The sequence below is a fragment of the Rhinopithecus bieti genome, unplaced genomic scaffold, assembly GCF_001698545.2.
Source record: "Rhinopithecus bieti isolate Rb0 unplaced genomic scaffold, ASM169854v2 scaffold_1295, whole genome shotgun sequence".
NCBI lineage: Eukaryota > Metazoa > Chordata > Mammalia > Primates > Cercopithecidae > Rhinopithecus > Rhinopithecus bieti.
The window spans coordinates 2,758,919-2,831,007 of NW_016803880.1; the positions used below are offsets into that span (position 1 = coordinate 2,758,919).

Genomic DNA, 72,089 nt, shown 5'->3' on the forward strand with positions numbered 1-72,089 from the left:
CCCATGTCTACAGGTCTACACCCACCATGAAATGTGCTTTTGCCAATATTGGAGAGGCCCAAATTTATGTTCAAGAGTACTGTAAGACTAGGGCAATTTAGTACCAATCATTGAAACCCAGCTGTTTCAGTAAAAATTTTGTCTATATCAACTCTGTGTTCCACACTTCTGGCCACAAAATTCAAAGAAAAGAAAAAGAGAGAGAGAGAAAAAAAGTCCATTGCTTTGTATAGGTGTAGTGTAATTATAACTTTTATTTCACTATAAGAAATCAAAAGAAACTTTGTGTTAACTGGAAATTTAGCTTTTCTTCCTGTGCATGAAATGGAAAGTTCTCAGGCTGCCTGAAACTCACCCAGTCCGACTTTTCACTCCCAAGAACCTTTCCCAATTTTGTACCTGGCCTCACAGTCTTGTCTTTGTACTCTCCTTCTACTTTTTCTCAACCTTAAGAAAGTTCCACCAAAGCCAAGTTAAAGTGTCACTTCCTCTGTGTAGCCTTTTCTGGCTCCCAAGGTACTTCCTTCTTTTGTTTTCCATCAACCTTTGCCCCACATTTTATTTTAAGTCTACAGCAATGCATTATGCATATCTCTTTACACATTTGTCTTGCCAACTATTCTGTGGCCTAGTCAAGAGCAGACTATGGCTTATTATTTTTTTTTTTTACAACTCCATATAGAAACTATGACAATGCCTAAGGCATAAAGAAGTCATTATAAATGTTTGTGGATTAATATATGAATTAAAGAATTATGAAGTCTTTGCCCATGCCTATGTCCTGAATGGTATTGCCCAGGTTTTCTTCTAGGGTTTTTATGGTTTTAGGTCTTACATTTAAGTCTTTAATCCATCTTGAATTAATTTTGTATAAGGTGTGAGGAAGGGGTCCAGTTTCAGATTTCTGCATATGGCTAGCCAGTTTTTCCAACACCATTTATTAAATAGGGAATCCTTTCCCCATTGCTTGTTTTGGTCAGGTTAGTCAAAGATCAAATGGTTGCAGATGTGTAGTGTTATTTCTGAGGCCTCTGTTCTGTTCCATTGGTCTGTATATCTGTTTTGGTACCAGTACCATGCTGTTTTGGTTACTGTAACCTTGTAGTACAGTTTGAAGTCAGGTAGCGTGATGCCTCCAGCTTTGTTCCTTTTGTTTAGTATTGTCTTGGCTATACAGACTCTTTTTCGGTTCCATATGAAATTTAAAGTAGTTTTTTCTAATTCTGTGAAGAAAGTCAATGGTAGCTTGATAGGGATAACATTGAATCTATAAATTACTTTGGGCAGTATGGCCATTTTCACGATATTGATTCTTCCTATCCATGAGCATGGAATGTTTTTCTGTTTGTTTGTGTCCTCTCTTATTTCAATAGGGAATCCTTTCCCCATTGCTTGTTTTGGTCAGGTTAGTCAAAGATCAAATGGTTGCAGATGTGTAGTGTTATTTCTGAGGCCTCTGTTCTGTTCCATTGGTCTGTATATCTGTTTTGGTACCAGTACCATGCTGTTTTGGTTACTGTAACCTTGTAGTACAGTTTGAAGTCAGGTAGCGTGATGCCTCCAGCTTTGTTCCTTTTGTTTAGTATTGTCTTGGCTATACAGACTCTTTTCGGTTCCATATGAAATTTAAAGTAGTTTTTTCTAATTCTGTGAAGAAAGTCAATGGTAGCTTGATAGGGATAACATTGAATCTATAAATTACTTTGGGCAGTATGGCCATTTTCACGATATTGATTCTTCCTATCCATGAGCATGGAATGTTTTTCTGTTTGTTTGTGTCCTCTCTTATTTCCTTAGGCAGTGGTTTGTAGTTCTCCTTGAAGAGGTCGTCCACATCCCTCATAAGCTGTATTCTCTTTGTAGCAATTGTGAATGGGAGTTCACTCATGATTTGGCTCTCTATTTTTGGTGTATAGGAATGCTTGTAATTTTTGCACATTGATTTTGTATTCTGAGACTTTGCTGAAGTTGCATGACTAAAACACCAAAGCAATGGCAACAGAAGCCAAAATTGACAAATGGGATCTAATTAAACTAAAGAGCTTCTGCATAGCAAAAGAAACTATCATCAGAATGAACAGGCAACCTATAGAATGAGAGAAAATTATTGAAATATATCCATATGTCAAAGGGCTAATGTCCAGAATCTGTGAAGAACTTAAACAGATTTACAGGGAAAAAACCAAACAACCCCATCAGAAAGTAGCCAAAGGATATGAACAGACACTTCTCAAAAGAAGACATTTATGTGGCCAAGAAACATATGGAAAAAGTTCATCATCACTAGTCATTAGAGAAATTGAAACCAAAACCACAATGCGATACCATCTCACTCCAGTTAGAATGGTGATCATTAAAAAGTCAGGAAGCAACAGATGCTAGAGAGGATGTGGAGAAATAGGAATGCTTTTACACTATTGGTGGGACTGTAAATTAGTTCAATCATTTTGGAATACAGACTGGTGATTCCTCTAGGATGTAGGACCAGAAATACCATTTGACCCAGCAATCCCATTACTGGTTATATACCCAAAGGACTATAAAATTATTCTACTATAAAGACACGTGCACACATATGTTTATTGCAGCTCTGTCACAATAGCAAAGACTTGGAACTAACCCAAATGCCTATCAGTGATCGACTGGATGAAGAAAATGTGGCACATATATATCATGGAATACCATGAAGCCGTAAAAAGATGAGTTCATGTCCTTTGCAGGAACATGGATGATGCTGGGAACCGTCATTCTCAGCAAACTAACACAGGAACAGAAAACCAAACACCGCGTGTTCTCACTCATAAGTGAGAGGTGAACAACGAGAACACATGAACACAGGGAGGGGAATACACACTAGGGCCTGTCTGGGGGTAGGGGCCTAGGGGATGGATAGCATTTATAGAAATACCTAATGTAGATGATAAGTTGATGGGTGCAGCAAACCACCATTGCACGTGTATACCTATGTAACAGTTCTGCACGTTCTACACATGTATCCCAGAACTTAAAATATAATAAATAAAGTTTTAAAAAGAAGTATTAATATAATCTTCTCATCTCTAACAAAATACATGGCTTCTACCTAGGGGGATGTTTACATTTTCTACTAGGTATTGTACCAATAATACATGAGAAAAGCATTCTTAGTAATTAATAATGTTAACAAAGTTTATGTGGGCTGCAATTAATTGAAGTAACTGAAAGATCTTTTAAAATACTGCGTAGACAGACCTAGTCATGAACATCTTCAATAGTAGCCTGGTGCTGCGATAACTCATTGCTACTTAAATCGACATAAACAGATGTCGGGTTCTTGAGGTGGTTAATGTTACATGTCAGCTAGAGAACTGGTAAAGTATTGTTTCTGTGAGGGTGTTCCTAGGAGACTGGCATGTGAGGGAGTGGACTGAGTGGGAAAGACCTACCCTCAATGTGGACAGCAACATCCAAAATGCTGAGGGCCTACAAAAAAGGAAGAAGGATGATTGTTTTTCTCCTGGAGCTGGGAGACTTCTTCTCCTGCCTGTACATCAGAACTTCAGCTCCTGTAGCCTTTGGGCCTTAGGAGTTACTCCAGTGGCCCCCTGAATTCTTAGGCCTTCAACCTCTAATGGGGAATTATACCACCAGCTCCTCTGGATCTGAGGCTTTCAGACATGAACTGAGTCATACTACTAGCATCCCAAAACCTTCAGCTTGCAAATGTCCTGTCATGGGACTTCTCAGCCTCCATAATCATGTAAGCAAATTCCTCTCAAAATGCATTTTTTGGGTGCAACTATCTATATCTATATCTGTATCTATATCTATATCTATATCTATCTGTATCTATATATATCTCTCTCTATCATCTGCTAATTTTACTTGTCCTGCCTTTGTGGAGAACCTTGATGAATAGAGCACTCAAATATTTGAAATAATGAATTGTTGCAATAGTGGTGAACATGGAGTTTACTTTGTTAATCTTAATGATAGTAGAGCAATTCTGGATTGTATATCATTTACGAATAATGGTTCTAGAAGTTCATTCGAGACACTATCCTGCTACCTCCATTTCTACCACTGACTTGGTGACTCATGATTCATCAGCTTCTATTGAGTCCAGGAACAATCAAATTTAGTAAAACTGATGCTAGATTATCATGTGCAATACAACGGATCTTCTGCATCATGGCAAAGTTCCCTTCTCTTGGCAAGGGGCATCTACTGATTACCCTTGTGAAAACTTGCTAGATTTTTTTCATCCGTTTCAGAAACTGTTTCTGTTTTACTCCTAGGCCTTTGCTGCAGCTCTTTTGCCTTCTGTGTAGACTCCATGGCTCCAGTAGTTGTTGAATTGACATTATACTTCCCTTTCTCAATGATAATTGTCTCATTAACTATCCTTCTTGTAAATACTTTGCTCACTAAAATTATAATTTCCAAATTATTTCATAATAGAGAAGACATTCTCTCTCAATTTCCAATGTTAAAATGTAAAGCTCTCCTAACTTGTCCTGTCCATTTTCACAGTTTCACATGCACTACTATATATTTTTGTTTCTAATATTTGTCTGCATATAAAAAACTAACAGGGACCCCAAAATGATCTAGAATTCTTTATCCTCCCATATCCTGTGGACTTAGTAGTCTTTTTAATTTCAGTAACACCAGCTATTAGCACTCTGTCTGGCATATATCCATTGTTATAGGTTTAATGTTTTTGTCCCTCCCCTGCAAATTCATATGTTTAGATCATAACCTCAATGTGATGCTATTACGATGTGAGGCTTTGAGGAGGTCATCAGGTCATAAGAGTGGAGCCTTCATTAATGGTATCAATGCCTTTATAAAAGTGATCCCAGAGACCTTTCTTCTTCTCTTTTTCTGCCATGCGAAGATACATTTGAAGATGGCAATCTGCAGCCTAGAAGAGACTCTTAACCACGGAAGAGAACATGGCCATGCTGGCAACCTGATCTTGGACTTCCATGCTCCAGACCTATGAGAAATAAAAGTCTACTGTTTATAGGCCTCACCCAGTCTATGGCTTCTGTTATAGAGGCCTGAACTGACTAAGATATTCAGTGCTCAATAGGAGACTCCAAAGCAAGTATTTACTCTGCAGTATCAGTCTGATTTCGTTTGAGCTCCCTAGTTCTTTTTGACCATTTTTATCTCTAATACCTATGTGATTCCACTCAGTCTTCTACTTTCCTCCACTCCAATCAAGCCCTGACATTTTCTCCCTTTACCACATAACGTCAGTGTCCTTGACCAGGTGGACCAAGGAATAACAAAGCTTTGAGAGTGGCACCTGCTTTGTGGAAATGATACGTACAATTTTAATTTTCTTTATCTCACTGTTTTAGTATTTCCTAACCAGTTTATAGAAGCTGACATTAAATAAAGTTAAAATGAAGAGCTGGCCTATCAGTCACTATGTGTGTATGTGTGTGTGTGTTGTGTTGCACATACCAGATGTATATACAAAGGAGTGTTTAAATTTTTTAAATCTTGGGTTTTATATTGAAGGTTGTAATGACCCGGATTATCCGAATGTTTACATTTGGAAATGTGGCCAGGAGACTTTAAGCAATGACAGTACCTAATGCAAATGTGCAATGAAAACAAAATCATGACATTGTTGTCTTAGCGATTCAACAAAGCACAACCATTGTCTCATTGATAGATGATGTACATTGGATCAATGCTAGCGCCTTGACTTTCACCTCACATATTTATCCATCATAAAACATGAAGGGAGTTAAGCTTTCACTGCTTGATGTAGAGATAGTCCAGGAACAACCTGGGATTAAGCTAGCGGATGAAGACACCTAAGATGTGGTAATTTGGAATGCATAAATTTTCATCTTGACTGGATGATCTGAAACCAGTCACCCATCTCCTAAGGTCCCAGTACTTTTATTGCTAAAATGTGAAGTTTGGATTGAAACATCTATAAAGCCACATACCTATCACTAAATTTGTGTTTTAAAAAAACTTTAAATTGTAGTTAAAAACACATAATATTTTATTCATTTTAATCATTTTAAGTGTGCAATTCAGTAGTTTTAAGTACATTCAGATTGTTGTAATACATATATCTAGAACTTTTTCACCTCAGTCCCCAGTAATCACCATTTTACATAAGTTGAATAATATAGTATTTATCTTACTGTGACTGACTTATTTATTTAGCGTATCATTCAGGCTTATCCCTGCTGTAGCATGTCACAAGATTTCCTTTTTAGGGGTGAATAATATTCCATTGTATGTATATACTACATTTTCTTCATTCATTTGTCAATGGACACTTGGGCTGCTTCTATTTGTTGGTGTTTAAAATAGTGCTTTTATAAACATGAGTGTGCAAATATCTCTTTGAGACTCTTCTTTCAATACTTTTGATTAAATACCCAGATGTGGAATTGCTGGGTAATATGGTAGTTCTATTTTTAAATTTGATAGTTTTCCATAGTGGTTGTGCCATTTTATAATCCCACGAACAGTGTGCTAGGGTTCCAATTTCTCTGCATTCTCACTAATATTTGTTATTTTCTGTTTCGTTTCATTTTTTTGATAGCGGTCATACTAGTGAGTGTGAGATGATATCTTGTGATTTTAACTTGCATATCCCTAATTATTTATGATGTCAAATATTTGTTCTATATGACTGTGGGCCATTTGTATATTATTTTTGCAGAAATATCTATTCAAGTCCTTAACCCATTTAAAAGTTATTTGATTTTGTTATTGAGTTATAGAAGTTCTTTTAATTTTCTGTATATCAATTTACTATCATTATATATATATATATGTATGTATATATACGATTTGCAAAAATTTTCTCCTACTCCATAGGTTGCCTTTTCAGTCTGTTAGGTGTGTTCTTCAATGCACAAAAGTTTTGGAGTTTGATATAGTCCTTTTTCTATTTTTGCTTTCTTTCCCTGTGCTTTGGTGTCATATGTAAGAACACATTGTCATGTCCTAAGTCATGAAGCTTTTCTTCTATGCTTTTTGTTCCAGGAGTTTTAAGTTTTGATTTTTTAAACTCTGTTTTAAAAAAATCAGAATTTCTTACTTAGTGTGAGTCATGAAACTAAATCATTATGTTACTTGACAATATTTAAATTGCTTTGCATGTGTGCCTCAGTAAACACAGCTGCAACAAATTAATTCGTTCATTTTGTTGTGCAAATGATTGATTTAAATAGGTTTGCATAATTATAAACCTATTATAGGAAGTGTTAATAATAATTTGTTTCAGAAGTAGAAAATGCTTCCGCTAAATTTTATATTCCAAGTTGTAATCACATAAGACTATTTGTTATTTTTATAACTCTTGTGTATTTCTACCTGTGTACTTTTCTTAAGCCTTCTCATAGCCCTCTCTGCTTAAGTGTTTTTTTAAAGACCCAGATAACCCTATCTTGCCTCCCCCACACACTCACACTAAGCCTTCTCTGTTTTGCCATTCCATGTGCATTCCTTTTCTAAGTCAACGCATATGATTAATTGTATTCTTTAATTCTCTGTATACTATTATTATTAGAGTTTTGTTTGTAAATGAAGAAAATTCAATAAAGTGGAAGTTTTTTCTGTGTGGTTGAAGGGGATCAACTCTTATCTTAGTCCATTTGCATAGCTGTAAAGGAATACTATGAGGCTGGGGAATTTATAAAGAAAAGAGGTTTATTTGGCTTACACTTCTGCAGGCTGTGCAAGCATGGTGCCAGCATCTGCTTCTGATGAGGCCTTCAGAAAGTTTTCACTCGTGGCAGAAGGGAAAGCAGAGAAAGCATCACATGGTGAGAGAGAAGGAAAAAGTGAGTAAAGGGAGACTCCAGACTCTTTTCAACAACCAGATCTTGCAGGAACTAGGAGTGCCGCAAGACGCAAACGCCTTTCACTAAGCCCCACCTCCAACACTGGGGATCAAATTTCAAGACGAGATTTGAAGGGAACAGATATCCAAACAATATCAACTTTATTTCTTCCCTGAAATTTCTGGATTCATTATTAAATATAAGAATCAAATACCAAACTATTTATAATATCTTAAGATTTCATTACCATGTAGTGACAACATCGTTGATAGAAGAAGGTCATAATTTTAGGGAAGTTACAACTATAGCTTGACATATCAGCTGGGATATCCTTTAGGGCACACTAAAATAGTAACCATGGATGAAGAGGAGCATCTTTTGTGATGGGGTAGGAAAAGAAACAAATCCAAGACTAATGTAATTTTACAAAGACAAAGAGAAAATGAGCCAAAATGTTAGCATAATTTTCACTAAATTATATGTTTATCCATGACTTTAAATTTTTCATATGGATCTTTATTTTTTAAGCATTCTACTAAGCCTATATTATTTTAATGGACAGGGAAAATTTTATTACAAAGGGGGAAGTGAGTGAAGGAATTATAATAGCTAACAGATTTTATAAAAGAGAACTTAGAATCATTTTATTTTGCTACACTGCAGGAAATAATTTTTTTGTTGAAAAGCAGCATGGAAATGTGTGTGTGCATGCTGGAGAATGAGGAATGGAATGTTGGGACTAGAGATTACTAAAACGAAAACTAGAAACTTCATTAATTAGAGGTCATTACAATAATATGTGTGTATGAGGAAATAAAGCCATGTTCTTATGATAGTAGCAGAAGTGGAATGGAAAAGCAAACTATAGAGACTGTTATTAATGTAGACATTATAAAGCTAAAACTTCAATATTTAAATGCAGGATATTTATGGACTTCAGTTTGGACTAGATTACCTCTATGATCCACCAACTTTATAAAATTCTATGGCGATCAAAGATGAGGGAGAATTTAAGCACCTAAAATTTCAAATGTTGAGAAAAAAATATGCAGCTGGAGGAAGAAAAGGAGTAGAAACGTAGAGGACAGTTTTGAATGTGAGTCTATTTTCTAACTTAGGTTGGACATGCAAGTAGGAAAGTCTGATAGGGAGTTGTTGTTACAGGATTGGTCTTTCGCAAAATATTAGTCTTGGAGATATGCTGCTTAGTATTTTTCTCAAGTTGTTTCTAAATTATGGGGTTCCTTATAATAAAAGTAAAGGCCAATGAGCATAGATACTATTAGTTGTTATATAAAACAAATACCACATGAAGCAATGCTGTTAGTTAAAATGAATCGCAAAGGGCTGATCTGGACTGAGTCAAAGAATGTTTGGGTTCACCAACTGGTGTGACTAATAATTAGACTTATTTCACTTGAAATTTGATTTATTACTAAACCAGGAAACAAGAATTGCATAGAATACATATGTAAAAAGAGAATATGAGTAAAGAAAAACAATAGAGTTGCACAGCTCATCTATGTTGCCCTAGTTCCTCACAGGGGCATGGCAGAACCATAGGGCCCATGAAGTAGAGTAATAGTAGTTAAGACACAAGGCTAATAATATGAATGGAGAGTGCATTAGTTCATTGTCACACTGCTATAAAGAACTGCCCAAGACTGGGTAATTCAGAAAGGAAAGAGGTTTAATTGACTCACAGTTCTGCAGGGCTGGAGAGGCCTCAGGAAACTTACCATCACGGTGGAAAGGGAAGCAAACACATCATGCTTCACATGGAGGCAGGAAGGAGAAGTGTCAAACCAAAGGAGGAAAAGCCTCTTATAAAATCATCAGGTCTTGTGAGAACTCACTCACTATCATGAGAACAGTATGAGGGTAGTAACCAGCTCCCATGATTAAATTACCTCCCACTGGGTCCCTCCCACAACACTTGAGGATTTTAAGAATTACAATTCATGATGAGATTTGGGTGGGGACACAGAGCCAAACCATATCAGGGAGGCTATACTTTTATCAAATAAAACAGATTTTAAGCTAAAAACAGTACAAATAAACAAAAAGGTTATTATATAATGATAAAGGGATTCATTCCACAAGGGGCTATAACAGTCCTAAACATATATGCACCCGGCACTGAAGCACTCAGGTAAATAAAGCAAATATTCCTATCTAAAGGGAGAGCTAGAGTCTGATACAATAATTATTGGGAACTTCAATACCAGACTCCCAGCATTAAACAAATAACTTAGACAAAAATTAACAAGAAAACATCAGACTTAAACACTACAATAGACCAAATAGACCTAACAGACATTTAAAAAACATTTTAGCCAATAACCACAGAATACACATTCCTCTCATCAGCATATGGAATATTCTCCAGAATAAACCATATGTTAGGCCACATAAAAGTATCAACAAATTCTAAAAAATCAAAATCATATCAAGTATTTTCTTAGACCACAATGGAATAAAACTAGAAATCAATGCCAAGAGGAACATTGAAAACTATACCGACTCATGGAAACTAAGCATGTTTTAAACAACCATTGGGTCAAAGAAGAAATTAAGATGAAATTTTTTTTAAAAATTCTTAAAGCAAATAAAAAATGGAAACACAGTATGCCAAAACCTACAGCATACAGCAAAAACAGTTCTAAGAGTGAAGTTTATAACAATAAATGCCTACATCGAAAAGTTGGAAGATTTCAAATAAACAATCTAACAATGCACCTCAAGAAACTAAAAAAGGAAGAAAAAACCAAAATCACAATTGCTAGAAGGAAGGACATAATAAACATCAGAGCAGAATTAAATGAAATAAAGACTAAAAAAACCAATCCAAAGATCAATAAAATAAAAAGTTGACTTTTAAAAAAGATAAAATCAATGAACTGCTAGCTAGTTTAACCAATCAAAAAGGATATAGGATCCAAATAAACAAAATCAGAAATGCTAACAGGGACATTACAACTGATACCACAGAAATGCAAAAGATCATTGGAGTCTCTTATAAATAACTATGTGCTAAAAAACTGAACAACCTAGAGCAAATGAATGAATTCCAGGACGTACACAACCTACCCAGATTGATTCAATAAGAAATAGAAAACCTGAACAGACCATAACAAGTAGTAAGATTGAATCAGTAATAAAGCATCTCCCAAGAAAGAAAAGCCCCAACCAGATGGCTTCACTGTCAAACTCTAACAAATGTATAAAAATCCACACCAATTATACTTAAACAATTATAAAAAACTGAAGAGGAGAAAATTATTTGTAGGTTTTTCTCCAAGGTCAGCATTATCCTGATACCAAAACCAGACAAGTACACACAGACAAGTAAATACCCTGACTATAGTTTATACATGAACAGTGAATTTTATGTTTCAAAATACCAAGAGGAGGAAACTTGAAATCTTTCAAAACAGCAATTGTAAATACTAAGACTGATGAATACCCTAAATATCCTGACTTGGTCATTACGTATTCTACACATGAAACAAAATTTCATATGTACCCCATAAATGTATGCAAGTCTAGTGTATCAAAATAATAAAATAAATAATAAAAGTAGCTATAAATCAAGAGTAATTTAATTGCAAAATTAATTGCACAATCTGAAATTTGTAAATTGTAGTTGGGAACAAAACTGTTTATTCAAAAATTTATTTTAATCAATATAAATGATTAAGGGTTGTGCAGAATACAATGATTGGTTATATTTTTGAAGTGTTTGCATACCAATAGCTGCAGAATGTATACACAAAAATGTATAAGTTGATGGAGAGCATGGTATATGCCTCTGATAGGTGTATGATAATGTAAAAGGTGTGTTGAAATGGTTAAGACATGTAAACCCTGTTCCAATTTAGAAGAAAAAGGATACCGCTATTTGGATTTGGCTTTGAAAATCAAATAGAACAGAAAGAACGGAAAGAAGAAACATCCAAAACATATGTAAGCCATATAAATAGGGAAAATAGAAATATCATGGAGAACCATAGAGGAAGAGAAAAGAAGGCAAAAGGAGAATGTAAAAGACTGATGCACGAAAAATGAAGAAATGAGAAGAACAGCAGGGAGGAAGGAGGGAAGAAATATCAGAATATTAAAGTAGTCTTCTCAGTTGCTATATCATCATTATTTTGTATGTTATAAGCTTCTCGTATTATTGCCCCTTGAAGAGATCATTACTTAATGAAATACTACTCTACAGCTTCCATGAGATCTTAAAATTCTACAGTTCCTCCTTGAATAGCGTTAACCACTATAGTTTTCTCAAGAAAATATGTTTATTGACTATAAGAATATTGGCCAGAGTAATGGTGAGCCTTTGTGGTTTTCATATTCCCATCGTCCACATAATAAATAAATATTTATTTTGATTTCCAAAATTGATGCTAATTAATGTATGTGAATATATTAAGAAGAAGCCAGAAGGCAAGTGATCAGCTCTACTTAAAGAAAAAATATATGTATTTAGCATCTTCTTGCAACTTACAGTTGAAGATTTTATTCATTATATCGATGCTATACCATTCATACAATCTTTGGTCACTTTAATTTATTGTTAAAGTTGAGAAAGTAATTCTTATGCGAAGACAGTTTTATCCTGAATTATATTCATTTCAGAAATCAAGGATGCAATGTAAAATGTTTCAAATTTCATTTTTAAGATCATATTCTGAAGTCGAGGCAAATATCTGCTATTTCTTAATAATGATTTTCTAAGTTTAACACAGTTATGTAGTACATTGCACAAGCAAACTTTTTCTTGATAAATTTAATTTTTATGTGCCTTTTCACTGACTAGGCTCAATGTTGATTCTGATCCTAGTTGCAACATAGTTTGCTTATTAGTTAGGTCTAGCTATAATGAATTGCTTTTAAAATAAAAGATGCAACAAATAAATGCTTTTATAGCTGTTGATTTTCATTCTATAAGCATTGATATAAACTTAGTGAATTCTTATTCCTCCAAAATTTTTAGATTGATTTAAATGCATTTGTCAATTATTTTCCTATCATCCTTATATAAAAGAACTCTGATTATGGGATAATGTATTCTAAGCATTGTGATGGAGGCAATCACCCAGTGCCTAGTGTTGTATGTACGGATTTGATAAAATAAAAATTCATTCTTCTTTCTGAAATATTTTATAAAATTCTCTGAAGTACAGCTAGAGTAGCCAGGCTTATGAAATCAAAATACATAGTTTTTTTTTATATTTTATCAGGCAAATCTAAGTACAGAAACTTTAATCAACTTAACCTTTGTCATTAGTCAGTGTAACCTAGCAAATTCCTTTATATTTCAAGGTTAAAATGCATTAATTCAAATGGGAAGATAAGTATATTACCGCTTGTTAAATGTTAGATGCCAGGTATTATTGTATGTGGAACTTTTAGACCATAATACTTCCATCCTGATCACAATCCTAAGTGATGAGTACTGGTATAAGAAAATCTACTCAAACATTTATGTGAATTATTCAAAGTTATACAGTAAGAAAGCAGTGTGCTCACATTTGCACTCAACTCTATTGGATTCCAAAGTCTTCATTGCTTCATAAGAAATTAGCCATTGCCTTTCAAATGCCACTTGTTCTCTTTTTCTTTCACAAAGTGACTTCATGAAAGTAAATCAGTGCAAATATTTTCTCCCATTCTGTAGGTTGTCTGTTCACTCTGCAGACAGTTTCTTTTGCTGTGCAGAGTTCTTCAGTTTAATTAGGACCCATTTGTAATTTTTTTGTTTTCTTGCAGTTGCCTTTGGCATTTTTCTCATGAAATCTTTGTCCATGCCTATGTCCTGAATGGTATTGCCTCAGTCGTCTTCCACGGTTTTCTTAGTTTGGGGTTTTATATTTACGTTTTTAATCCCTCTTGAGTTAATTTTTGTATATGGTGTAAGGAAGGGGTCCAGTTTCAGTTTTCTACATATGGCCAGCCAGTTCTCCCAACACCATTTATTGAAAAGGGATTCCTTTCCCCATTGCTTGTTTTTGTCAGGTTTGTCGAAGATCAGATGGTTGAAGGTGTGTGATCTTATCTCTGGGTTCTCTATTCTGTTCCACTGGTCTATGTGTCTGATAAAAGTCTAACATCCAGCACCTATAAGGAATTTAAACCAATTTACAAGAAAAAAAACCAATTCCATTAAAATGAGAGCAAGCAACATAAACAGATATTTCTCAAAAAAAGACATACATGCGGCAAACAATCATATGAAAAAAGCTCAACATAACTGATCATTAGAGAAATGTAAATCAAAATCACAATGAGATACTGTCTCACAACAGAATGGCTCTTATTAAAAAGTAAAAAAATAACAGATGGTGGTTAGGTTGTGGAGCAAAGGGAATTGTTTTACACTGTTGGTGGAATTGTTTTACACTGTTGGTGTAAATTAGTACAATCATGTGGAAGAGAGTGTGGTGATTCCTCAAAGACTTAAAGACAGAACTGCCATTCAACCCAACAATCCCATTACTGCATAGATACCCAAAGGAATATAAATTGTTCTATTATAAAGACTCATGCAGGCATATGTTTACTGTAGCATTATTCACAATAACAAAGACATCAACAAACCCAAATACCCATTAATGATAGACTGGATAAAGAAAATGTGGTACCATGGAATACTATGCAGCCATAAAAAATAATAAGATAATGTCCTTTACAGGAACATGGATGGAGCTGGAGGCTATTATCCTTAGCAAACTAACGCAGAAACAGAATACCAGATACCGCAGGTTCTCACTTATAAGTGGGAGCTAAATGATGAGAACACATGGACATATAGAGGGAAATAACACACACTGGGGCCTATCGGAGGGCAGAGGGTGGGAAGAGGGAGAGAGGTGGGAAAAATTACTAAAGGATACTAAGTGTAATGCCTGGGTGATGAAATAATCTCTACAACCAACCCCATGACACAGGTTTACCAATGTAAAAAAGCTACACATCCTGCATAGGTAACCCTGAACTTAAAATAAAAGTAAAACAATTTACAGAACATGGGAGACATCTGTATTTTGAACTTTGCATAGAACTGACATTTCTTTATAATTAAATTTAGTTTATAATTTACTTTGTGGGGGGAGCAATATCACAGCAGTGATGTTGTGTTTTTCTGTGTAAATTAGCACATGATAAAGATTTGTCCTAGTACAGTTGATGTTAAATTTACTCAGCCATAGAGATTTGACAGATTTTTCTATTATAGAGCTAATTATTTTTCTCTTCTTTATTAAGTATCTTAGGGAGATTTACCAGATAATGTGCATAAACCGTCACATTTAATCTGGAAGCTTCCCTTCCTTCTTAAATTTTTTTTGCATATATCTCTCTTTGGAAATTAAGGCTCTCATCTTTGTTTACAGGTCAGAAAAACTGGGAAAAACTCAGGCTCTTCCACTTATTTGATGTTTGGCACAATATTCTTCTTGAGCCCAAAACATTGGTATTACTGGTAAGCTTGCTAGAAATTTAGAAACTCAAGACTTTTATTCCAGATATCCTGAAAAAAATTTCTGCAGGACAAATTACCCAGTTTACTGTTCACATTAAAATTTAAGAAATAGCTTCTAACTCACCATGACTTTTCTATCTGAGAAATATACACAACTTATTATGTATGATGTAAATATAGTGCTCAAAAATGGAAAAAAAAAAAAAAAAAAGTAAGTCAGTCGCTCTCTTGCTCTCTGGCATCTGGTTGGGTTCAGCCAGTGAGAGTTACCAGCAGGTGATTTCAGCGGTTAATTTCAAGTCTTAACAGTTTGCCATGGAGGGTCACGTGAAAGACAGGAAAACCTGCAGGGATATAAGTAGATAGTAGATGGAAGGAAGGAATTTGGGTACTTTTATCTTTAGGTTGACTCTGGCTGAGGAATATGTATTATTATATCTAAAGTATGCTCAGATATTCTACTGTTTAAGACATTGGTGTATAATTATATGCTGATATTATTCATGATAGAGTGATTATGTGATTAACAAATGTACTTGCTCTACCAACGGACTTGCTTTCATGAGGTTTTTGGTCTACTGTGGAAGATGTATAACAATGTTTTAAAACACAAGGAAGTATTATTGCAAATTATAATGAGAATATTGACTAAAACTATTTTTTAATAAAATGAGAAATTAAAACAAGAAGATATGATCTAAGAGGAGGGGTTCAAAACAGTTGTTCCTATTCTGTGAGGGAGAGTATTCACGAGAGACGATCAAGAAACAATACAGAGGCCAGGCACATGGCTCATGCCTGTAAACCCACCACTTTGGGAGGCCAAGGCAAGTGGATTACCTGAGGTCAGGAATTAGAGATCAGCCTGGCCAACACAGTGAAACCCCATCTCTGCTAGAAATATGAAAAAAAAAGAAAAAAAATAGCCAGGCATACTGGCGGGCTCCTGTAATTCCAGCTACTCAGGAGGCGGAGTCAGGAGAATCGCTTGAACCTGGGAGGTGGAGGTCGCAATGACCTGAGATCGCACCATTGCACACCAGCCTGGGCAACAAGAGCAAAACTCTCTCTAGAAAATAATAATAATAATAATAATAATAATAATAATAAAGAAAGAAACAATAGAGATGAAGAGAATAGTGTAGTAGGATATAGGTTAAAGACAAATAGAGAAAGAGGTCATGTAGATTTATTTTGTTGGGTGAAAATGGGAAAAATAGGAGTTCAGTTTTATTTGACAAAGATTAGAGACACAGGCTTGGAGTTTTAACGAACAGGTGATATGAAGATATAAATTATAAATAACAATTATACTGAGCAGTAGACCAAAAACAAGTATGTATATCCTCAGTTTTAGCACAAAATCTTTGACAAACATTTGTGAAACTTTCAGAAGTGTAATGTTTATTCTTCTAGCATTCCCAGAGTAAGATCTCAAGCAGGACCATACTGAGCCTGAAATATTTGATCATGTCACTCACCATGGGCAATAGAAGCAATATTGACCAGTCTCAACTCTGTCATGAGGGATGAGCTATAACATATGGAACAAATCAGATATTTTGGTCTCTTTGATCCTGCCATTCTTTCCAAAGTGAAGCCCACAAGATGCTATGCAACCCTTTAGTGTGGGTTCAGAATACTTTGGCACCTTTCTACACAGTAGTAAATTAACGTTTGAGGAAATAAATAATCGCATGAATGGCCCAATCTGCACACTCAAACTATAATTAGTATTCCCATAGTTCTTTGAAGGCCTGACATTAATAACATAAACAAACAAGGGAAGACAACAGTGATTGCAACCAATAAAATATAATTTAATTTAAAAATTAACCAAAGAAAGTTAAGCTGTTTCAAGTGAGCATGCAATTAAAATAAATATATGAAGATAAGTGAGCAAAAGCAACAAAATTAATGTCTCTTGCATAATGGTTTATTATCAAATATAGTAAACACATACACATATGCTCATAGATATACACACATTAATATGCACACATACACACACATACAATATTTTTACCTGAGACCAGGCACAATCCCGCATATGGTCCTAGCAAGAAGAGGAGAACTGAGTAAAATGGTGGGTGAAAATGTTTAGAATTAGATAGGACCTGGGATTAGGGAAAGGCCTGAAGGACAAGAGCCTGATGTAGTTTATTAGTTAGAGATTTAAGACCACAAGTAGCTCTCAGGGTAGCTGACTTTAGTAGTCATAAGTAAGGTCCAATTTAGGGAAAGCCTAGTCTGATGAACCATGACAACTTTAAGCTGGGTTTTGACATAGGCAGGTCATAGCAGAGATGATTAGCATAGGGTATCACGGTCCTAGCCATCAGATGGAAGTATAGGATTAGGGAAATAGTACTAAGAGGAACCCAGAAATAGTAAGATGTCACCTCATGTTTAGAATAAAATAAAAAGCAGGGAGGTTATAAACCAGGACTGAGACTCAAAGTGTAAAACAGAATACCAGTCAGCTGAAGTGAGGTGTGAAGTCCAGCCCATATTTCTAGGAATAGGCATTAGTGCAGAATTAGAATATAGCACAAAGTGAAGGCAACATTATTATAAATATCAAGGGGTAAATTTGAGTTCCTTATCTTACTCCTGAATGGCCAGAGCATTTGTCATAAGGATGAAAGAGAACTAATCCTATAAATGAGAGTCCAGTGGTTCAGCTGAGGATAAAGAAGTCTGCAGAGGTTAGGAATCAGATTGAGTTTAATGAGTAGATTGTTAGGATGATCAGAGACTAAAATAAAAGGATATGATCACTTTATTCATTTATCTTCATAGGTAGATAGATAGATGGATAGAGATATAATTATGTATATGAATATAAATGTACAGATATATTATTTTGCATCTTAAGCAATTTGATTGAATGTAAAGAATTTAGCACAGCCTCTTAAATATTAACTACTATTTTATTGCAACTAATATTCAAAATGTCTCTAATACTAATTTCCATAAGTCACGTTGAAACCTATCCAAATGTCCCATAGAACTGATGTTTATGGTTTCTTTTGAATAAACATAGACATTTACTGTTCCATCTTGAAACCTGAGAAAGTTACATTTGTCTTATGTGAGTTTCTTTCTCAGGAAACCAGCCACCAAACCTCCCAGATAGCATCAAGGAATTGAAACTTACCAGATCAACACATCTGGACAATGAGATGCTAGATCCCTCACCTGCCATTATTAACTAGCCAACCATCTGCTTCCTATTGATGAACTCTGCTTCATTACCCCTTCCTAATTCCCGTTTTCCTATACATGGTTATATTTCTTCCCTGTTACATAAATCCCTAATTTTAGTTGACCAGGGAGATGCATTGGAGACTGATCTCCTATCTCCCAGGTCGCAGCACCCAAGTAAAGGCTTCTTCCCTGGCAATACTCACTGTCTCGGTGATTGGCTTATTGTTCAGTGAACAGCAGGATCTGGAACAAACTCTTTGCATTTAAATAACAATGTTTTCCATGACATCATTCCTGATAGCTGGGTTTTATTAAATTTGGGCACACAAAACAATTAATGTTTCAGTTAAGGTCACTAAGTAGCAAGTGGCTCTTTGAACAAGGATGTGCTTGAGCAGATTTTGCAGACAAAAAATTAAATGCATTGACACTAACCTAAAGTTATATACTGAATAGATTCAAATTTATTTCTGTAGAAAATCATCAAATTTTAGTAAAAATTCATCACCTACTTATTTGTATCTTCATTTTTGTGGCTACAAATGCATGTTCATTAAATCGCTCCAGATATTTAATTTAATTCTCCAGTTGGGTGGGTTGTGTGATTTAGTAGTGACCACTGAGTGGCCAAGGAATGGCTTGAAATTAAGTATGCTGATTACAAGCCCATACAATATTCCAAAGTATGTAGCATTGTGTTTTCCCACCTTCCATCTGAATAAAAGGACTACACAGACAAAGAACAAGTCAGCCAAAGGATCAAAGAGGCTCAAACCCTAAATTGCCACTGGGAGAAAAGATGCCCAGGAAAGCTATCTAATCCCAATAATCGGATCTGTGTTTGACTATTGCTCCAACAAAAAATAACCATTTGTCTTGTGAAGCCATTGAAATTTTTGGGTTGCTTAACCAAACCTTACTTCTAAAAGTTTAAATTTTATAATCATCTAAAGTGAAGAAGGTAAAGGATTTCAAATACTGTTAAAAACTTTAATGACTCTAGAGCACATAAAAGCAAGTGACTTTTATAGCACTTGAATAGCATATATTTATATGTATAAAAAAACTGAGCTTTGTGTAGAGAACACAAGTAAAACATCACATGAGGCATTGAATCCACAATCATTATTGCATTTGACTTCTCAGTGAATATAACATTTATAAATTATTTCAATGAGAATAGTTTTATTCCTTTGTATTTGAAGTGGCTTTAGAATAAAAACCTTATTTAATACAAAAAAAGTACCCAGTTATAACAAATAAACACTAGCTATAAACTCTAGTTGACAAAGTAAAATATGTTATAAAGTCACAAATTTAAGAAAAACATTACAATATGCAAAAATTAGTTAACTAATACAATTTCAATTGAAAACCTAAGCAACAGAAAAAATTTACAACACACGAAAGACAAAGAATCAATATCAACAGAGACTTTCTATAATTAAGAGATACAGGCCAGGCACGGTGGCTCACACCTGTAATCCCAGCACTTTGGGAGGCCAAGGCAGGTGGATCATGAGGTCAGGAGATCGAGACCATCCTGGCTAACACGGTGAAATCCCGTCTCTATTAAAAATACAGAAAATTAGCCGGGCGTGGTGGTGGGTGCCCGTAGTCCCAGCTACTCGGAGGCTGAGGCAGGAGAATGGCATGAACCCAGGAGGCGGAGCTTGCAGTGAGCTGGGATCGCGCCACTGCACCCCAGCCTAGGCAACAAAGCGAGACTTCGTCTCAAAAAAAAAAAAAAAAAAAAAATTGTATGGCGGATGCCTGTAGTCCCAGCTACTCAGGAGGCTGAGGCAGGAGAATGCTGTGAACCCAGGAGGCAGAGCCTGCAGTGAGCCGAGACCACACCACTGCACTCCAGCTTGGGTGACAAAGCAAGACTGTCTCAAATAAATAAATAAATAAATAAATAGATATAAATAATGAATAGAAAAGTCTTAAAATATTTTTATCCTACAAAACAAATAAAAGGCAACAAACCCCAAATATATGAAAATATACGATTTCAAAAGTAGTCCAAGAATCAAGTGGAAAAGGGCATAATTGTAACCCATTAACAGAGACAGGAGGCAGCCAAATGCCTAGGAAGATAGAGGAGAGTACACAGTAACAGCCCACCTGCAAGTCAAAAATGGTTTAAAGCCTGAAAGCCAAGCTACAAGTTTAATCCTCAGACCAGATTTAGAAATTGTCCTCCCATTCGGTGTGCTTTTCTCTGATTGATTCCCGCCCTTTACCTATTTTACATATACCTACACTTTCCTAATTGGTTTTCTACACTGTTATGCCCACCTTTGAGTGGTGTCTTCACTTTAACCTTTTTTGCGTACTCACAAACCAATCAGCACGCACTCCTCAGCTTGTGCCTATAAAGACCCCAGACTCAGTTGGTAGATGGGGAGACAACTCGACTCCAGGGAAGAGACAGCTTAACTTCGGGGAAGATGACCTGCCCTTCCAGTCTCCTCTCCAGGTCCCCTCTCTGTTGAGAGCCATTTTAATTTTTCAGTAAGATTCTCCACCTTCACCATCCTTCAACCGTCCCTGTGACCTCAGTTCTTCTTGATGCCAGACAAGAGCTCAGAACTCACATGGCACAGGTACTGAGAAATACTGTGACACCAGCCCTTAGCTTTTGCCAGCAGAGGGCAGTCACCCCATGCGACGAGGCAAGGGGTCAACTGAGCTGCTAACACACCACTATCCACGAACAGTGGAACTAATAGAGACCACTGTAACACCCCCTCTAGGGCTAGAGTGCTCTTGTGTCAGTGCCTGGAATAGCTGGCTGGATCCCACACTTACTTGCTCACTTGCTCCCTCTTGCAAAGTGTTGAGTGCAGCAATCCGAGTAGGGGCCACTTACCATGAGCAAGCATAATAAAAACCTCTAAATTAACCTTTTGTAAATATGAATACAAAGAAAGTGGTTGAAATATTACAAAATTATGGAAGTGCTATAAAAGAGTGAAAGGAAATATGTAATTGTGTCCCAAAGATTTTTCATAGGAAATGTTTAGATTTAGGAAATGATTATCATCTATTTTTACTTAGATAAAAGAATATATTATAATTATAACAAGTAAAGACAAGAAATCAGTGGAAATAAATGGTAGTGACAGTACAGAAAAGTGAATAGGTTAAAATGTTGCAAGTTTTAAATGAATAAAATCTAATTCAAAGTAATTGACCTTATGAAGAAAACACTTTGTCTGACTGGAAATTTCCGTTAAGTTATACTCAAAGGAAGACTTGATCAGGGTTTCCGTTTAGTTTCCCATTTTCTCTCTCAGTATTTCTCACCTTGTCAAGTAGAAGTTGTTCTCTGCTTAAGTTTTCTCAAAGTAAAATAGCTGAAGTAGTTACACAGTTTACATCAAAAAAATATTTAACATAAATATTAAAAAAATACTTAACAGTGCCTAGAAGAGGAAAGAGTTTTCCATTTCAGTACTTACCATGAATCTGATTGAAGCAGCTAAGATTGGTTGTCCAGTCCTAAACCAGCTATTCTAAGATGGGTAAAATGTATGAATTGTCTTAGAGATCTCTTGGGTTCCATGCCTAGAACTAAGAGAAGAATCAATCAAATACACAAACCTTATAGCTACTACGTAATGGGGAGTAGTGGAATAGATGCCAGGAAGTCAACCAAGCATGCCCAATAAAATCACATTCAGAAGCAATAAATAGTGCAAATACCATTGCGAAAAACACAAATTGAATAGAAGAAAGACTGGACACATCCTATCACAGAGCCGAAGAAAATAATTGAAACAAAGGAGACCATTTGCTATATAGAAAAATATATCACAAAGAAATAATCTGCAAACAATACGCAATTTAAAAGATAGAAACAGAATGCACGTCAAAAATGATAATCAATAGCATAATAGAAGAAAGAATTCCACACTATGAACGGAACTTGGATTGGAAATCTAAAACAAACACAAGAATTATCATGCTGAATGGGGAATAACTGAAATTCTTTCCTCTAGGATCTGGAACGACTACAACTGATAAACTTAGTAAAGTTGCAGGATAAAAAATTCAACATACAAAAATCAGTAGCATTTCTATATGACAACAGTGAACAATCTGAAAAAGAAATGTAAAAGTAATCTCATTTAAAATAGCTGAAACAAATTTAAACACCTAGGAATTAGCTTAACTAAACAAGTGTAAGATCTCTACAGTGAAAGCAATGAAATAGTGAGGAAAGAAATTGAAGAGGACACACAAAAAGTGGAGAGAGATTTCATGTTCATGGGTTGGAAGAATCCATACTGTTAAAATACGCATACTACCTATAGCAATCTATACATTCAATGCAGCCCCCTCAAAACACCAATGATGTTCTGCATAAATTGTTTTAAAAATTCTGAAATTTATATGGAATCATGAGAGACCCAGAATAGTCAAAGTTATCCCGAGTGAAAAGAACAAAACTGGAGGAATCACATTACCTGACTTCAAATTCTGCTACAGAGCTATCGTAACGAAAGCAGCATGGTACTGGCATAAAACAGACGCATAAACCACTTGGAACACAACAGGGAACTGAGAAACAAATCCACACACCTATAGTAAACTCATTTGTGACAAAGGCACCAAGAACATATATTGGGAAAAAGACAGCCTCTTCAACAAATGGTGCAGAGAAAACTGAATATCCATATGCAGAAGAATGAAACTTGATTTTTTATCTCTTGCCTTATTCAAACATCAAATATAAGTGCAGTAAAGATTTAAATCCAAGACCTCAAACTATGAAACTACTACCAAAAAATGAAGAAACTCTCCAACACACTGCCCTGGGCCAAAATTTCTTGAGCAATACCCTACAAGCACAGGCAATCAGAGCCAAAATGGACAAATGGGATCACTTCAAGTTAAAAAGTTTCGGCACTGCAAAGGAAACAATCAACAAAGTGAAGAGAAAATTCACAGAACTGGAGAAAACATTTGCACATTACCCACTTGGCAAGCGATTGATAACCAGAATATATAAGGAGCTCAAACTACTCTATAGAAATATAAAGCTAATAATTTGATTAAACAATGGGGAAAATGTTTGAATAGACATTTCTCAAAAGAAGACCTACAAATGGAAAACAGGCATATAAAAAATGTTCAGCATCATTGATCATCAGAGAAATGCAGATCAAAACTACAATGGGATATCAGCTCACCATAGTTAAAATGGCTCTTATATGTAAGTCAGGCAATAACAAGTGCAGGTAAGGATATGAGGGAAAGGAAACCCTTATACCCTGCTGGTGGAAATATAACAACCACTATGGAGAAGAGTTTGGAGGTTCCTCAACAAACCTAAAAGTAGAGCTAACATATGATCCAGCGGTCCCACTGCTGGGGATGTACCCACAAGAAAGAAAATGATTATATCAAAGAGATACCTGCACTCCCATGTTTGTTGAGGTATTGTTCACGATAGCCAAGATTTGGAAGCAACCTAAGTGTCCATCAACAGATGAATGGATAAAGAAAATGTGGTACATAGACACAATGGAGTACCATTTATCCTTAAAAAGGAATGAGATTCTGTCATTTGTTGCAACAGGGATGGAACTCCAGATCATTGTGTTAGGTGAAATAAGACAGACACAGAAAGACAAACATCTCATGTTATCAGTTATTTGTGCGTGCTAAATATCAAAACAATTGAATTCATGGAGATAGATTATAGAAAAATGTTTACCAGGAGCTAGTTAAGGTAATGCAGAAGTTTGGGGAGATGGAATGGTTAATGGGTACAAACAGTAGTTAGAAAGAATGAGTAAGACCTGGTATTTCATAGTACAATAGTGGACTATAGTCAATAATCATTTAAATGTACATTTAAAAATGACTAAAAGAGTATAACTGAATTGTTTGTAACACAAAGGATAAATGCCTGAGGGGATGAATATCCAATTTTCCATGATATGATTACTATGCATTTCATGCCCGACCAAAATATCTCATGAACTCCATAAATATGTAGACCTTATATGTACTCACAAAAATTTAAAAAATACTAATACATGGTAAATATGGCAAAATTGTCAAATTTTAATGAGAAAGAAAGAAATTATCAAATATCTCAAGAAGAATTATTTTTCCCAAATGAGTGGAAATTAGGCATTGCACTTTATATTTTCCATATGCCATCTTACTTAGTTTTAATCCTCCCTACTATAAAATGGTAAGATAAATCCTAGTATCTTCACCTGGTACTTGAGGAAATTGAAACTGCAAAACTTTTAAGCAACGCAAGTGATAGAGTTAGCAAGTTCACATTTTAACCTAGGCCCACCCAAAAACAAAATCAGCATGTCTTCAATGTGCCATTTAAGAAAGCAAAATGAAAGGACAGCTGCCAGAAGGTGGGATACAAAGTAGAACTCTAGTGCAACACAATTGTTATTGACGTGAACTGACAATGACCACGGAAACTAAATACTCATTACACAGACAAGGAAATAGGACCACTATTCTCTCCCTCTTACCGCTGAGTGACTTTCCACTAAGGTGAGCGAAACTTGGGTTTTAACCAACCCACTCTCAGCAAATGAACAGCGCCCTAAAGTTAAAGAATCTCTCCTCTGTGTTCCCTGTAATAGATGCACCTAACCGACAGGTAAATATTCACAGGCTGCTCTACAACTAATGAAAGGATATATTCAGCCTATTAAAACAAGTTAAAACATGACGGTGGAAATATATTTTACCAAAACTATTTCTAAACTATTTTAAACTGCCAAACCACTAGCTTCCTTTAATTTGGGCTTTCCCATGTTAATGTACAACATTCTTAGTTGTGGAAAACCTTCAGAGAAAGAACGAGAGAGAGAGAGAGAGAAGAAAAAAAAAACAGAAAGAATGTTCTAATGTCAAAGAGCATGAAAAATATAGAATAAAACAAGCAAAAATATGAATATGCTTTGGTACAAAAGAGGATGACGTATTTTATCCCTTCTGTCTCCCAAATCCACCAGACACAAGATATTGGCTTGAGGAGAAAACTCTTAGCATAGGATGCAAAACAGAGTATGCTAGTTATGTTGTGCTACCTATTGCTAACAGTGACATTGAGAGAGGCCTTTTTCCTGAGTTACTAGATTGAAATAAACATTCATTGTACAGAGGCCATTAATTTTAAAAAATCAGAATCCAATATATGTGCTGGGGGTTGAATCGTATCCCCCTTAAAGTTTGTATGTTGAAGTCCTAACTCCCATTACTTCAGAATGTGACCTTATTTGAAAACAGTCATTACAGATGCAATTAGTTAAGATAAAATCATGATGTAGTAGGGTGGGTCTCTAGTCCAACATAACTGATGTCCTAAAAAAGGGAGACTTGGACACAAGCACATAAACACAGGGAGAACACCATGTGAAGGTGAAGGCAGATCTGGGTGATACAGCAAAAACCAAAATGCTAAAGATTGCCAGCAACCTACTGGAAGCTAAGCTGGGGAGAAGCATGGAAAAGATTCTCACAGCCCTCAGAAGGAACCAGCTCTTCAGACATACTGATTTCAGACTTTTAGCCAACAGAAATGTGAGATAATACATTTCTATTGTTTTGGTCACATCGTTTGTGATATTTTGTTACAGCAGCCCTGGAATATTAACACAGTATGTAATACACTATCTTTTGGGGAGAGATGGTTATACAAGATGATTATACATTTAAACTATAATACAGGCATAACTAATTTATCTGTTCTCTGGGTGGGAAAAAGACAAAATGAAGAGAAAAACCAGCAGCCATGTGTGCTGGGAAGCATTCTCAGGGGCTAGGCATTTCAAACCACTTCTAAAATCAGGCTGTTTTGGTTGGCACCATAACCTTAGTGAACAGCTCCATAATGCTTTTCAGGAGCCTACAGAAATATGTGAGATGATCAAAAACAAAACAAAACAAGCCCCAATTGATTACACAGCATCACAAAATTGAAATGAATACGATTTTAATAAAATATCTATATTTATAGCATAAGAAATTGGTTAATTATGAAGCTAAAAGTGAAAATGGATTTATAGTATTCAAAAGTGAGATTGCATTTGATTCTACATGAATTCTCAAGATTATATGATAATTTTGGGGAAGTAAATGCCAAACAAATTAAATGCAACTCACTCATAGTTCAAATAGTAATTTCAGAAGTAAAAAAAATAACATTCTGTCAAAATTTTAGAGCATATAATTTAATATATGATTATATTTACATATGTATGTATAAGATTTTATGAAGGATCTTCCAAAGTGATATAGTTTGGATGTTTGTCCCCACCAAATATGTTGAAATGTGAACCCGAGTGTTGAAAGTGGGACCCAGTGGGAGGTGTTTGGGTTATTGGGACAGGTCACTCATGAAGGGCTTCGTGCCATCCTTTTGGCAATGAGTGAGTTCTCACTCTGTTAGCTCACACAAGAGCTGGTTGTTAAAGAGAGACTGGTGACTCCTTTTCTCTTGCTGTCTCTCAGTGTGACACATTGGTTCCCCCTTCACCTTCTGCCATGAGTAAAAGCTGTCTGAGGTTTCACCAGAATAGGTACAGATGCTGGCACCATGCATGTATAGCCTGCAGAATCCTGAGCCAAAATAAATCTCTTTTATTTATAAAGTATTCATTCAGTCTCAGATATTCCTTTAAAGCAACCCAAAATGGACTAACACAAAATGTATATAGCACAAAAGGCTATTAAAATGTAGCACATAAGAGCATTCAGCAACAAAACTGTTACTGACCTGAAAGATTTGCAGGAAACTAATTTAAATCACTAACAATGTTGTTTTAATTTAAATCACTAACACTTATGTTTCATAAGGCAAATAAATTAAGTTGGTCTTCTCCATTCTCAGTTTCAATTAAAAAAATTTCATTTTCTAGAGTTTCAGTGATTGAAAATATGTCATGAATTACTGCATTTTTCATCTGCAGTTGGTTGAATCCTTGGAGGCAGAAACTGCAGATAACAAGGGCCAGTTAAGGGACTTGAGCATCCACAAATCTGGGAATCTTCAGTGGTCCTGGAACAAATCTTTACATATATGTAGGGCTGACTACATTGGAAAACCAGAAAAATTTCCTTTCATTCATATAACATGGTTTGGCTCTGTGTCCCCACCCAATTCTCACCTTGAATGTAATAATCCCCATGTGTCATGGGAGGGACCCAGTGAGACATAATAGAATCATGGGGGCAGGTTTTTGCCATGCTGCTCTCCTGATAGCGAATACGTCTCACGAGATTCAATGTTTTTGTAAAGGGAAGTTCCCCTGCATATGCCCTCTTGTCTGCCACGTAAGGCATGCCTTTGCTCTCTTCCTTCACTTTCCACCATTTTTGTGAGGCCTCCCCAGCCATATGGAACTGTGATTCTTTTAAACCTCTTTCTTTCATACATTACCCAGTCTTGGGTATGTTTTTATTAGCAGCATGAGAACAGACTAATACATCATATAAGTGTTTTAATATTTTCAAGTAATAAATAAATACATGACAAAACATAGACAATTGTGATAAAGTTTAAAGGGAAAAAATTTCCATGGAATACATTTTTTTAGTTTATTTAAAAAAAGACAACTTCTCAATAATCTTTATAGATTTTGGATCAATATGACAGGTAACTTAATAAGAAACTGAGATTTGTTCCTAGAGTTATTTTTTATAAAAAATTCAGTCTTTCGAAAGCTAGTAGAAAAGCCAAAAGACATTGTAAACTATTTCAGTTGAGTGAACTTCACATTCTTTGAATGTTTCTTGTCACTAGTATTTTCATTAAATCAAGTATTTTGATTTGAAGAATGTTGTTTTGTGTCTTTTTGTTCTGAAGTGTTTTCTTTGATTAAAACAATGCTGATATGAATGTTTTGATTATTTGGTTTGTTGTTGATATTTGGATTGGCCCTCAACCTTCACTGCATCTTTCATTTGGAGAAGTTAGAAAAGTAAAACTGTTTCTGAGGCTTCTTTGAAACTTGGGCACTAGGAGTGAATTAGTTACCTAATCAATCAGAGGATTTCACTCAAGATTGGAAGGCAGATATGATGCACAATCTCTTTGAAACTTTTTAACATTACTGCTGGTTAGGAAGGTCCGGGAGGTAACAGGGTCCTTTAGAATCATGGATGTCAAGAAAAACACGCCATTGACCGGATTCCCCTACTTTTAAAACGAGGGCTTAGAATTCCATTTTTTCAAGTTCCCGGTGTTAAGTCCAGCATGACTTCAGTGGTGACCACAAAGAAATAGTGCTCAGTTTTAGAACTTGCACCAATACATTCAGTCACTTTAGTACCTAAGTTATACCTAGTTGTAGTGAAAACTCATAATATTATGTTGCCTCAGCATCTGTTTTAAATGCAAGTTTATTTAGCTTTCTTGTAACAGAGACAGGACTCAGTCAACCTTGGCAAAGTTTTCAGCTCTACACTACACTCAAATCGCTTGAGCAGGTTGCCAGAGATAGGAACTTAGAGGCATCTCTCCTGCTGGTGGACTGGGCTTCCTGATTTCCCACCACTTCCTTTTAATAGACCATTCAGACCATGTATTCAAACATAAGGCGACCTACACCCCATTCCCCAATCTAGACTGCTAATTGCCCCCCACTCTCTCTCCTTTTGCCTGTGCTCCCTGACCTTTGTGTATGTGGTTTTTAGGCATGAAGTGTACCCTCTAAGGTCCACAGGTACTGAAAACTCTTAATGTTACATTGAACCTCAGATACTTAGGTTCAATACTTTAATTTGACTCAGAATTAAAACTATATGATCCTCTCTTAACATTTGCAACTCAGTACAATATCTGAGGTTCAAAAATGATGACTCAGGTATTTCAGTGAGATGTGCTAAACCAGAAAATTTAGCTGCTGATAGCTGACTATAAAGATCACCTTATTCAAGACACTTATTTAGGAATGGAAGCATAGATAGTACAAGATTCTTGGTTCAAAGTTAAAAATATATTTATTCTTCAAAACCAAACTAGAATCTGATTTCATTACATTTGTTCTATAACTCATATTGTCTCTTATGGTCAGTGATCTCTGTTCAATTATTCAGGAAAATCTGTTCATGGATGGACCTTGGCAATTAGGTGCATATAATACTATTTGACAGCACAATCCCGTTTCTAGAATCAGGAGTGTAATTCAGTAAATATGAACCTATGAAAACAGAACTACCACATAGACAACTTGGAACAAGGGCAAATTATGTCCTCCCTGTACTACATAGGCCCTTCTATGACCCAGTTTGGGCTCTCTTTATTACAAAGCCATCTTATTGTTCCCCAGGGCATATTTTTGAGTATCTCTCACCTGAAACTCAGTACCTGAACTCCCCAGGGGGAAGAGAAAATTGTACACCTCTCTTGTCAAGTCTAAGTTCCTCCCTAGTGTTCATTTCCTCCCCAGGACAGTATGCTTTCCTAGACGACTGGACTTGAGAGTTCCAACACACTTTATGGAACCATGTTCTCTGCATACAGAGGCTGGATCTGCCTTAGGCTTAATAAGCATAATGTGTCTGAACATATGAATTCTGTGTCACTACATTTGTCCATGTGTGAGTTATTCCATATAAAAATAACAGCAGGCATGAGTCTTAAATTGTAGATTGTGGAATAGAATTCAGAAATCCCAGTTGGTTCTTCTTTATGGTCTCAGACAGCGTGAATCCACATATAACACAGCATCTTTGCTCTTAATATCCTTTGATCAAATGCTTGAACCAGACCACAAACAAAATGTATTTGCCAAGAAGCAATAAATGTAATCAGAAAGAGTGCAGACTAAATCCATATTTACAAAAGAAACATTTCTAAGTGGGATCTTGATATACAGACATAATGAATGAAGAGTCTCTTATATCATTTGGTAGCATAGTTTAGTTCATCGGAGTCAGGGTGTCTGGAGAGTCAACATCCCAGATTGGGAACTTCGCTTGAACATTTCATAATTGAAAGTCCATTAAAGTGATTATCTGAACACTATAAACTTGCCTGCTCTGGAGGTAAATTCAAGCCTCAAACTCAAAAATCTCAAGCCAAGTTTATAAGCTTGGAATGGTAAGGCACTCTGGTTTTTTAATCATCAAGACGTTAAAAACCCTTGGTGTCCAGAATCAGCTGTTGCGTATTCAAGCCTTGAACTTTTGAAGAAGGAGAGACATTGCCAAAGGACAATCAGGCCAAACGGAAAAGAAGCAGTCACAAGACTGAGAAAGAAAAAAGAAAAAAGTCTTGAAAAATTGGTAACGGTGAAGTCCTCCCAGTTTTGTGAATGATAGTTCTGCTTTCATATAGACGTTATAGTTTGCATTATTAGCAAATTCCAGTCATTCTTATCTTCTGGCTTAGTGACTATGTTCTATGTGACTCTGCCAAGGTTGCCATAGCAAAGTACCAAAGATTGAGGGACATAAACAACAGAAGTTTATTTTCTCAAGTTCTGGTGGCTACAGGTCTGAGCTCAAGGTGTTAGCAGGGTTATTCCCTTCTGAAGTCTCCCCTTGGCTTGTAAATGGCCTTCTCCCTGTGTTTTCACAGTCTTTCCTCTCTAATATGTGTCTCTGTCCTAATTTTCTCCCTTCATAAAAACATCAGTCACACCGAGTAGGGCCCACCTTCATGATCTCATTGTTAATATAACTTTACCTCTTTGAAGACCCTTTCTCCAAAGACAGTCACTTTCTGAAGTACTGAGGGTTAGGACTACAAAACATAAATTTGGGGAAATACAATAAAATCCCTAACATGTTACTTATTCTAGCTGTACCTTTCTCTTTGTAATATCCCTGGGAATTTTCGCCCTCTCTTAGGGCAAATATATTGAAATTAAAAATAATACATTGAAATTAGTATTTTGGTGTATCTTCTCCTGGTTTTGGCAATATAAAAAATTAAAACTCTTTATAATATTATATAAGCTCTACTATGTCCCATAATTTTCCCACCAAAAATGAATTATGAGATTATTAAATGTATGAAATATTACTCAGGAAAGTAGAGTATAATGAATATGTACAATCCACTGCATGAAATAAATGAATAGCATTTTAATTATCCCTTATTTTGACCATTCAGAAGATGCACAGTATTTTCTGCCTTTACAAATAATAACATAATGAAGACACCTAGAAAGAAGTATTTGTGGATACATTTCATCAGCCCATAGAATAAACTCACAGAACTTAAAGTATAATAAATTCCAGAACCTAAAATATAATAAATAAATTATTTATTATATTTTGATATAAAAGGATCCTTCTAAAATTACAGCTTTCAAAGTAAAAGGCGAATTACTGTTTCTAAGTCTATGAATATTTCAGAGGTATTTAAGTCTGCCAAATTACTGTTCAGAAGGAAGTTATTCATTACAGAACACACTACAGTAAATCATCAGTAACAAAAAATGAATTGCCTAATTTTTTCATTATATGCAAATTTAATGCTTGTTGTCATTCAAACTGACTTCAAGTTGATCAAATAATTTATTGCATTTATTTATTTTATCTCTTTAAACTTTTAATCAATTTTTCTGTTGACATATTTGTGCATATCTAATTGTTCTGAGCAAATGTACCATAAAGATCAACTTAAAATGGATTATGGTGGCTTGTCCACACTACCATTTTAGTAAAGAAAATTTGCCTGTTTGAGTTACCCATATTTTATCTTCCAGTAAAGCACATCATTGAATGTTTGGAACAAGTTCTATAATGAAAATTTTAAATTTGATTTTGTAATTTATTTATTATACTTTAAGTTCTGGAATACACGTGCAGAACATGCAGGTTTGTTATATAAGTATACACATGCCATGGTGGTTTGCTGCACCCATCAACCCATCCTCTACATTAAGTATTTCTCTAATGCTATCCCTCCCCTAGCCACCTATCCCTCAAAAGGCCCTGGTGTGTGATGCTCCCCTCCCTGTGTCCATGTGTTCTCATTGTTCAACTCTCACTTATGAGTGAGAACATGTGCTGTTTGGTTTTCCGTTCTTGTGATAGTTTGCTGAGAATGATGGTTTCCAACTTCATCCATGTTCCTGCAAGGAACATGAACTCATCCTTTTTTATGGCTGCATAGTATTCCATGTTGTATATGTTCCATGTTTTCTTTATCTAGTCTATAATTTGTCAAATTTCCTAAATGTACAATGTATTTATTTATTTTTTTGTATCTGTGTACATAAAAAGAACACAAAGTTTGAGACAGTTCAGTCAAGTCATTGTCTCCCTGATTTGCTTTATGTATTTTAGCAGAAAAAGAAATATAATTTGGTCATTTAATTTCTTGTTTTATATCAGGAGACTATTTAGAAATACAAAGAAATGAAGTTACTTTTCTTGGCATTCTGTTAATTAATTGTAGGACCATGATACAATTGGCACAGAAAAAGTCTTTTATGAGATAATCATGATGGCATATCATCAGGGCAAGGGAAACGGTATATTCAGATAGCTAAAAGAACTACGAACACACTATATACTGAAGGAAAAAAAATAAATGTTGTGTTTCATGAACAGGTGGCTGTAATACGTGTGTGAAAGTGTTGGTGAACTCAAGGCAGTTATGGAGAGAGATGATGGTTTTTAATGTGGACGAGCTGTCACTTAGAATGAAGAAGCTTATGCTAAAGGGCTGCATAACTGCCGACAATAGTACTGCTAGCAATCAGTTAAAATGAAAAGGAAGGTAGAAATTTGTTCTTTATAAAAGGATTCTTCTAAAATTAGAGCTTTCAAAAGAACAGTGTAAAGAATTCTTCATGATTTAATGTAACACCTTTCATTGGAAGAATTCAAATTGTAGCTACGGCATAGTCTTTCAGAAATGTAGTACATCTTACTGTATACAGTAACAGTCCATAGAATTAACTAAAATCAGCACATGTGGCTATTAATATCTCCTGAAGTTCATTGATTCTCAGTTCATAGTCATAATTTGATTGTGTTTTATCCTGATTTTATGGAAAATAACACAAATATGTTATTTATTATAGCATATTAAAAAATAGAAATCATGCCAAAGGAAAATTTATAATATTATTACATGCATACCACTTTTTGTAATTACTAAAATCTTAAGAACATGTTCTGACAACTTTTTATTAAATCTGAGGATATTGACTTAACTGGAGATAAGGCAATTATGTTAACTTCAAAGGAAGCATATAAAACTAGCTTTTGTAAAATAAACGTTTGAAGCATGTTTTTAATCATGATATATTATTATAAATCACACACATAGAGCTGAGATCATGCCACTGCACTTCTTCATGGGTGATGCAGCCAGACTCTCTCTCAAAAAAAAATAAAATAAAATAAAATAAAATTACGTACATAAGTAATAAGATAAAAAAGGATAATATTGAATCTGACTCCAAAATAACTATTGCAAAAATAATGTGCTGTAAATATTAAATTATTTCATGTGTCCTCTCCTAGTCCATGTTCCCTTGAGCATTTCACTTGCAAAACTGAGCCATGAGTCTAAATATTTCATTGTAAGAGGGAGAAAATAATGGACCCCTTTGGCAAACATACTACTGAAAAAAAAAACACTCAATCTAAAAATACGCACATGTGGTAGATAGAAGGCTTTCTAAATTTCTTTGAAATCTCACAAATCAAGCTTGGAAGTTACATGTCATGTCTGTATAGCTATATTCCTTAGTATGGATAAGGTGACACTTCTACAATGACATTAAAAATAGTTTTGCAGGCGGGGCACAGTGGCTCATACCTGTAATCCTAGCACTTTGGGAGGCTGAGAATGGTGAATCACTTGAGGTCAGGAGTTCAAGACCAGTCTGGCCAACATGGTGAAACCCCGTCTCTACTAAAAATACAAAAATTAACCGTGCATGGTGGCGGGTGCCTGTAATCCCAGCTACTCGGGAAGCTAAGGCATGAGAATTTCTTGAACTTGGAAGGCAGAAGTTGCAGTAAGACAAGATGGCACCACCACATTCCAGGCTGGGCGAGAGAGTGAGACTCAGTCTCAAAAAATAATAATAAATAAATAAATAAATAAATAATAAAATACAAATAATTTTGCAGAATGAACTTTCTATTGATGGAAAATTATAGAGTTGACAGCTATATTGTAACAGAAATCTAACAAGTCACTTTAATCTTTTGATTAATATTACGAGATACCTTTCTTAAACATAGCTATTACAATCTATAGTAAAGATCTTATTCAGTTGAGTAAATGTTTAAAACAGTTAGTTAATATTGATGAGTTTATTGTAGTACTACTATTTAAATTTTGTTTTTTAAATTAAATGTTCCTTACTTATTGTGGCAGAGGGAGGCAATAATTTGGTAAAGATAAAAGCCAAAATTTCATTTGAGCATGGGGCAATTACTACTCAATTATTCTTTTAATATCAATTGCAAAGCCTTTCTAAGCCAACCATGTGTTTTGAGCTTTATCCTAGTATCCTTTTCACTTAAAATTTCATGGAAACACTATAATCATGGAAATTTGTAGCTAAGCAGAAACCATTCAGATAAGAAATAAAAGTCCTGAAAGAGAAAAGAACTTGTTCAAATAAAAGAAGAGAAAGAAGGTAAATTTGTTTGCTCTCAAGAAATTAGTTTCATTAGTCAGTTCAGGATTTAACACAAATTGCAAGGGTCATGGTGGAAACTGAGTTTAATGTTGAATGAAATGATAGAAATCGAATCATAATTTAGGGAAGTAAAAATGTAAATTGGATTGAGTTTTAAAATTGAATTTTCTTTTCTGCATTGTTAACTCCTTCTACTCCTCCATCACCTTTTCCTCTTCCTTCGCCTCTTCTTTTCTTGCTCCTGCTTTTATGATAAGAGCAACCAGATAATGTTTTAGGTTTTGCTTAGTACTAGTATTATTTAATACTCATATATTTTATATACTTCATCAATGTATTGTCTTGCATTTTTTCTTTGGACAAAGGCTTTTTAATAACAATTTCAGTTTAGTTAATAGGTACAGAGCTATTCAGACATTTTATTTTTTATGTCAGTTTTACTATGTTGTATTTTCCAAAAAAAATTGTCCATATCAAAATCTTTAAGTTTGTTGGAATAGAGTTTTCATAAATATTTGCATATTGTAATACCTTTTATTATTCCTGATAATAAATAAGCATTTTTTTCTTAATCAGTCTTGCTAGAGGATTATCAATTTATTAATCTAAACATTTTATCTATTCTGTACTTATTTAATTTCTCATATCTTTATAATTTATTTCCTTCTATTTACTCTGTATATAAATTGCCTATCTTTTTCTAGTTGCTTAAGATGGAAAATTATATCACTGATGTTAACCTTTCTTATTTTCTTAAAATATTTACAGCTATACATTTCCCTTTAAACACAATGTTACCTGCGTTTCACAAATGTTGATAAGTGTTGTTATCATTATAATGAGATTCTAAATGGTTTTCTTGTTATTTCTTTTTTTATTCTATTAATTATTTTTTCCAAACATTTGAACTATTCTGTCTAGTTTATTGTTACAGTATCAAATTTAATTTTATGGTTGTGAATAAATGTTCTTATCTGACTTCGATTTTTGACATTTCTTGAGATTTATTTTGGGCCTGCATATATTCTGTCTTGGTGAATGTTTAATGTGCAACTGAAAATAATGCATTTTCTGAAGTTTCGTAACTGGGACATATTATTCAGTGTTCTACAAATGTCAATTAGGAAAAGGTCATTGATAGTGTCTTTTAGATCCTATGTATCTTTACTGGTCTTGTGTCTAACTAATCTATCAGTCAGTGATAATGCAATATTAAAACCTGTAATTGTCCATTTTCCTTTACTTTTCTGTTTTGTTTTATATACTGTCATGCATCAGTTAACCACAGAAATACAGTATGAGCAATGTGTTGTTAGGTGATTTTGTCATTCTGTGAACATCATAGAGTGCACTTACACAAGTCTATAGCCTACTACACACTTAGCCTAGATGGTATGCCTTTTGTTCCTTGGCTACAAATCTCAGCGGGCTTCTGTTCTGAATACCGTAGGCAATTATAACACAACGTTAAAAATCTGTACATCTAAACATAAGTAAACAGAGAAAAGGTATGGTAAAAATAACGTATAAAAGATAACAAACTGGTACACTTGTATAAGGCACTTACCTTGAATGGAGCTTGCACGACTGGAAGTTGCTCTGGGTGAGTCAATGAAGCACTAGCGAGTGAATATGAAGGCCGAACACATCACTGCAGTCTACTGTAGACTAGATAAACATTGTACACTTCAGCTACATGAAACTTATCAAAAATATTTTTCTTTCTTCAATCATGAATTCAACTTAGTTACTACAACATTTTTACTTCATAAAGTAGGTATGTTTACTTCAGCACCACTACAGGCACATGAGTAATGCATTGCACTGCATTACAACGGCTTTACATTTTTTAGCTCCATTATAATGCTGTGGGACCAGCATTATATATGCAAAACAGAAACAACATTATGCAGCAGATGGCTGTATTTTGAAGCTCTGTTAATTAAGTATGCAAACATTTATGATTGTTATGTCTTAATGAAATGTTGCACTTTATTTCAGGTGATGTTTATTGTCTTGGAGCACACTTTGATATTACAGTATTCACACAATTTACATTTTAGAGAGTATATCTTTTTCCATCTTTTATGTTTTAGTCTATTTGTGCCCTATATTAAATATACATATCTTTAAATAGGATATTTGATGCAAATATCCTGAACCTAAAACAAAGTTAAAAAAAAAAAAAGAGGTGTTTGGGTCTTGCTTGTTTTAGGCTACCTGTTTCTTTATGTTAAATACACATATCTTTTAAAGAGGATGTTTGGATCTTGATTATTTTATTAAATCTGATGATATAACCACAGCTAATGTAATAATCGGTATAGTTGGGGTTACATTTGTAAATTTTCTAATATCCATTAGCTAATTTTCTGTAATTTTGTTTTAATTTCTTCTGATTTTGCTTTGCTGTTCTTCCTTTTCTGCCTTCTTCTGGGTTATGTTAATTTTTCAGTGTTACATTTTCCTTCTACCATTGAAATTTTGGCTATGGCATTTTGTGAATAATAGTGCTTACTATAAGGATTACAATAGGCATCTTTCACTTACTGCAAGCTACTTAGGGTTAATATGGCACCATTTAATTTGAAGTGTGAGAAGCTTGAAATGATATTGTATGTAAGATGTATATATAAGATCATGTATCTATACTGTGTATTGCTCTTACAGTGGGTAGTTAGATATGAGCAGGGTAGGAAAGCCTCTTCCCCTGTGCCAAACAGGAATGTCAGGGGACCATCAAATGAAGGTCAGGGAGTTGTTACACTGTTTCTCTAAAATGATAATTGGTTATAGCCAGTGCCAGGGAAAGGCAGTCTCCCAATAAACAGAAACACCTGAGACTGGTGATCAGAAACTTCCCGATAAGATCCCAGAAGCTGGGTGACAGGGCTCAAACATGCACACTAAGAGCCAAAATAGTGGAGTTTAACTGATATATGTCTTTCTAGGGATATTTGGCTGGTAAGGGAAGGACACCTCAAGTGAGCATGCATGCAACTCCAATAAACATGCTGTGCCTGCTCACCTCCCAAATGCTGGCAGGCCCCTGCACATGAGGACAGCCCACCGCTAGGGAAGAATCAAGGGAGAAGGGACTCAAGAACCAGGAAGCATGTCAACATATCAAACTCAAGTCAATGGGACAAACCACATACTTGATCCCTCCAGTCGCCCACTTGGCCCTCTTCCAAGGGTGCTTTACTTTCTTTCCTTCCCGTTCTAAAGCTTTCTAATGAACTTTCACTCCTGCTCGAAAACGTGTCTGTATCTCTCCTTCTGTCTTATACCTCCTTGGTTGAATTCTTTCTTCTGAGGAGGCAAGAATTGGGGTTGCTGTAGACCCATATGGATTTACTGCTGGTGACATACTTTGGTGCCATGACATAGATATGTTTTGCTGGGAACGTGTTTTGGTACCATGTGACTCAGATACCTTCCACTGCTAACATACTTTGGTGCTGTGTGTCTCAAATTCATTTGGCCATCAACATATTTTGTTTCTGTGACTTTGACACAATCTTCAATGGTAAGAGATCTTTATTCCTCAGTTGCTTCGGCGGAAGGCATTCAACACTCACACATAGTTTTCTTCTTCCCTTCTTTCTCCTGCTTACTAACAAACCCTCAGAACAATTCCTCTTGACCATAAGCGACTCTGCTCACACTCACCCACCAGGCTGATCTCTCAGCTCACCCTGACTGGCAGCTTGCAGAGGTGGGAATAACCTTGGGGTCTACACTGAGTAGATCTGAGACAGACCCTCCTGGACAGGAGGCTTATGAGAGTGGTAGGGCTAAAGCCTAAAACCGTGCAATGTCTTGGGTTTCCTCTGCTTTTTCAACTAAAATCAGCTCTTTCCAAAAACCCAAACAGCATATTCTCCTGTTTTTCTCTGCGTATATTCTGAAATGACCTTGCACACCCACAGAACTATCTGCCTTGGAGGCAAGTCTGCCTCTTTGCTTTAACTTCACATGCCACATGAATTCTTAAACACACACTCCCTGTTATTTGTGCACCCATGGCTCTTGCTGCATTTGTTTGGCAGCAAAGACACAGGCTGCCTTGCAGAAATCCCCTGAGATTTATACTCGTGTTTACCCTACCAGCTCAGATGACCACAAACCCTTCCCTTGTCTGCTGACACATTTCCAGGACAGCCACTACTTGGAACTCCAGCTCTGCCAGCTCCTTATGACTTACCATATACTTTCTGTTCCTATTATACCTCAGAGTCGAGTTTTCAGTGGCTTTTGAAGCAGTTTGTCTAACTGCATAGGGCCTCACTTTGATCCTTTAAAGATCCAACTTACTTACTTTTTTTGAGTTAGCACCCATTTGGAAGGAGGGAGAATTCTTCTTTTGCCAATTGCAAGTTCTTCCCCCAAGCTCTAAGTCTTCCAGAGGTTCTTCATTTATATCAAGAGGGAAAACAAACATTGCCCTCTTGAATTCAAGGGCTGCTATATATTCAAGGATATTAAGGCTTTCCATGATTATTCCTCTTGCTTCCGACCACTTCCTTCTGTATCCTCCATTTCTCTAATTACTTCTGCATTCTTCACAACATGCATCAAGACCCTCAAGGTCATATTTGAAGAGAAAGTGGAGGAAAGTCCAGTCCCCTTTGGGCAGTTAGGTGAAAAACAGGCTTCTCCTCTACTTAAAGAACATGGAAAATGGAAATCTGAGAAAAGAGAGTATCTTATTTTTTTCTAGAATATTCCAAGCAAGTGTCACTACAAGGTCATGGAAATAAGGATATAGGCTGGCCCAAGGCCACAGGTACAAGAGATCCACAGGACAGAGATGAACTGTGGTCCCAGGCTAACAGATTACCTTTAGAACAGAGATAAATGAAAGGTTAGGGGTACACATTCTTAAGTGGTTAATTGTGATGACATGGGACCAAAAGTATACAGTTTTACCAGTTCATCCCTAAGGATATTGGGGGATGCCCCATTCAAGATAATAGAAAAGTAGAGGGAAGACATTGCTATTCCTTTTTTTTTTTTTTCTCTCTTTTCTGTTCTCTCTTCACAGATGGGTAATTATGTCTTCATACTATAGGACATGCCCCACGGATGCATCCCCCAAAGGTGGGAAAAGTTTGATTTCCCCAAACCTTAAAACAAAAAACTAGGTTTCCTTTGTAATATTGTTTGGCCTAAGTGTTAACTGGGAGGAAATTACAAAAGTCAGTCATGGAACCCAGTGACCCTGTGTGCAGGAGGTCCTCAGATTAGCCTTCTCAGTCTTGTATAACCAAGAGTAGAATAAGGAGAACAGGGTTAAGAAAAAGGAAAAATGCAGGAACAAAAGGCAGGATCAAGTATTGGCTACTTTACAAGCTCTCAAGCTCTCTCCAGGTTGTGCTAAGGACACTCCCCCAGGTAATTGCCATTGGTGCTGGAAGCCAGGCCACTGGAAGGTAAACTACTCCAATGAGATAAATAGGAAAAAGACCCACATGGCTTGTTCTCTCTGCCACAAGCTCAACCACTGAAATGGAACTTCCCTGAGGGCTTAAGGGCCCCAGGACAGAATCCCAACCCCTGGTGACCTTGATCTGAAAAGGCTGTCTGCTTTAGCAAGCTCCCAGTTCAGACACCGTCATCAACAGAACAAGGACAACTATGGAGGCAGAAAGTAAAATTATAATTTTCCCTTTTGGCTTCAAGGGATGACTACTCTGTGCTAATCTTTGAGCAACTCTCCTCCAAATTCTGTCAGGTAATGAGGCAAATTGCACCTCCTCCCTCCAAAAGAAAAAATTCACACCTCTTCGGGGCAAAAATGTATTTACCAAGATAGGTACCTGCTTAATGTTTACTCAACTTCTGAATTCATCCTTCCCTATAGTAGCTCTATTTCTCTTGTGAAAGCTACCTAAATCTTCAGCCAATAACTTCAGTCTGGACTGTCCCACCTCAGGGGTTTAGAAATAGCCCATACTTATTCAGACAAATCTTAGTAAAAATTTAACTGAGCAATCTGTTGAGGGTGGATGACTTCTATAGTATGTAAGTAACCTCCTCATTTGCTCCTCCTTTACAGAACTCACCCAGTAACAAGCAGTACAAAGCTTGACTTTCTAGCAGAAAGAAAATGACTTGTCTCATTCAAACTTTATAAAAATAAAGAGGTATTTCTGGTAAGGAAGGTTATAAAGAAAATAGATTTTATATAAGAAAGAATCTTGTATGGTAAAATCTTGTCCTAAAGTAAAATGACTGGTTGTTTAAATAGAGGAATGTCTAGGACAAGTCAGAAAGTCCAAGCGTGTTGTACATGGTCTATGCAATTCATGAAAAGATTTATAAGAAGGAATTTATGAAATAATATACAATTCTAAAGGATATTAGGCCTACTTAATGCTTCCTAAACTGCTCCTATGACTCTAAACTGTACAATATCTCTGCTTTAAAGCTAGGCAAGTCCAGGAGATATAATATACAGTGTTAGCCATGACCCCTAGCTATGCTGGAAAGAGTCAGGCCTTATCTTCATTTCTGTCTGATGTCCTATGCTCCAAACCTCATACATAGTTAGAATCACTTACGAAGTTTTTTAATAAAAGTAAAAGTTGCTAACAATTAAGACTACTTAACTATTTAGTACTTGAGACTTGAGACTACTAGAAAATAGTTTTACTGTTTTCATGTACTTGAGACTACTGAAAAAAGAGTTTTACATGCAAGACAGGTAAGGAAAGTAGAATATGCTTTTAGTAAAAGATTATAAGAAAGCATGGGAATGTAGTTTATTGCCTATTTTAGAGGGTTAAGTTGTTGTTTAAAGTTAGATTAGATAAAGCTAGAAGTTTAAGTTGTGGAATGTTTGTGAAAAATTAATCATGTAAAAGAAATTGTGTGAGTGAACATATTAGCTAAAATTAAAAGGATATTATTCAGTTTGTCTGTAAATTAAACATTGGAATAAAAGCACAGCACAGTTTTCTTAGAGTATTGTTCTGCTCTTTAACAGAAAATTGTAAAGGGTTATAAAATGTTCATGAGAATCTTACCTTATGGTCAGACTGATTAAAATGGAACAGATTTGCCTATTAAGGTTTTATTGAGTTGGGTTTGACATCAATAGCACACTGATGCAAAGGTAACATTTGGATTTCTTTGGACTATATTTTTATAAATGTGTTATTGGTACATGTGTTCCAAAATTATGCAAAACTCCTGTAACTCTGACATAAGTTAATATATGTTATCAGGAATAATCATAATTACTATGTTAAATTATTGTGTACCACCAAGGTAACAAATTTCCTTGTCAATTATGACTTTGACTGTGTCTGCCCTAAGACGTTTTGTCATCCATGAACATTAGTTGTCTTGTTTTGATTATTTTTAGAAGGTGGTTTTATAAATAGCTATAGTACTCTAACAGGTATTATAAAACACAGGTTCTCGTAACTTCAAGATTGTGTCATTAGAATAGAGATATGGAGAGCTAAAATGTTCATAAGTATCAAGCAGAACATGGACTAAATGAATAGAAGACTAAAATAATTCTTTAATGAATTTTTGCTTAAAATGTTGTTAATCCTTCATTTGTTTTAAAAGACAAGAAAACTTATCTTTTGAGCTATTTACAGCTTTTAAAAATTGAGTAAATAAATTATACTACTATCAATATAATTTGGAGCATAGTTTTTTTTTTCTCCCTACCTGATTTCTCCTGAATTTGAAAACTATTTGTGAATATTCTTAACTCATGGCAATACAGTTATTTGCATAAATGCAATATGAATCTGTTTCCTTTTGCAACAGGACACAATTAGAGACACTGCTTGTTTTATCAAGGCTTTGACTGAAATAATGTGCTTTTTTAAAGGAATCAAATTTGACTTACAGAGACAATAAAACCCCTTGGGAAAACTGGCCTCATACCTTGTCTACACAGTCCCTGTACAGGGTTCCTGACATCTGGTAAGTAAAAAATGTCACTTTCTGGAAAATGATTAATCTTGGTGTGTTTCATGTAAATAATCTGGCCAAGTGTAATAAGACTAGAACTTATTTTGCAAACAAATCAGTCCTATCATGATTTATTTTTCATAAAAATAAGATCTAGAGAGAGGAAAATTATGTTTTAAGAACTATGGTACACTGTTCTTAAGTTCTAGTCTCATCAGTTGTTTTTGAGTTTTTGTCTGCAATTTAGACTAACCCTACTTATTCCAGTGAACCAACTAGTGATCTCCGGCTGCAGCTCAGAAGAAAGAAAAGGGATGGGTAATGAAAAAATCTGGATCAGTATTGCAATTCTTGGCACATACTGGAATTGGCTAGCACCCCCACACACCCAATTCTTAGCAGTTATGACTATAGCCACCAGCTACCTGGGTGTGTCACCTGTCATCACCCCCTTATTTCACTTTAACATTCTGCTAAATCTAATAACCTGATTTGTCTTCTCTTGCCTTCAGGCCATCAAGCTCTAGATGATCATTAGTGAGGGATACCATCCTCTCAATATTTAAGAGTCACCCTCCTGCAGGAGACCCCTAGACTGCCCATTAGTGAGACATGACAGAGGTGAAATCCTGCCCATGTCTCCCTTGGACCTGGCTGGATACTGCTTTCACCATCCCACAGAGCAAACCCTTCCCTGACAACTAGCAAGAGGCCAAGACCCACAGAACCACCCTTGCCCCTCTGTGAGAGGGAAGCAGTTACAGAAGACTGACCTTCATCCATTTTTCTCCAAAGAATTGTGGTCTTGGACTATTGAGGGGGAAATTGTTACAGTAGGTAGCTAGTCACACACAAGCAAGGTAGGAGAGCACTCCCTCTCTAGGAATGTTAGACATCCATCAGATGATGGTCAGGTGGTTAGTAAACCATCTCTCTAAATAACAATGGTCACATCCAGTGCCAGGTAAAGGCAGTCTCCCAAGAAACAGCTGAAACTGGTGATAAGCAGCTTCCCAGTAAGATCTCAGGAGTTGAGTGAGTTGGCTTGAGCATGTGCACTAAGCGGTAAAATGGTAGAGTTTAACTGGTATATTACCACCAATGGACATTCGGCTGGTAAGGGGAGAGCACCTCAATTGAGCAAGTGTACAGATCCAGTAAACACGCTGTGCATGCTCCCCTCCCAAGTGCTGGCAGTTCACTGCACGTGACAGGCCACCCCAAGGGAAGAATCAGGAGAGAAGGGATGCAAGATCCTGGAAGTATGCTAAGTCCAAAGGTCAAACTGTGCACCTTATCTCTCACGTCACCCACTTGTCCCTCTTCCAAGTGTACTTTACTTCCTTACATTCCTATTCTAAAGACTTCTAGTAAACTTTCACTCTTGCTCTAAAAATTCCTCTGGTATCTCCTGCCTCTTCAGTCAATTTGTTTTTCCTGAAGAGGAAAAAACTAAGGTTGCTGCATACCCATATGAATTCAGTAACATTATTGGTGCCATACACTTTAAATCCACTTATAAATTTTATAATTCAACCTTATATTTTTTGCATTAAATTGTCAATTTTCTTTTAAAGAAATTAAAAGAAAAAATACAGTTCCTTCATTTAACCTAGAGCTCTTATTTCTGGTCATCTTTATTCCTCCCTGTGAATCTCTGTCTCTATCTATAGTCATTTCACTTCATTCTGAAGAACTTCTTTTAGCACTTCTTATAGTACAGAACTTGAGAAATGTATCTTTTCAGCTTTCATTTACGTAAAATATATATTTATTTAACCAAGTAAGTTACTTTGACTCGATGCAGCATGCTGATTTAAAATTTTTGCTTTTGTCTTAAGGAATTTAAAGATAAGATTCATTTTCTTCTTATTTTCATGTTTTTTATTGTGACATTAGCAATTATTTATATCTTCGTTCCTTTGTAAATTTTATATATTCTCCCATTTACTGTTTCCAATACTTTTTGTCTTTTTTCCCCATAAGAGGGAAAAGGTATACAAATGAGGTCTCATCCTTGCCATTCTCCTTTTCAAGGGCCAAACTCCAGCCAGGATTTGCTCATTTTTGTCTGGTCTCCAGTATCTTCAAACTTTTTTCAGGTCTATTTGTTCAAAGCTTATTTGTTATTTTTTAAATTTATCTACTTACTTGTGTATTGGAGATGGGTTTTAACTCTGCTGCCAAAGCTGGAATTCAGTTTAGTTTATTTATTATCTTTCTAATGGATAGTCTGATACAAGTTACTCTATAATTTCTGGAATCAGAACTACTATTATGTGGTTGCCTTTGCAATGATGTTCAGAAATATCTTCTAGAAAATCTGGGATGCATAGTGAAAATGTGGACAAAGTCTTTATTCATAGAGGTTTTTAGTAACTATGTTAGTCTGTTTTCATCCCTATAAAGGAATGCCTGAGACTGGGTAATTTATAAAGAAAAGAGGTTTAATTGGCTCATGATTCTGCAGGTTGTACATGAAACATAGTGCCAATATCTGCTTCTGGTGAGGGCCTCAGGAAGCTTACAACTGATGGAAGGCAAATGAGGAGCAGGTATATCACATGATGAGAGAGAGGAAGAGAGAGGAGGAGAAGAAGGAGCCAGGCTCTTTTATACAAGCAGATCTCACTTGAACTCAAAGTGAGAGCTTACATATTACTTCAAGGATGGCACCAAGGCATTCACGAGGGATTTGTCCCCATGACCCAAACACCTTCCACAGGCCCCACCACTGACTTTGGAGGTTACATTTCAACATGAGATTTAGAGAGGACAAAATATACTAGCCATATGATTCCACCTCTGGGACCCCAAATGTCATGTTCATCTCACATTGTAAAATACAATCATCCCTTCCCAAGAGTCTTTAGAAGCCTCAACTCATTCCAGCATCACCCAAAAGTTCAAAATTCAAAGTCTCATTGGGGACTCAAGGCAAGTTTCTTTCACCTGTGAGGCTGTAAAATAAAAAATAAAAAAAGAAATGAAGTATTTACCTCTGAGAGGCAATGGTGGTGCAGGAATTGAGTAAGCATCATCACACCAAAAGGGAGAAGTCAGCCAAAAGAAAAGGGCAACAGGCCCCACACATTTCTGAAACCCAGCAGAGCAGTCATTAAATCTTTAAAGCTCCAAAATTATCTTCCTTAACTCTGTGTCCCCCATCCTGGGTGCATTGTTGTAAGGGATGGACTCCCAAGGCATTAGGCATTTTTGCCCCTGTGGCTTTGCAGGGTGAAGCACCTGTAGTTGCTCTCACAGGTTGGAGTCCAGTGCCTGTGGCTTCTCTAGGCACAAATGAAAGTTTCCAGTGGCTCTATTATTCTTAGGTCTATGTGACAGCAGCCCCCTTCCCATTGTTCCACTAGGCAGTGCCTTGGTAGAGACTTTGCATGGGCTCCAATTCCACCTTTAACCTTGGGATTTCCCTAGTACAGACTTTCTACAGGACTGTTGCCTCTGTGGCAAGTTTCTGTCTTGGCACCCAGGCTTTTCAATACATCCTCTGAATTCTAGGTGGAACCTTCCAGGCCTCCTTCATTCTTGCATTCTGTTGTGCCTGCAGACTCAACACCACGTGGAAGCCACCAAGGCTTATGGTTTGCACCCTCTAGGGCATTGACTCAGCCTTTTGAGTCAGGCAGGAGCTGAAGCAGCAGGGATACAGAGAACCGTGTTCCAAAGTTGTGAAGGTTAGCAAGTCCCTGGCCCTGGCCCAGGAAGCCATTCTGTCCTGCTAGGCCTTAGGGCCTGTAATGGGAGGAGGCTGACCCAGAGACTTCTGAAATGCCTTTGAGGTCTTTTTCCTATTGTCTTGACTATTAACAATTGACTCCCATTTAGTCACACAAACCTCTCTAGCAAGTGGTTGCTCCATGCCCTTCTTGTATTCCTCTCCTGAAAATGTTTTGCCCCTTTCTACCATATGGCCAAGCCAGGCTGCAGATTTTCCAAGCTATTAATGCTCTGCTTCCCTTTTAATTACAAGTTCCAATTTTAAGGTATTTCCTTGCTCCTGTATTTGATCATAGGCTGTTAGAAGCAGCTACAGCACATCTTGAATGATTTGCTGTTCATAAACTTTTCCACCTTTTACCCTAGGTCATCACCTTAAGTTTACCTTCCTACAAACCCCTAAGCCATGGACACAATGCAGCCAAGTTCTTGCTAGGGCATAACATGGGTGATCTTTACTCCAGTTCCTAATGACTTCTTCATTTTCATCTGAAACCTTTTGAGCCTGGCCTTTACTGTCCATATTTCTAGTAACATTTTGGTCACTATTATTCAGTCTCTGAGAAGTTCTAAACTTTCTCTCATCTTCCTGCTTTCCTCTGAGCCCGCCAATATTCCAACCTCTGCATGTCACCCAGTTTTAAAGCTGTTTCTGCAACTTCAGGAATCTTTATAGCAATGTCTCACTCTTCAGTACCAATTTTCTGTGTTCATTTATTTGCATTGCTCTAAAGTAATACCTGAGACTTGGTAATTAATTCATTAAAAAAAGAGGTTTAATTGGCTCATGATTCTGCAGGCTGTACATTAAGCATAGTGCCAGCATCTGCCTCTGGTGAGCTTGCAATCATGATGGAAGGCAAAGGGGAAGCAGGTGTATCACATGGCAAGAGAGTGGGCAAGAGGAAAGAGGTGGAGCTACCAGTCTCTATTAAACAACCATGTCTCAAATGCACTCACAGAATGAGAACTCACTCACTGCTGTGAGGACAGCACCAAGCCTTCCATGAGGGATCCATCCCCATGATGCAAACACCCAAACATCTCCACCTTCAGCATGAGAGGTCACATTTCAACAACAGATTTGGAGTGGGGGGACTGTCATGCGCGTCTGTGTGAAGAGACGACCAAACAAGCTTTGTGTGAGCAACATGGCTGTTTATTTCACCTGGGTGCAGGCGGGCTGAGTCCGAAAAGAGAGTCAAGGAAGGGAGATAAGGGTGGGGCCGTTTTATAGGATTTGGGTAGGTAAAGGAAAACTACAGTCAAAGTGGGGTTGTTCTCTGGTGGGCAGGAGTGGGGTCACAAGGTGCTCAGTGGGGAGCTTTTGAGCCAGGATGAGCCAGGAAAAGGAATTTCACAAGGTAATGTCATCACTTAAGGCAAGGACCGGCCATTTTCACTTCTTTTGTGGTGGAATGTCATCAGTTAAGGCGGGGCAGGGCATTTTCACTTCTTTTGTGATTCTTCAGTTACTTCAGGCCATCTGGCCTTATACATGCAAGTCACAGGGGATGCGATGACTTGGCTTGGGCTCAGAGGCCTGACAGGGACAAAAGATCCAAACCACATCAGTTACAAATGCATAGTTTCTGCAGGGGAATAAAATGGTGTGGGTCAAGGCTTTTAAAGCATGTTTTGTGAAAGAACATGAGAGATGTTTCTGATTAGGTTTGGTAGCTCTACTACTGGGCTCATCCTTTGCCTCAAAATATAAAATGTCTTTCTGTTTTAATTAAAAGTTACCAGTATTGCTATCCTTGACTGATGTAAGGACATCAGTATTTATTTATTTATTTATTTATTTATTTATTTATTTATTTGAGATTGAGTGTCACGCTGTCGCCCAGGCTGGAGTGCAGTGGCATGATCTTGGCTCACTGCAAGCTCTGCCTCCCAGGTTGACGCCATTCTCCTGCCTCAGCCTCCTGAGTAGCTGGGACTATGGGCGCCTGCCACCATGCCCAGCTAATCATTTTGTGTGTGTGTGTTTTTAGTGGAGATGGGGTTTCACCGTGTTAGCCAGGATAGTCTTGATCTCCTGACCTCGTGATACACCAACCTTGGCCTCCCAAAGTGCTGGAATTACAGGCGTGAGCCACTATACCCAGATGCCTGGCCAGGATATCAGTATTTAAATGCTACAGGTTCAGGAAGGAACAACTTGGTATATTGCAGGGACTCTGACTTAATCAGAAACTTAGAGTTTGAATAAGAAATCTGTTCACTGGGCCAGGCAAGGTGGCACACACCTGTAATCCCAGTACTTTGAGAGGCCGAGATGAGTGGATCATGAAGTCAAGAGATCAAGACCATCTTGGCCAACATGGTGAAACCCTGTCTCTACTAAAAATACAAAAATTAGCTGGGCATGGTGGTGCACGCCTGTGGTACCAGCTACTCAGTACCACAGGAGTACTCAGGAGGCTGAGGCAGAAGAATCACTTGAACCTGGGAGGCAGAGTTTGCAGTGAGCCAAGATAGCACTACTGCACTTCAGCTTGGTGACAGAGAGTGACTCTGTGAAGAAGAAGAAGGTGAAGAAGGAGAAGGAGAAGGAGGAGGAGGAGGAGGAGGAGGAGAAGGAGAAGGAGAAGGAGAAGGAGAAGAAGAAGAAGAAGAAGAAGAAGAAGAAGAAGAAGAGGAGGAGGAGGAGGAGGAGGAAGAGGAAGGAGAGGAAGAAGAAGAGGGAGGAAAGAAAGAAATCTCTTCATTGCTAGCTCTATAACCTCATAAAACTTTTAAAATCTTTTCAAGCCTTTCATGTATCACCTATAAAGAGGAAAAGTAATATTCATGGTATAATTTTGAAAGGAAGAGTCAATACCAAAATATAATTGGCATTTTATAATTGCACATGCTCCTATTGCCAGCATATACCATGATATCTTCTGAGCCCACCTTAAGACATGTAAAAAATTTAAAGTTTTAGCCTGGTGCAGTGGCTCACACCTGTCATCCCAGCACTTTGGGAGGCCCAGGTGGGTGGAGCACAAGGTCAGGAGTTTGAGACTAGCCTGGCCAATATGGTGTAACTCTGTTTCTCCTAAAAATACAAAAATTAGCCAGGCGTGGTGGTGTGTGCCTGTAGTCCCAGCTACTCGGGAGGCTGAGGCAGGAGAATTGTTTGAACCCAGGAGGCAGCGGTTGCAGTGAGCCGAGATCATGCCACTGCACTCCAGCCTGGGCAACACAGGGAGACTCCATCTCAAAAATAAATAAATAAATACATAAAATAAAAAATTTAAAGTTTTTAAAAGTAATATGATAAATTCCAAAGTGGTTTGACAAGCAGTGCACTGTTTGTTGTCTTCCTGGTGAATGCTTTATCAGCTGGGTGGGCTTACTCCTAGCCAGTTGCTGAGGAAGCAGAAAACAAAGTCCAACTCCCAGATTTGGAAATTGTCAAGTGCCAGGCAGGGTGTCAATGTCTATGGCTTGGAGAGATGGGTAATGAGGGATAATTTGAAAAAAGAAAAGCCTAGGCTGAAAATGGTTATTGAAAATAATTCAAAATGTAGTAAACATATAGCTTGATGACAAGTATTTGTTCAATATGATTTTCGATACTCTTAAACAATGTAATTTTAAATCAAAGAAAAAAGTTAGCAGAGAAAATACTTTCAAAATTAGATTTCATATGTTATTAATTGGTACCAGAATCAGTGGGGATATATCCTAAAATAACCCCATTATTTTTCTTTGGTGAAAAGTAAAATCTAATGAATTAGCAAAAAAAAAAAAAAAAAAAAAAAAAAAAGAAAAAAAATCTGGATATGAGATATGCTTAGGATGTGACACAGCTGTGGAACACAAATGAAAGCTGAATTTTCAAAAAAATTATAAAATGAAGCAACGATGATTCAGATCTACATATAATTATTTGGTAAACTTGCTAGAAAAAAAATGCATTAACATATTAGTGTTCCACACTAGTTTATATATGTTAAATGCTCACTGAACCAAAAAAAAGCACAAAAAAGAGCACAACAATGAGACTTATGTATCTTGTGTTTTGTTGTTGTTGTTAATGTTATAATTATTTGAATGTACCATATATAAAGATTTTATGTAATCTGAAAAGAAATTTAGCTTAAACTTACTAGTTTAAAATAGTCAAAAGTCAGGAAAAGTCTGATACTCTTCATTTGAAAACGTTTTTAATATAATTGGAAGATGTTTAATTGAAAACAAAGGAAATCTATAAAAATCAGTGTCTCAATAAATTATAACTATATGAGGATGACATACATTCCTGTAGTGATTACAGTGCAATATTCAAGCTTTACAAGACAACTTCAAATACAGAAGAAGGTCTTGGAGCATTTGACAAATGAAAAAATATACGAATGAGTGAAGTATATATGGTTTCTTTGTGGTAGGATTGTAAGTGCTTTATTATTGGAAAATTATTTTTTATCTATTTCTCTGTATTGTATTTCTACTTTTTCACTTTTGGCCACAACAAAGAAACTGTAAATGTTGCTCTGAATGTGAAACTTTCAGATATTAAATCCTAAATTGAAGACATACCAATCTGGGTACGAGAAATACAGAGTTGCCTAGTGGTACAAACACATAAGAGGAGAGAAGAGTAGCATGGGGGAGATGACTGAATTGAGAAAGAAAAGAAATAGGAATCAAGTTTTATTCCACAACCCTGGAATAAAATCTGCAGGAATAGAGGGAGGCAAAGAAACGAGACTCTTGGAAAAGCCTGCTCTGTTGTTTGAGGGATGTTAGATTCAAAGTAAGTTCATGCTGGCTGGTTGCGGTGGTTCATGCCTGTAATCCCAGCACTTTGGGAGGCCGAGGAGGGCGGACCACGAGGTCAGGAGTTCGAGACCAGCCTGGCCAACATAATGAAACCCTGTCTCCACTAAAAATACAAAAACTAACTGGGCATGATGGTGCATTTCTATAGTCCCGGCTACTCAGGAGGCTGAGGAAGGAGAACTGCTTGAACCCGGGAGCCAGGGGTTGCAGTGAACCAAGATCAGCCTGGGTGACAGAGCAAGACTCTGTCAAAAAAAAAAAAAAAGAAAGAAAAGAAAAGTAAGTTGATGCCTCACTATTACTTATGCTCATTTGATGCTCATTTTGGGAATTGTTTGGATTAATGGCCTGAGAGGTGTGTTCCACACCAGAAAATATATGGTCGTATACAATCCTCCCTCCCTTCTCACATGGCTTACTGGTAGTGGAGAATCTTCACTTTAATTATGTTGGTAAATTGAGAGAGTAGAAGGACCTGGGAAAAACACAAATTAAACTGAGGTGGAATTGAGAGGCTCTCCAAGGCAGGATGAAAAGGCTTGCAACCAGGAAACAGCGTGGAAACTGCAACAGGAATCAGAAGAGTGGTTGGTTAGAACACCGTAATATCTTTCCTCCGTAATTCTAAAGTGGGATGAAAATGTCTATATTCCTCAGGGAAGAAAATTCTGCTAAAAATACATATAACTTCTTCCTACCTCTCACTTCTCTTTCCCAAGGGCAAAGTGCATCCTAATAGTGTCTTGTAGTGAGATTGGGAGTTAGAAATTGTCTGTGAGCACGGGTCATTCTATCTAAGGTTTCTTCTGTTTTAGAGATGCCTATCTGGTATTTTCTTCCTCATTACAGAACGGTTACAATTGCTGACTGAATTTCTGGATATGTGTGATGGTTAGTTTCAGTTATCAACTTGATAAATTAAAGGATACCCAAATATTTAATAAAACATTATTTCTGGAGATGCCTGTGAGGGTGTTTCAAGAAACGATTGGTTTGAATTACTGGACCGAGTAAGGAAGATCCATCCTCAATGTAAGCAGGCACTATTCAATTGGCTGAAGTCCGAGATAAAACAAAAAAGCAGACAAAAGGTGAATTTACTTGGTCTCTCTCTTCTATAGTTGAAGAACATCATTCAACTGAGAACAACATTCTGCTACTCTTGAACATCCAAATTCCAGGTGTTCTAGTCTTTGGACTTAGGGCCGTATACCAGCACCTTTCCCTGCACCAAGTTCTCAGGCCTTCAGGCTGATGCTAAAAGTTGAACCTTCAGCGTCCCTGGTTCTGAGGTCTTTGGACTTGGACTGAGCTGTGCTATTGGTTTTCCTGGTTCTCCAACTTACAGATGGGCCATTGTGGGACTCCTCAGCTTCCCTAATCACATGAGCCAATTCATAGAACAAGTTTCCTCTCATCTATCTATCTACCTATCTATCTATCTATCTATCTATCTATCTATCTATCTATCTATCTATCACATCTATCTATCATCTATATATCATATCTATCATATCTATCTATCTATCTATCATATCTATCTGTCATCTATCATATCTATCTATCATCTATATATCATATCTATCTGTCATCTATCTATCATATCTATCATCTATATATCATATCGATCTATCTATCATGTCTGTCTATCATATCTATCATCTATCTATCATATCTATCTATCATATCTATCTATCATCTATCTATTGTATCTAACTATCTATCCTATCTATCTATCTATCTATCTATCTATCTATCTATCTATCTATCATTTGTATATCTATTAGTTTTGTCTTTCCGAAGAACCCTGAATAATACAGTGGGTAAGTAACATTCAAGGAGTTGGGTATTTGAAAGTCCAGTTTTGTCTACAGAATCATGTTTATTTTCCCAATCAGTCTTATCTGTAAGAAAACACACACACACACACACACAGGTGTGTGTATATATATGTGTGTGTGTATATATATATATAAAGATATATAGAGAGATATAAGATATATATATAAATTCAGTGAGATATATATATATAGAGAGAGATAGATGTGTGTGTGTGTGTGTGTGTGTGTGTGTGTGTGTGTGTGTATATATATATATAGAGAGAGAGAGAGAGAGAGAAAGATGGAGTCTCGCTCCTGTTGCCCAGGCTGGAGTGCAATGGCACAACCTCAGCTCACTGCAACCTCCGACTCTCAGGTTCAAATGATTCTCCTGCCTCAGCTTCCTGAGTAGCTGAGATTATAGGTGCCTGCCACCATGTCCGGCTATTTTTTTAAATTTATTTTTAGCAGAGACGGGGTTTCACCATGTTGGCCAAGCTGGTCTCGAACTCCTGACCTCAGATGATCCACCTGCCTTGGCCTCCCAAAGTGCTGGGATACTATATTTTGATCTGCCATCTGTTTGAGTCTTGTTGTCATTAGATTTGAATTTGAAAGTGGACTTGGCAGACAGAGGTTGATTAAATATGACCTTTACATTGTATTGTGTGTCTACTTCTTCACCCCTACGTTTGCCATCTTTCACCAGGTGGTAATGTGTAATTCCCCGTACTATTTCAGTTGGTCTTGGACACGTGATTGTTTTGGAGCTTGACATATGGGAAAAAGCGAGACTAGGCCAGTAAGAACTTATGGGGCACGATTCATTTCTTATTCTCCTCCTGGATTTCTGCCAACCACCATGAGAAGAGCAAACTCCAGTTAGCATCTGGGCCTTGCTCACCCTGTAGTAGACCTGAACTTATCAAGCCTCTCGTAGCTGTGTTGCCCCAGCTAACCTAGCACATTCATGAGGAAAAAAAAGTTTCTGTTTTACATCAATAAGAATATAAAGTTGTTTATGATGCAATTGCAACTTCTACAAAGAACCTGGAACCTCAAAGGCAATGCCGGAGAGTTGCCAGTGAACCAAATGTGTACCAACATGCCAGTTCCAGTTAATGTCACTGCCAAACAGCAAAGGAGAACAAGAAATAGACCCCTCCCTTTCCATCACCAATAGGTGACAACCACCTAGGGTAACTTGTCCTTTCTTTTAGTAGACTAGAGACCTATGAACCTTGAGGGCTAGGTCAGGACTGAGAGGAGGAGTAGGACCGAGTAACATGGAGATGTGAGCCAGGCAGATGCTGACTAATAATTCTGGTTTAATTGCAGGATTCTCAGAAAAGCACAAATGGAAGATTCACAGTGAGTTTAAGGAGTTCATACTAGGAAGGCAGCGGCCTCGTGTCAGAAATTAAATGTACATCTAGAAATAAAGAAAATCTATTATTTTGACACACCCAAATGGTACACTGTGACTCACATACCTAGCCCATTTTTAAACAAATTATATCATCTCAAGTCCCATAGCTTTTACATGTTCCCGCAAAACTATTTTGTAACATCATTTACAATTAAGGGAAGCTAAGGTCACTTTTAATAACTGTAACTTTTTGGGTATCATTGGCAACTGCATATATTACTCATTTCTATTCCTGCTAGCTTGCTCAGCCATCTTTTTATTCCCTGGTTTACAAACTCACTGCCATCCCCAGCAAGCCACGGCATATTCAACTCTCCTGCACACCACAGATGTTGTCAGAAAACATCTAAGGAACTTGTCCCCATTGATCTAGTCAGTGACCATGTATTTTCTAGGAAATCTATAGCTTTCAGAGTCAAACTTACTTTGGGATTTTTTTCAATTTCCTTTTTCAGCTGTATTACATTTCTGTGAACATTCAGTCAGGCAAACATTCACCTGGTGGTATAGAAGGCAGATTTTCTCCAATACTGACATAGTGACACATTCATATCCATTGAAGCTCATGTCTGTCTGCCTTATCACTGAGATGTAGAGACAGTAACATCAATTATATTTTTAATTCAATAGCCTACTCTTTTCTTCACCTATTTATGCTATACTTGAAAAAGAAAAGTAAGCTCTTCCCTGGATGAATCACATTGAAGCCTCTGACCTTCCAAAGAAAATACAAATAATGATTAATTTACTCTCATGAGGCATAGGGGCTCATTAAGAAAACTAAGAGCATGCACATAAAATAACCTCAACAATGAACATCTGCTATTTTGTTAAAAGTTAGCCTATTTATCATTCTATCAACAGTATAATGTAAAATATTAAACAGATCAGTTTTTAGTTTTATAAGCTAAATCAAAGATAGAATATAAAGTGTTTATTAAAGCATAATAGAGAAATTTCTATTTCCAGGCAAACTTTGATGGTAACGTCACCATGGCCTGAAATGCTTCTGTTGCTGTAACATTCATTTCACTATTTTGTGTCTGAACAACGTTATTGCCAACTATGTCCCTCTAGGAATCCACCTAGGTGTTGGCTCCAGTTACTCCAGAAGAGGGGGGGCTGTCAGCACTGCTGGCTGTATGGACAAGGACAAATAAATATCCATGCTCTGTTCCCTGCATGTGACACTTAAGTTGTGAAATCAATGTCCCCTTTTCAAGAACAGCATCACCCAAATTCACCTCTTTTACACTGAAGAGGAAGCCATCTAAAGGTACTCTTTTTCTTGGTGATTTAAGGATTCAAATAAGAGAAAGGAGAATACTGGGGGATTACAGGGTTGTTATTTTCTTATTCACAGCAGAGGTACATGGAGAGCCAAAATGGGAATCTGAAAGTCAGTCATCAAGTATCCAAATTTAACTTTAGTGTATTAAGAAGGCTTTAGCAGGAAGTAAAATTTTTCTATATATTATTCACTATTTTGTTTTTCATTAAGTTGCCTCAAAATACTTTGCTATATCCTTAAAACATTAAAGAGAAATACTTTCCCAGACAAACAAAAGCTGAGGGATTTCATCAACACCATACCTGTCTTACAAGAAATGCTGAAGAGAGTACTTTTATCAGAAAGAAAAAAATGGTAATGAGATGTGAGAAATCACTTGAAGGTACGAAACTCACTGATAATAGTAAGTACACAAAAAAACACAGACTATGACACCACTGTAAATATAGTGTGTAAACTACTCTTATCCTAAGCAGAAAGACCAAATTATGAGCCAATCAAAACTAATAAGTACAACAACCTTTCCAAACATACATAGAAAGATAAGATATAAATAGAAACTGGAAAATGTTTAAAAGCCTGGAGACAAAATTAACGTGTAGTACTTTTATTAGTTTTCTTTTTGTTTATCTGTTTATGCAAACAGTGTTAAATTGTTATCAAGTTAAAATAACGGGTTATAAGATAGTATTTGCAAGCCTCATGGTAACCTCAAATCAAAAAATCATACAATGAATATTCAAAAATTGAAAAGCAAGGAACCAAATATCACTGGAAAAAATCACCTTCACTCTAGAAAGATAGGCAGGAAAGAAAGAAGGAAGAGAAAACCACAAAACAACCTGAAAACAAATAACAAAACAGCAAGAGTAAGTCCTTACTTATCAATAATTACATTGAATATAAATGGACAAAACACTCCAATCAAGACATAGACTGGCTGAATGTATGAATAACAAGCCCCACAAATCTGATACCTACAAGAAACATATTTCACTTATAAAGATACACATAGACTGAAAACGCAGGGATGAAAAGAGATATTCCATGACAATGGAAACCAAAAAGGGGAGGAGTCATTATACTTATATCAGACAAATAGATTTTAAGACAAAAACTATAACAAGAAACAAACGAGTTCATTACATAATGATAAAGAGGTCAATTCATCAAGGAGATAGAACAATTTTAAATATATATGCACCCAACACTGGAACATCCTGATATAATATAAAAGCAAATATTATTAGAGGTAAAGAGAAAGATAGGCCTCAATATAATAATAACTGGAGACTTTAACACCCTACTTTCAGCATTGAACAGATCTTCCAGACAGAAAATCAACAAAGAAATGTAGAACTGAATCTGCACTATAGGCCAAATGGATCTAGTAGATATTTACAGAACATTTCATCCAATAGTTGCAGAATACACATTCTTTTCCTCAGCACATGGATTATTCTCAAGGATAGACTATATGTAAGGTCACATAATAAGTCTTAAAACATGCAAAAAAATGAAATAATATCAAGTGACTTCTCTAATGACAAGGGAACAAAACTAGAAATTAAAGCAGGAGGAATTTTGAAAACTCTACAAATACATGGAAATTAAACAATATGCTCCTGAATGACCAGTGGGTCAATAAAGAAATTAAGAAAGAAATTGAAAAAAAAATCTTGAAACAAATGAATATGGAAAAATAACATACCAAAACCTATTGGATACAGCAAAAGCAGCACTCAGATGGAAGTTTATAGCAATAAGTGCCTACATCAAAAAAGGAAAATAACTTCAAATAAAGAATCCTACAATGCACCCTGAAGAACTAGGAAAGCAAGAGCAAACCAAACAAAAAATTAAGAGAAAAATAGAAATAATAAAGATTAGAGCAAAAATAAATGAAATTAAAATAAAAAATACAAAGTATCAATGAAACAAAAAGTTGGGTGTTTTCAGATGTTAAACAAACTTGACATATCTTTAACCAGGCTAAGAAAAAAAGACAGCTAACAAGGGATGTGAAGGACCTCTTCAAGGAGAACTACAAACCACAGCATCACTTATACTACAAGGCTACAGTAACCAAAGCAGCATGGTGCTGGTACCAAAACAAACATATAGAACAAACAAATGAACAGAACAGAGACCTCAGAAATAACACCACACATCTACAACCATTTGATCTTTGACAAACCTGACAAAAACAGGCAATGAGGAAAGGATTCCCTATTTAATACATGGTGGTGGGAAAACTGGCTATGCAGAAAACTGAAACTGGACCCCTTCCTTAAATGTTATACAAAAATTAACTCAAGATGGATTAAAGACTTAAATGTAAAACCCCAAACCCTAAAAACCCTAGAAGAAATCCTAGGCAATACCATTCAGGACATAGGCAAGGACAAAGATTTCATGACGAAAATGCCAAAAGCAATTGCAACAAAAGCCAAAATTGACAAATGGGATCTAACCAAAGAGCTTCTTCACAGCAAAAGAAACTCTTAAAATTAACATGTAACCTACAGAATGGGAGAAAAAATTTGCAATCTACTCATCTGACAAAGGTCTAATATTCAGAAACTACAAGGAACTTAAATAAATTTACAACAAAAAACAACCCCATCAAAAAGTGGGCAAAGGATATGAACAGAAACTTCTCAAAAGAAGACATTTATGCATCCACCAAACATATTTTTAAAAGCTCAACATAACTGATCATTAGAGAAATGCCAATCAAAACCTCAAGATACCATCCTATGCCAGTCAGAATGGTGATTTTTAAAAGTCAAGAAACAATAGATGCCAGTGAGGCTGTGGAGAAATAGGAACACTTTTCTACTGTTGAAGGAAACAGTTCAACCATTGTGGAAGACAGTATAGTGATTCCTTAAGAATCTATAGCCAGAAATACCATTTGACCCAGCAATCCCATTACTAGGTATATACCCAAAGGAATGTAAATCATTCTACTATAAGGACACATGCACACATAAGTTTATTACAGCACTGTTTACAATAGCAAAGACTTGGAACCAAACAAAATGTCCATCAATGATAGAGTGAATAAAGAAAATGTGGCACATATACACTACGGAATAGTATGCAGCCATAAAGAGGAATGAGATCATGTCCTTTGCAGGGACATGGATGAAGCTGGAAGCCATCATCCTCAGCAAACTAACACAGAAACAGAAAACCAAACACTGCATGTTCTCACTGATAAGTGGGAGTTGAACAATGAGAACATAATGGACACAGGGAGAAGAACAACACACACCAGGGTCAGTCAGGGCTGGGGAGAGAGAAGGGAGAGCATTAGGACAAATAGCTAATGCATGCAGGGCTTAAAATCTAGATGAAGCCATGAAGAAAAATGTACAAGGAGACATGAAGAAATGTACAACGAGGCATGAAAAATGTACAAGAAGACATGAAGAAATGTACAACGAGGCATGAAGAAAAAGTACAAGAAGGCATGAGATAAAAGAAGTACTCAAAGAATGAAGGGGACGTGTTATGAAGACAGAGCCCAGCTTGAAGGGGCTCCCACTGGCCAGATCTGGGGAATTTCATGGTATCTTAACTACACCCTCTTGAATGAAATAGGAATCTACAATACGCTCTGAAATAAATTAATAAATGTATAAACGGGGACTTTCCATTCCTTTNCTCCTCTCTCCCTCTCTCTCTCTCTCTGTGTGTGTGTGTGTGTGTGTGTATGTGTGTGTGTGTGGTGTGTTTTCAATTCTTTGGGGGCACATACTTAGAAGTAGAATTGCTGGATCATATGGTAATTCTCTGTTTAATTGACTGAGAGAGCATCATACTGTTTCTTACAGTGGTTGCATCATTTTACATTCCCATCACCAATGAACAAGGGTTCCGATTTCTCCATGTACTTGCCAACACATTTTTCTTTCTTGTCTGAAATAGCCACACTTACTTGCTGAATCTTTTATAATCCCTAAACTTTTATGGAACATTTTTATGGAACAAGATAAATTAAATAGCCTATTTTCTCTGTGATTACTACCTTCTCTTGTTAATCATTTAGCAAGTTACTGAACTCATACCATGAGCCAAGCACTTCTATCAGTTAAGGATATAACTAACAGTTTGTTGGCCTGGAGTCCGTGCGAATCTGAGCCATCACCAATGCCTTTTTTTTTTTTTTTTTTTTTTACCAGGACCTACATACCTGTGTCAAATATTCACATCTGAATAATAAAAGATAAAACTCTATTTTAATTTATTCAATAAATGTTTCTTGAGTGTGAGACCTCCTGTTTACTGTTTGGTCACAATGGTGTATAAGAAGAAAATAGTCTCTACCTTCATGGTACTTACAGACTAATGGAGACACTAATTAAACAAATAAACATGTAAATAAGCTATAATAGGTGCTAGGGAGAGTAGTTACCCAATAGTTTATAACTTTGTCTGATGAGTCTAACAAAGCTTCCCTAAAAATATGACATTAGAAAGAGAACTAAAGTAGGAATTTACCTTGCAGAAAAGAGAATGGGAGATAAAGAAAAGAGGTTTTTAGCAAATGGAAACAGCAAAGTTCTTCTGAATGAAAGAAATATGGTAAAAGAAAGCTAATTGAAGTGGGGCATGGAGTAATCCTAGGGCATAGTGAGTCCTCTGAGGTTGGGGGGCCAAATTATGCACGGCCTTGCAGGCCATATGGAAAGGTTCTGTTCCTTAACCATAAAACAATGTGAATCTATTAACGGATTTTACGTGAAAGATAGCTATTAAAAGTGGAGATGTCAACTGAGCAGTTTGAGTAACATGCCTGGTGCTCAGAGGAGAGGTCTGAGAAGTGGATGTGAACTTGGAAATTACTAGTATGTGGTTTGTAATAAAAGCCATGTGTACAATTGAGCTTGCCAGACAGACAACTTAGAATAAGAAGCAAAGGGAGCCCAGGGCCAAGCCTTGAAGAATGCTAGCTGTTAATGTTCTATGTTAGAAGGAGAATGAGATGGAAAATGTGTAGCCAGTAAGACAAATAACAAACAAACCAACAAAACAAAAGCAAAAAACAAAGACAAACCCAGAAAAAGACGGAGAGGCTGTTAGTAAAAGGATGAGTGCTTTGAACAGGGCACAGCTAATAGTCTAATAATGTTGGATATTGATGATATGTCAAGGGAGAGAACAACCGAAACCCTTCTTCCGGATTCAGTAGCTCACCAGTCATTGGTGAGCTCTAGGGAGAAGCCATGAGGAATGATACATATTTTATTATAATGAGGCAGGTGGAAGGTGAAACCATCAAGGCTAGCACATGGGACATTTTTTTTCAAGATATTTGGCAGCAAAGAGGTCAGGAAGGTAGGACAGTGCCTGGAAGAGAGTGTGTGTGTGTTGGATGGAGAGACCATTTCATTTTTGTTTTAGATAAAGAGACTTGGATATATTCGAATGCTGATGGAAAAGAATCTTGTCCAAGGTAAAAGAGGGGAAAAAATATCAAGATACATACGACCTAGAGAAAGGATAGGTTCAGTGTACATACAGAGGAAGGAGATGAGAACAGAACGGGTGCAGATGAAGGAGGGTTTACATCTGAATGTTCATTTCATTTTTGTCTCTGTGTCTGTCTACATGACTGGAAATTGCCCACATTTTGACGGCCTATTTCTTTAAAAGTAAATTAAAGAATGAGGGCTGGAAAACTTATATTCCTTTTAATCCTAACAGTCATTGAATTGCTTCTTATTTTCAATGCTGTCAATGTCAAAATCCGTTTATATCCTACATACCACTTGATTTTACATAAGCTGTTGGTTTGGTCTATTTTTAGCATAATGTGTAGTTTATAAAGATCCTATATGTGAACTGTAGTAACAAATAAGATATATTTTGTTGATCTCACTAATAAGGCTCCTGGATATAAGCAGTATATGCCATTTTAATTTATTTATTTATTTATTTTTTTGAGACAGGTCTCACTCTGGTGGCCCCAGACTTGGAGTGCAATGGTGCGATCTCGGCTCACTGCAGCCTGGACCTCCCAGGCTGAAGTGATCCTCCAACCTCAGCCTCCTGAGTAGTTGGGACCACAGACGTGCACCACTGTACCTGACTAATTTTTTTTTCCTATTTTTTGTAGAGACAAGATTTCACCATGCTCTCCAGGCTAGTCTCAAACTACTGGGCTGAAGTGATTCGCCCACCTTGACCTGCCAAAATGTGGCATTTCAGCAACGACAAGTACTAAAATTCTCAAGACAATGAAGGAAAATTTTCATGGAGGTTTTCTCATGATTCTAATTCTGGTTTTCTGATGTTCTAACTTCAGATCTTGCTGCTCCAAATTTTTGATATATTATGAACACACAGGCTTTCTATTAAAGACTTTTAAGGGTCCCAAATCAAATCTTTTTTTTTTTTTTTTTTTTTGAGACGGAGTCTTGCTCTGTTGCCGGGGCTGGAGTGCAGTGGCCGGATCTCAGCTCACTGCAAGCTCCGCCTCCCGGGTTCACGCCATTCTCCTGCCTCAGCCTCCTGAGTAGCTGGGACTACAGGCGCCGCCAAGTCGCCCGGCTAGTTTTTTGTAGTTTTAGTAGAGACGGGGTTTCACCGTGTTAGCCAGGATGGTCTCGATCTCCTGACCTCGTGATCTGCCCGTCTCAGCCTCCCAAAGTGCTGGGATTACAGGCTTGAGCCACCGAGCCCGGCCCCAAATCAAATCTTAATGGTTAAGTTAACTGACTCACCTGACCTCAAGTTTCCTATGGCAATTTTTTAAAAAGTAATACTAATAGTTGTTGAATAATTTTGTAATGTAATTTAAGACTCTGGTTTCAATGTCTAAGAAAAAGGTAAAATTATATCAAGAATGTTGACATTCATACATACATTTAAAGCCACTATAAAAGACAGACAATGATGTCAATGTGGACCAGATATTCTTATTTTCATCCCCTTAGGGTGGTGGTGTTGAGTGCAATTTTGAACCACCTAAATGGAGGCCCTGGAAGTGCCACATTTTACCAAATGGCCTTATGGCTTCATTATGATGCCAGGATCAGTACTGCCTTTTACAGAGGGAGAAAAGTGCGGTCTTGTTTTAACAAAATAACAGGTAGCATTGGTGACCGTACTTTCCCCACAGAAAGGGACTGATGACTGTGTCACTGCTTTCTGGCAAAGCTGCTCTTACTCTGGAAGCTCTCTTCATGCTTCCTCTTTGAATTCCCCTTCTAAATATTATTTCTCTCAGAATTAGAGCCAAAAAAGTCTAGATTAATGTTAGAAATAGACTGACACTTTATATATTTCACTTAGTGTTCATGACCCGTTCGATTTTAACATGGATGCTTAAATACAATTTTCTTAGCACCTGGTGAAAAAATTCCATCAGATTATTTCCTATTAGAGATCCTCCTTCAAATTGGCCAAATCTGTGTTATTTTTTTCCCTTTAAGAAAGAGCAGACGAGTGTGTTGAGAATTAACCTTGTCGTTTCAGTTTGCACATTCCTGTTATACCTCGCTATTGTGTTTTAATTTTTATTTTTATTTCCATGGTTTTGTGGGGTAAGGTGGTTTTTGGTTACATGGTGGTAATTTCTGAGATTTTGGTGCACCTGTTACCCAAGCAGTGTACACTCTACCCAATGTGCAGTCTTTTATCCCTCACCCCCCTGCCACTCTTGTTCCCTGAGTCCCCAAAGACCGTTATATCATTCTTATGCTTCTCCATCAGTGTCTGTCTCAAATCATGGTGTGCACGTCAAGATAGTACGAAAATAACTTTTTTATTTTATAACTTTTTAATACTATCTTTCCCGCACGTGATGATGTTGAGACACTAATGGAGATGCCTGGGGCATTACAGGGAATGTACCTCCAGTAACGCCACGTTTTCATTTCGAGGTTACTTCTGAGCATCTTTAACGAGGGCGCCGCCTGCCTCACAGTCTGCAGCCTCATGGTGACCAGTTGACCACCAGGGGGCAGGCTTGGATCACAAAAGTATGTCACCGCTCATTTTTCTTAAAGAGAAAGAAGCTCATTTCTTAAAGAGAAAGAAGCTCTCTCTGTGAAACTGTGGTGCAATTAATTTTTTACAAACCAGATCGTCGATAAAAATAAGTCATTTTGTATTATAACCACGAACTCAAGATATATCATTCATTTAAAAACTACACTCTATATTTTGTAAAATAAAAAAATACATTTTCTCAATTCCAATTTTCTGTTTTACTCATTAAACATTGATACAAGTGAAGAAGATTTTTTAACAGATGGTTGTTGCCCTCTACGTATTAACTGTACAAAGCAAAATATTGTTGTAACAAGAGAAGAATAAACAGAAACTACTGACTAGCATATGGCAAAATTTGGGATCTCAGATCTTTTAAAACTTATTTTATGATTACAAAAGTAATATCTACTTTATCGTTGAAAACAGAAATTACTGAGTTACAAAAAGGAAAAAAATACTAAGCAGCCTTCATCTCAATATTCGAAGGGAACTACTGTAAGATGTTGGTGCATTTTGTTAAGATGTATTTTAGATCAAGATGCCTTTATTTATCACAGTTTGCCTTTCTCAAACTTAGAATCAGGCGTTGTGTAACCTGCTTCTACTTTTCACTTAGTAACTTATTGTTGACAAGTTTCCTATCATTTAATATAATTCTACATTATACCGTGTAGCAGCTTTGTATGATATTGTATCAATATGCATTATTTACATATTCAATACCTTATTTTAAGCTATTTAAATTATTTCTAATGTTTTGAGTAGCTCCTTTTAAATGAAAATGAAACAACTTTTATTTCCAAGACTTATGAAACATAATGCATATAGAGTTAACATTTTTCTTTTTCTTTGTTTTTTTTGAGACGGAGTCTTGCTCTGTGGCCAGGCTGGAGTACAGTGTTGCAATCTTGGCTCACTGCAACCTCTGCCTCCCGAGTTCAAGTGATGCTTCTGCCTCAGCCTCCCAAGTAGCTGGGACTACAGGCGTGAGACACCAGGCCCAGCTAATCTTTGTATTTTTAGTAGAAATTGGGTTTCACCATGTTGGCCAGGAAGCTCTGGATCTCTTGACCTCAATCCATCTGCCTCAGCCTCCCAAAGTGCTGGGATTACAGGCGTGAGCCACTGTGGCTGGCCTAGAGTTAACATTTTCATATTTAGAACTCTTTTATACATTGAGGAGAACATTGTGGTTTAAAAGATTAGTAAAGATTAATATTATTTTGGTTACATGGATAAGTTATTTAGTGGTGATTTCTGAGGTTTTGGTACACCTGTTACCCAAGCAGCTGTTACCCAACCTTCAAAGTAAAGATTAATATTAGATAAGGATTCCACAGTAATTTAATTTATAGCCTTTTGAAGAAAGATGAATTACAATTTAGAAATCATTTTCACACTTATTTTTGCTATCAATCATATAATTCTCTTTATTATGTCATTACGTAAAACCGCATTAAATAATCACTTACCAAAAGAAGTCATTTGAAATGTGGTTCCTCACTGTGACTAAGAATATAATGAATTTATCTTATTTCCATTATTTAAGTCATCCTTATTTAATAGCACTTAGCAATACCTTAGTAGCATGCTTTTCCACATTTTTCACTTGCCTGTGCCAATTAAAACCATAATTCTTAGAATAACTCCTAAACACAAACAAGTAAAGCTACTGAGGACTATTCAGGTCTTATAAACTACAGCCCTGCTTTCAAGGTGATGTTTGTGCTGATTTGCATTGTACAAATAATTGTAGAACTAACCAGTGCTTACAATCAGTGTGACACTGGGCAAGTTGTTCAAAACGTCTTAGACCCCATATTCCTCTTCTGTAAAGCAGGATTAGACATATCTGTCTTGGCAAAGTTACGGTAAATATTTGAAGTGTTTATTTATTCCAAACCTGTGTTGCCTGACCCCCACTAATGGGCTTTGAAAGCAGGGTAGGCATCTGCTGTGTCACAATGCGCTGCTCTGAAGTCTCACCCTCATTTCATTGTTTCATTCCATCACTCAGCATCACGTTTTCAAGGTTTGTAGCATGTATCAGAAGTTCATTTTCTAATTACCAAATAATAATCAATTTTATGAATGCAATATACTTACATTTTCCATTGATAGGATTAAGTTGATAGGAAACAAGGAAAACAAGGAAACAAGATGAGCTCTTGCATTTGATATCAGCCCTCTTCCTCCCCATAAGGATCAAGAGGAAACTCAGGCATTGAAGTGAAGATCATGCCTAGATTGTCAATGTCAGTGATCATGAGGGGAGCCACAATATTAGTTAAGATGTGACTTTCCGAGCATTTTTGCCTTCATTAACAGGGATCGGGAAGGAGTGAGTGCTGGACCCTCATACATTGCCGGAGGGAATGCAAAATGAGTGGTCAAATTTGAATGCAGATTGGCAGTTCTGCACAATGTTTAACATGGAGTTACCATATGGCCCAGCAATTCTATTCCTAGATATGTGCCCCCTCACACACAAAATTAAAAACTTAAATCCACAAGAAAATCTGTGCACAAATGTCCATTGCACCATGTTTCATAATAGTGCAAAGGGCTATTCAGGAAACAACTTAATCCTATCAATGGAAAATGTAAGTATATTGCATTCATAAAATTGATTATTATTTGGTAATTAGAAAATGAACTTCTGATACATGCTACAAACCTTGAAAACATGATGCTGAGTGAATGAAGCCAATACAAATTACTAAGGCTGTGTGATTCCATTTAATAAGATGTGTGCAGAAAGGGCAAATCTATAGGAACAAAAGATAGATTAGAATTGCCTGTGGTTGAAAATGGGGAGATGGGGAAGGGCAATGGGAAGTGACTGTGAATAGGTTGAGGGTTTCTTTTTTGGGTGATTGAAATGTTCAAAAATTAGATTGTGGTAAAAGTTGCACAATTTTGCCAATATACAAAAACCCATTGAATTGTACACTTTAAATGGATGAATAGTATCCTATATAAATTATACCTTGATAAAGCTGTTTAAGAAAAAGAAGTGTGAGTTGCCCTTGCCTTCCTATGCTCAACCCCACACTGAGGGTTTCACCAAAACCCTCCAGCACTGTTTTCCAGACTCAATCTTGTTGTTTTCCTTATGCCCCCCGATTCCTAAGTCACCCTCTACCTTCACACCCTGATCATTATAACACTCTGCGTGCATCCCGTTCCCTTCTCTTCCCTCACTCCTCTCCTGCTAATAATCTCTTTACCTTTTGAGGTGCAGGAAGCCTGTTCCCACCTTAGTGTTTTCCCTACAGCTCTCAACTCATGGCTTCTTCCTCCAGACCTAGTGGGTCTGGAGTTGATGTAGGTGTTCTTTGCTCCTCATTTCTATGTTCAGACCTGTCCCTTTTTGTTTCCTAAAGACTCTCAACCTTAAATCTTAGGTCACCAGATGACATGAGTTCAATACCTCTTATGTCATTGTCATCCACCAAGGTTGTTCTTTTGGGTTTCTCATTGATTTAGTTTGTGGCTTGTGTCTCTCCACCACTCTTAATTATTGGTGATCTGAGTAGCTACAAAAGTGATCATTTCAACAAGTTTACCTTCAAATTCTGTTTGTTTTTTTTTCTCCAGTGCCCAAGCTCAACCACCCATTTTCATGATCATATCCAGATCTCACTGGTCATTATATTAGCTATTTTTAGCTATGTATGCCTATTGTTCACTTTAAATGTGGCCATCAGAACTAAGATGTGCTGTAAGTATAAAATACACACTGGTTTCTAAAAAAATAATGAATAATCATAATTATAATAATATTAATAATAGGAAATACCTTGTTCAGTTTATTCTCATTGCAAATTGTAGTGGTAATATTTTATTTATCCTGAATTAAGTAAAATATGTTAATAAACAGTATTTAGTTTTTCTTTTTACATTTTTTTAAAGATAGGTGCTAAAGCAGTTTGAATACATGTGTGTCTCACATTGTATTTCTATTGGATGGTGCTGCCCTCAGCCTTGGCACCAAGATGCCAATAACTACATCTTCGTCATTATCCTAGTTTTATGTATCTGACTCTCTTCTGTATTTTTCAGATATTACGTCTCATGGCTCAACTTTAAGACTGTTTTCAACCCACTATTATCTGTGATCTATTGATTCTACAATCTTTTCACCTTCACTCATTACCTCAGTATCCTTTTTTCTCTTTGCATCCAGCCTAAACTCCATGGATGGTAGTTATAACAAATTCCTTGTGTTATCCTTGTTCTTCTCTCCCGTTATCGAACTCACTTGCAAAGTCACAACACTCATTTAACTCAGCTCTTATTTACTAAAAGATGTCTAAATACAGCTGAATATGACTGGATACAACACATAACCATGTTAGTGTCCTCATGCTATTCCTGGAACATGCAAGGAACAGCATGATCACTCTGCCAGGAATATACTTCTAGATGTCTCCCTGCCTAACTCCTTCGTCTTCTTCATGCTTTTGTCCAGATTTACATTTCTTAGTGAAACTTATTCTGATGGCTCTATTTAAAGTTATAATCTTCAATAGCAAAGGCATGGAACCAACCCAAATGCCCATCAATGATAGACCAGATAAAGAAAATGTTGCACGTATACACCATGGAATACTATGCAGTCATAAGCAAGAATGAGATTATGTCCTTTGCAGGAATATGGATGGAGCTGGAAACCATTATCCTCAGCAAACTAATGCAGAAACAGAAAACCAAATACTACATGTTCTCACTCATAAGTGGTAGCTGAATGATGAGAACACATGGACATGTGAGGGTCAACAACACACACTGGGCCTATCAGAGGGTCAGGGTAAGTGGAAAAAGAATATCAGGAAAAATAGTTAATGGATGCTAGACTTAACACCTAGGTGATGGGATAATCTGTGCAGCAAACCCATGGCACATGTTCACCTACATAACATACCTGCACGTGTACCCTGAACTTAATTAATGTAAAAGTTGGAAATAAAAAATAAATTAATTAAAATTAAAAATAAAAAGTTGTGTTCCTCACTTCTCTCCAATCTCCTCAATTCTCCTCAACCTTCTCAGATTTCTTTTCTCTCCTCTCCTCTGCCTTGCTTTACAATATTTTCTTTTCAGCAAGGCAAAATACGCACATTTGTAACTGTCTTAAATGTAACTTTCTGCTTCAATATAATCTCCAGAAGGTCCTGAATCTTGTTTTGTTCACTTAAGTAACAAACTTTCTGGAACTGCCAGAGTATAGGCTCTTCAGAAATCTTAATAGAATAAGTGAGTTAATTAATAAAATTATTTTTAAATGTAAAATGAATGCTCATTTCATCAAACTTCATATGTATTTAAAACAATATATACTTATTTCAACACAGTTTCTCCACTTTTTGACTATTTGCATTAGGATGATAAGCAAAAAAAAATTGTGCATAAAAAAAATTTCTCTTGAACTCACAGGTGAGCACATTGGCTGGGGGATTTGGGAACACTGGCAAAACCACACATAAATGAAACAAAAACAAAATGATACACCTCACATGGATGATAAAGTATTTCTGTATGGTTAAGCAGTAATAGGCCAAAGATATGTTTTCAATGTGTTAATATATATTCAATAAATTGATTAGAAAAGAAAGTCCTTATGGTTTTCAGAACTAACTAGCTAAAAAACAAAACACAAGATTTTCAGTCGGAAATTTTAAGGTGTCTACAATCACAATTGTAACTTTGGGGACGAAAGAAAGAGAGAGAAAGAAAGGAAAGAAAGAACAGGAAAGGAAGAGAGAAAGACAGAAGGAGAGGAGAAAGAAAGAAAGGAAGAAGAAAGAGAGAGAGAGAAAAAGAAGAAAGAGAGAGGGAGGGAGGGTGGAAGGAAGGAAAGAAAGCGAGAGAAAGAAGAAAGAAAAAGAAAGAAAGAAAAAAGGGAAACGAAAAGAGAGGAAAAGAGGGAGGGAGGGAGGGAGGGAGGAAGAGAGCTTCATAAAAATTTTCAGGTTCTAGAGGTATTTCATATTTTCTAAAAAATTTATTTAAATAAACAGTCTGTTAAAAGTCACTCTTGCTTGGAATGACGTTTATAAAGGGCAGAGATGCTATTGTGTTTCTCTTCTGGGTAAAATTCTCTGATGATTCTCAGTTTCTGCAGGATAGAATCTTCGCCTGACACCAGGGTCCTCAGGTCAGACCCCTGCCTAGGTCTACAGCCTCATCTCCATTCACATTCCACTCCTCTTAGGCAGTGCATGTTTTATCTCTAAGTTCTTCCCAGCATAATCCTGGGAACTTTGAGTTTCACCGATTTTCCCTGGTGGAGAAACACCATAAATGGGAATGCCATCCAGATCTGAGGTTATGTGACTCTACCATCAAGACTCAAAGGAGCTTTATTTGAAATAAAGGAGCTAGTGGTTGTGTGGGTGTAAATTAGATGATGTAATCTGTCAGCTCAGTTATTTTTATTCACCACTCTCTTAACACATTTCAGTTTTAAAGGGGGGAGTGGGTTCAACTATGTAAAGTCATTGCTTTCGTTTTAGCCAATTCAGAATAGTAGACTTCTAAATCGGAAAGATCTCAGAAGACTTTTTTCTTTATAATTAAGGTATTTGCTATTTGTGTTCTTTGTGTGGAAAAAAATGATTTAATGAGGTATTTTATTTAAAAGTGCCATTTTATCTGTATAAGAGGAAGATCTGATTGAAGGGTTATTTTAACATTCCTTCTATTAAAATTATAAAAACATTATATTAATATGATTTTAAAAAGTAGTGAATAAATGTGGCTGTTATATGAACACAAATATGTAGGCAATCAACATGTCAGAATTATTAAATCAATTAAAATATTTGTAATATTATTTACATAATTCAGCAGTTGTATATCAGCCATGTGGTTGTCAGAGATAACTTCATTTTTTAAACTTTTGTTTGATGTTTAAGCTTTTGTTAGTCTAATTATTTTCGCACTTTTCTTTCAATATTTCTAACTTCATAAATATTGATAAACAAGTAAATTAAAATCAAATCCTCGCATCTAGAAACTGCTGATAATTCAAACAAAATTATCTTTTCACAAAAGTGTTTTAAAATGTCATTGACTCAGTTAAAAATATAAAATATGAATTAATACAATTATAAAAGTATAGTCTATGTCTTTATTTTTTATATTAGCGAATACCTTTTGCGTTATTACATATAATTTCTATTTTTTGCAATATCTCTGAACTCTCATGTCCCCTGGCAGCAGGCCCATCACCCAACACCTACAAACAATGACAATAACCCCTTCCCATATTCCAGTGAATTTGATGCCTTCATAACACTGATATCAAAGGAACAGGATTCCTCAAGTTGATCATGGTAGAAAAAAATTAGCTAAAATTTAGGCACAAAAAATTCAAAACAGTTTCATCAGAATGTTTTGTTTTCACTTCCTTGGGTACATAAGTGTCTCCTGTTCATTTTCAATAATATCCACCAAACCAACACCATCTCCTCTAAGTGAGGTCACCACAGAAATCAGAAAACAAACTAGTAGCTTGTGCGGACTTGTCTGGATGGTTTTATTAGTAGGATGTGTCACTACCAACCCTTGGTCTGATGTAAAATTGAGTTTCGAAATGACACATATTTCCTGTATTCTCCGTGAACCAGAGGTTCCTTTTGGGCTTTCCCTTTTTTTTCTCTCTCCCTTAGGCATCTGTAGAAGAAAAAAGAAAGCAAAGTACTCCAAAGACTTAAAGAAACAGAATCAATTGTCTAATGTTATTCAAAAGAATTTCTCTCTGCTGTTCTCACTATCTCCAAGAAGGTCTGACCAGTTCTCCTAGTAAGGAAAACTGGCTGACAAATAGTGGGCCAGGGAAGAGGACTGGAAGGCCACCAAATGTTAGTTATTGCTCCAAGTGAGAAAAGCTAGCAGAGTCTCAGCTGTAGCGGTATAAAGGAACAAGTGATGGTGGTGGTAGGATGGCAACAGACCTATAG

At 36.4% G+C, this 72,089-nt stretch overlaps 1 long non-coding RNA gene across 1 annotated transcript; it reads right to left on the minus strand.

Moving 5' to 3' along the window:
• Window positions 1–13,769: 13,769 nt before the first annotated feature.
• LOC108517946 (uncharacterized) lies at window positions 13,770–43,869 on the minus strand. The gene is made up of 4 exons (XR_001882254.1): window positions 43,835–43,869; window positions 21,975–22,086; window positions 19,020–19,234; window positions 13,770–13,934 (listed from the first exon to the last, which is right to left on the minus strand). It is a non-coding gene; the product is annotated as an uncharacterized LOC108517946 (long non-coding RNA).
• Between the last annotated feature and the right edge of the window lie 28,220 nt (window positions 43,870–72,089).